The 70,107-nt window shown below is 41.7% G+C and overlaps 2 protein-coding genes across 4 annotated transcripts; both read right to left on the bottom strand.

Annotated features, from left to right (window-relative positions):
- Nucleotides 1–10,006: 10,006 nt before the first annotated feature.
- On the bottom strand, nt 10,007–19,166 carry GAPCP-2 (glyceraldehyde-3-phosphate dehydrogenase of plastid 2). Its single transcript, XM_088716738.2, has 14 exons — nt 18,830–19,166; nt 18,454–18,542; nt 18,257–18,324; nt 18,111–18,149; nt 16,384–16,484; nt 15,245–15,357; nt 14,859–14,958; nt 14,608–14,754; nt 14,305–14,365; nt 14,072–14,169; nt 13,850–13,992; nt 10,875–10,958; nt 10,702–10,791; nt 10,007–10,607 (listed from the first exon to the last, which is right to left on the bottom strand). Exons 1-14 carry the CDS (start codon nt 18,929–18,931, stop codon nt 10,553–10,555), a joined length of 1,290 nt encoding a protein of 429 aa, XP_088572864.2. The 5' UTR covers nt 18,932–19,166; the 3' UTR covers nt 10,007–10,552.
- A 3,210-nt stretch (nt 19,167–22,376) lies between these two features.
- LOC120108204 (AICARFT/IMPCHase bienzyme family protein) lies at nt 22,377–47,143 on the bottom strand. Of its 3 annotated transcripts, XM_089929123.1 has the most exons (14): nt 46,810–47,143; nt 46,434–46,522; nt 46,237–46,304; nt 46,091–46,129; nt 40,799–40,874; nt 33,903–33,999; nt 32,751–32,853; nt 32,468–32,601; nt 32,212–32,389; nt 31,967–32,124; nt 30,378–30,587; nt 29,956–30,303; nt 27,080–27,206; nt 22,377–22,822 (listed from the first exon to the last, which is right to left on the bottom strand). In XM_089929123.1, the coding sequence occupies exons 1-14, from the start codon at nt 46,909–46,911 to the stop codon at nt 22,671–22,673; spliced, it is 1,881 nt and encodes a 626-aa protein (XP_089785249.1). In that variant the 5' UTR covers nt 46,912–47,143; the 3' UTR covers nt 22,377–22,670. The 3 variants fall into 3 exon arrangements, with proteins under 3 accessions (XP_089785249.1, XP_089785250.1, XP_038977711.3); XM_089929124.1 differs by lacking the exon at nt 46,091–46,129 and having other exon boundaries at nt 46,810–47,035; XM_039121783.3 differs by lacking the exons at nt 46,091–46,129; nt 46,237–46,304; nt 46,434–46,522; nt 46,810–47,143 and adding exons at nt 41,587–41,698; nt 41,816–42,385.
- Between the last annotated feature and the right edge of the window lie 22,964 nt (nt 47,144–70,107).

Raw genomic sequence — 70,107 nt, 5'->3', positions numbered from 1 at the left:
GGAGATGAATGTTGGAATATATTCATATCCATTCGCTGAGAGTCTTTATTGACCGAAAATGCTGAGAGTCTCTCTACTTCTCTATTTTCTTTTTGTCGTGCGATTCCTCTTCTTTTGTTTTCTCTTTTCCGTATGGATTCTCTTCTTATCGCTGCTCTCTTCGTCTCTGTTTTCTCTTTGCCATGGGAGATGATTCTTAGATTCTCTTCTTATCCGTTCGCTAAGAGTCCCTGTTGACCGAAAACGCCTAGAGTTCCTCCTTCTCTGTTTTCTCTTTGTCGGGTGATCCCTCTTCTTATGTTTTCTCTTTGCTGTGCGAAATTAATTTCTGGATTCTCTTTTTATCCATTCGCCGAGAGTCCCTGTTGACCGAAAACACCAAGAGTCCCTTTTCTTATCCAGGATATGGCTACGATGTCTCTCTCCCCCACTCTCCCTCTGACTCTAGTATAACAGAGAGTTCCTGTTGACCTAAACTGATATTTCTAGTCCAAAGATTTTGGGTTAATTGCGATTCAGAGATAACATGGCAATTTTCATTCCCGAAATCCTGATTTCCTACATGCTCACTAGGTTCTTCTCTATTTGCCATTGCCGTGCAAAGAGATATCTTGGATTCTCTTCTTCTTTAGCTGTCATTGCTGATATCCTGTACTGAAAACAGTCCCCATGGCAGCATTCCTTTTGCTTCATTGTTAAAATAGCATTTATTCTATTACGAAATAGAATGATATGAAGAATAGATTCGGGAGAAGTAGATCAGCAAGCAAAACACAGATCAACACAAGCTTTTAACGTGGTTCACCTAAGTTGGGCTACGTCCAAGAAGATCCCACAAATATTATGTATATATGTTGAGAGAAGTACAAACAAGGAAAAAAAACAGAGAAAAAAGAAACAGGAGCAACACAACTTACTCCCAAGGAAAAACCCAAGAACCTCATTTTCCTAATTTCTTCTTTTTCCTCTGCAGTGCTCTCACAAACCCCTACGAATCAGCAAGCAAAGTCTCTAGTTCGATCATCCCAGGGACGACGAGGCAGCCATCTTCATCCTCATCATCGTTCCAACGTGATCGTCGGCTACTTCTGTTGAGAATCACCACATCAGCCCCCTCATCATCTTCATCTGTTGTTGAAGATAAGGACTTCCAAACCATGGTTCCAATGACATGGCGACAAGTGGCATGAAGGTAAGTGAGGTGGAGTTGCATACGGCTCCACCGCTTAACAAACCTCCCACTCAAAAACATGATCAAACTCTACAAACAACGTCTTCATCTCAAGCATAATGCTTGTGTACATGAGCCTCAACATGTATCATAACTCAATCGGGCAGAATCTTTACTCTGTCTTCAGTGTGAAAGACCAAGAGAAGCTGAGCATGCCTTCAACTTCTCAACTGTAACTACCTTGGTTAATATATCTATAAAATTTTTGCTGGTATGGATCTTCATAAAAGTAAACTAACCATCCCCCAAAAGAGAGCGGATAAAATGATACCTGATATCTATATGCTTTGTCTTACACTGGAATGCTAAATTCCTTGCAAGATAGATTGCACTCTGATTATCACTGTACAATTTAACATCTTCTTGCAGATTTCCCAATTCTGTCATCAGGTTCTTAAACCATATTAGCTGTTTGCACGCCTCTGTTGCTGCAACATACTCGGCCTCTGTAGTGGATAAAGCAACTATCTTCTGTAGCTTTGAAGCCCAACTAACTATTGCGTTGTTCAAAGTAAACATATAACCTTTGGTGCTTTTCCTGCTATCCAGATCACCTGCGAGATCTGAGTCCATATACCTCTAAAGCCTGATCTCTGAGCCTCCATACCATTATCCATGATTAGTAGTACCTCTCAAATTCCTGAGAGGTACCTTTCTTCATATAAGCCCTATCATCTGGAGTTTTTGCATATTGATTCTTGCTAAGCTTGAAGTGACTAGCCAACGGAGTGTTAACAGGTTTTACCTTCTCTATATTGAACCTCTGTAGGATCTTCTTAATATAGCTCTTCTATGACAACTTCAGCTTTCTCTTTGCTCTGTCTCTAGTGATTCTTATACCAAGGATTTGTTTGGCTGGACCCAGAACCTTCATAACAAACTCATATGTGATAACTCTTTCTAGAGATTCTGGATCTCCTCCATGTTTGATCCTGCAATAAGCATATCATCTACATACAAAAGCAGTATAATATAAGAGTCATCAAATTTCTTAATAAAACAGTAGTGGTCAGCATTGCATCTGGTGTAACCGTGCATAGATATAAACCTGTAAAATTTCAAATACCATTATCTGGGAGCTTGCTTTAAGCCATATAGGCTCTTCTTGAGCCTACACACCATCTCTTCTTTTCCTAGAGTTTCAAAACCTTCTGGATGATGCATATAAATTTCCTCCTTTAAATCACCATGGAGGAATGCGGTTTTCACATCTAACTGCTCAAGATACAAATCCTTTGATGCCACCATACTCAACACAGATCTAATAGTAGTCAATTTAATGACAGGAGCAAAAATCTCAGTGTAATTTATACCTGCTTTCTGTTGAAAATCTTTTACAACCAATCTGACCTTGTACCTCTTGGTGCCATCTTGTTTCTCTTTTAGCCTATAAACCCACTTGTTGTGAAGAGCTTTCTTTTCTGTAGACAACTGAACCAAATCCCAAGTTTGGTTTGTCATCAAGGAGTCCATCTCCTCATTCATAGCCTTCTGCCAAGCTGTGGTGCTATCAACTTGAAAAACCTTATCAACTTGAAAAACCTCTTCATAACACTCTGGTTCACCATTGTCAGTCAACAATAAATAATGTAGAGAAGGAGAATAACGACTGGGAGCGTTAACAGTTCTAGTAGACTTTCTGATAACAATAGGAGTTTCCATATCCAATGAAAATACATTTTCTAAACTTTGCATCCAATTTGTTCCTACTTGTAGAATCCTCATGAACATAAGAAATGCAGCCAAAAGTTCTTAGGTATGATAAATTTACCTCCTTCCCATAGTCCATGCCTCCTCTGGCAATCCTTCATCCAATGAAACTGAGGGTCCTCTGTTTATCAAATATGCAGCAGTGTTCATTGCATCCGCCCAAAACTGTTTAGGCAATCCAGCGTGCAGTCTCATGCTCCTGGCACGCTCCATGATGACGTGGTTCATGTGCTCAGCTACACCATTCTGCTACGGTGTCCCTACAATTATCTTCTCTCACCTGATTCCATGGATAGGGCAATACTCCTCAAACTCTCTGCTGCAATACTCTCCTCCATTATCTGACCTGAAGCACTTCAGCTTCAGACCTATTTCATTCTCAACTAGAGCTCTCCACTTTTTGAAGACATCAAATACATCAGATTTATTCTTTAAAAAATAAACCCATAGTTTTTTTGTAGCATCATCTATGAAAGTGACAAAATATGAAGAACCACCAAATGAGCATACCTGGGTTGGTCCAAAGACATCAGTATAGACCAACTCCAACTTCTGTGGCTGTCGAGGCTGTCTTCATTTCAAGAAACTCACTTTCTTCTGCTTTCCATGGATGCAATCTTCACAAAACTCTAGATCCACTGATTTGAGCCCTAAGAGCTTTCCTTTGATATACATGATCTTCATTTCCTTCTTGCTCATATGTCCAAATCTACAATGCCATAGTGTTGAATCTGTGCTTGACTCTGCAACTGAGATGGAACTCACAGTGCCCTCTATCACATAAAGCGTGCCTTCTTTCTTACCACGGGCAACCACCATAGATCCTTTAATGATCTTACAAGAGTCACCAACAAGTGAAGTAACATAGCTTGCACTAGCAAGCTATCCAACAAATATAAGACTTCTTTGAGACTGGGCACATGTCTCACATCTGTCAACTTCAAAACTGAAATGCTGCTATATTGATCTGCACATCTCCTTTGCCAATGATGTTACATGGCTCTCCATCTCTAAGGTAGACGCATCCAAAATCTCCTTGGGCATAATGTGTAAAGATGTCCTTCTGTGCAGTAGCATGAAAAGAGGCACTGGAATCTATGACCCATGATTCAGCCTGCCCATCCAAGGACAAAAGTAAGGCATCAGTATCAGAAATTTCAGCAACATTTGTTGAAGAGCTAGTTTCCTGTGTAGTGCTCTCTGTCTAATTTTTATAGGCCTTACTGAAGCACCTAATATGCCCCTTCTTGCCACAGTGTCAGCAGTCATCTCCTTTGTCTTTGATAAATTTTGATTTGCTTTTTCTAGACTTCAATCTACCATGGTTCTTTGAACTATACTATGACCGGCCTCTACCCTCTACATGTAAAGCCATCCCTTATGCTTTGCCGGAGCCTTTCCTTCTGATCTCCTCGCTGAACACCAACATCATCATCATACTTCAGATTAGATGATCCAGAGGAGTTGCTTGAGGCCATGACCAGCCCATTCTAGCTTTTCGTTAGGGAAGACAAGATTAACAGAGCTCGAATCTCGTCATTGAAGTTGATGCCAACCGAGTTCAACTAATTACTGGTGATGGTATTGAACTCATTCAGATGTTCAGCAACACTTCTGTTTTCAGCTATCTTCATATTGAATAGCTTCTTCATCAAGAACACCTCGTTTGATGCCGATAGCTTCTCGTACATCCTTGCCAATGCACTCATGAGACCGGCTGTGATCTTCTCCTTTGGTATGTTGAATGCAACAGACGCTGCCAAAGAGAGGCGAATCGTCCCGAGGGCTTTTTGATCTAGGATCTCCCACTCGTCGTCGGTCATATCCATTCTCTTCTTAGTTTTCTCTCCAAGCGGAAGATAGAGATCCTTTTGATAAAGGTAGTCTTCAATCTGCATCTTCCACAGCCCGAAGTTCGTCCCACTGAACTTCTCTATTCTCAACTTTCCATCTTCTATTGCTCCCACTCGAACCACAAACAGAGCTCTTATAGTAATTGTTACGGAATGGGATGATATGAAGAATAGATTCGGGAGAAGTAGATCAGCAAGCAAAACACAGATCAACACAAGATTTTAACGTGGTTCACCCAAGTTGGGCTACGTCCACGAAGATCCCACCGATATTTTGTATATATGTTGAGAGAAGTACAAACAAGAGAAAGAAAAACAAAAGAAAAAGAAACAAGGGAAGAACAACTCACTCCAAGGAGAAACCCACGTACCTTACATTCTTAATTTCTTCTTTTTCCTCTACAGTGCTCTTACAACCCCCCCCCCCCCCCCCCCCCCCCCCCCCCCCCCGAATCAGCGAGCAAAGTCTCTAGTTCGCTCATCCCAGGGAAGACGAAGCAACCATCTTCATCCTCATCACCGTTCCAATGTGATCGTCGGCTACTTCTATTGCGAATCACCACGTCAGCCTCCTTATCGTCTTCATCTGTTGTTGAAGATAAGGACTTCCAAACCATGGTTCCAATGACATGGCGCACAAGTGGCATGAAGGTAAGTGGGGTGGAGTTGGATACGGCTCCACCGCTTAACATGTTCATCCTTCCTTTTTTCATTGTCATGGCTTCAAAGAGCATTTCATGGTTGTTTGTTCTTATGGTAACGAAGCTCTTATTATTTCCATATCCGAGAATACAAATCTCGATCAAATTTATAAGAAAATAGTGAAAAGGTGGAGACATCTATCTTCTACAATTGTAGTAGTTAAATTTTATGTTCCAAATAGGTATAGAATGCTTGTTACGCTCATGGGCGATGAGGATGTTTAGAATATGCATCAAATACACGTCAACGTAAATGCGTCAGTGATCAAGATGGTTGTTACTCATTCTCCAAGCTTGACCGAAGCTGCTGATGTGGTAATCGATATGAGGTAATGAACAAGATATTTGCATCCGTTTCTGTTTTGCTATTCGTAGTTTAAATTATTGCTGTATTGCATATTTTACTGCTTAGTTTATGCATTTTAAGTGCAAAATTGTTAGTTCGTATGCTGAAATTTTGTTTAACTTATTGTAGGGATAGTGGCCCATCCTAGAATATTGAATGTAGTTGCAGATCCAAAAATATTTTAAAGGATGGCTCAAGTAATTTTGGTCGAGTTGTTGAAGCAACAAGAGCCACTATTGAAGAGGAACCTAGTCAAATAATTTTTTTGGATGCTTGGAAAATTTCTATAGAGGGTGTTGGTCTATAGCTCAAGGGTCTGAAAACCATACGTGCTAAATTAAAAGTGGTTGTAAGTTTGCCAAATGGTAAATCACTGTATGCAGATACCTGAGTTATCTCATGCACACCCTTTTGCAATTTTTCATGTCTTCGTGTCTCTATTGAAGCAACCACTTGTGGCCTTTCTCGTAAGAGAAGGTGCGACTCCTCCTTCCTAGGCTAGCTTCTCGATCACTTGATGCAAGTAAAAATTTAAGTTGTGCATCAAGTTAAAATATTTGTGATGTAAGAAATAAACATTCAAACCTGAAATCGTTTTAACTTCTTCATAACTTCGGCGATTGCATCTACCTTGCAAGAAAATGGGGCATTGCTCCAACGCAAGAGACGTGGATACACGAAGGGTGGTCGGTGGCTTCCAATAAAACTGTTCGCATGCTCAACAGCCCATGCCTACCAAAAACCGATGTAAACATCAAATTAGAAGTAAATACATATCTTAACAATAAAATTTAAAAGGAATATTAAGATGCTTACCACCACAGCAATCATGCAGCCATCCATATATCTAGCAGATCCCTTGCCGATGATGTTCCTTGTTCTCACACTCTCGGCTAGACTAGGTATCTGCTGGCGAAGAAAAGCGAAAACGGCATGATCCCAACTATATGAACCTAAGCAGTCTAAATCAACAAGATATAAACATAATGCCTTAGGAACATAGTAGTGTATGGTTGGAAAGAGGATAGTCATAAAGAGATATAGAACCCATAATTTCGTGAAATCCTTTACATCTTGTCGTCCGCTCTTTTCAACAAAGAATTGTAATCTATTTTTTATTGCATCTCTATCAGTCTTTTTGTGGTCACCCTCAAAAAAATGGGTGATGGGTCAAATGTAACCCTCTCCTTCTTATATAGTTCGACCTCATCGCCCGTCGCATTCAAACCAAGGATGAGTACAAAATCACTCCCTAAAAAGGCACTAGATCCTTACCAAACCAAAAATCCTCCTTCACATCATCCGAAAAGGAGAGCAATATGTCCAGGATAGGCCTACTCTATTAGATATATGGAAAACCTATCATATGCCCAAAAGGAGTGATGGTAACACTTTCTTTCTGCTCATGAGACATAGACGAGACTAGGGTGATGGTAAAATTGACAAAGTGGTTGAAGTAACAACTTCCATTGACCATATTATTAGGGCCAATAGCATGTGGTTTGCTTTTACTCTGAATTGGAGCCATCTAAGATGTCTGCATCACAGATACATTCAAACAATAATTTTGAATAATATCAACTCAAAATTAGAAATACATAATTAAATAAAACATCTTGCATTAATGAATGATCTTAAAAATTAATACAAAGAATAGAAATAGCACCGAATAGCCATCAGTGAAAGATATTCATGATTTTTCCATCATAAATATGACAAATGTGCTATCTCAGCCTTTCTATCGGTTAATTTTTCGAATCCTAACCATTCCCATAATTTAAAACAAATGCACTCGAATACTATATAACAGCTTGGTGATCGATAAAAAATTGAAGAAAATAAGCTAGAACGGTTGACAAACCTGTTAAAGGAAGTAATGTCGAGCAAAGCTTCGGTTACCACCGAGTCGGGCGAAGTCGGGAACGTCAGGGAAAGCTTCTGGAACAGACGTCGACAAAATGTCGTAAGCTCCCAAATCTCAGTCGGAAAATAGAGGAAAAATATAGTCGAACTAGCAAAAGGGGTGGGAACCTAGGGATTACGGAAAGAGCGGAAGATTGGATGAGCGGAAGAGCGGAAGAGTTTCTCTTCCGATGAGGAGAATGGATTTATGGTGGGAAAAACAATGAACGAATTGCAGGAGGTAATAGAATCGGACTTAGGGTTCGAAACAGGGAAGGATACAAAGATAGGAAGATGAAGGGGACGAAGGGGTAGATGGTTATTTATTCCCCATTGGAATAAGGCTGGACCAATAGTTAAAAAATTTGTCAACAGGGACTAAACATTAGAGGCCGATCTATCTTTGGACCGGCCATTTTTCGTATAAAAGATACTGGTTGGGATTTCGCGATTAGTCACTAATCATTTTGAATTAAGTTTTTTACTTACTTATGAGGTATTCAAACTAATGTATCAAATTAGAAGTTAATATCATATTTACTATAGAGCTGGGCTAAATAAACTAATGTATTAAATCTCCAAAGTTAGGAAAACTTTTAATGTGAGATTTTCATATTAACCTTCAATTGCCTTCATTTCTTTAACTTGCCAGCAAGGTTTTCACCTAGGCAAAAATATCAGCCTGATGCGTCTGTATTTGTCCAATTGATGTGATGAATAAGATATGTACTATTATTTTTTTTTTATTTTTTATTTTTTGCTAAACAAAAGGGGTAGGGGGAGGAAGGGACAAGCCCATCCCCGCGTAGCAGCCCCCACTGAACCCCCGCCCCGCCAGGAGAATGTTCGATGCGGGCAGAAATGGCCGTGTGTTGGGCACCCCGACCGGTTTTACTCATACCCTCCCCACCCGTGGGTCCGGCTCAGCTACTCCTCTGAGCTCTGGCTCGAGTCCCACGTGTGAGTACGTCACACCCGGTACCACCCCGGCTACTAGCGGTTCAAGAGCGGTCCTACACCATAAGTCCAAGCAGTGGCCAAAGTAGTGAGCTCCGGTCCACAATTTAATCGTCGCCGCAGCGATTCGAACTTAGGATCTTATGGTTAGAATTGCTGCTCAGTACCACTAGGCTACCACCTTGGTGGCTGTACTATTATTCACTCACCAGAAAAGAAAACATATCTTGGACCTTATTATCTTGGCGAACCAAGATATCCACGATACTGATCAATAAAATATCAAAATAGTGGTTGAGATTTCAATGTGCTTATTAGAAGTTAATGTTAGATTTACTATATATGTCAACATTTTCATATCTTGGTTCCTAAAATAATGGTCATGATCTCAAATTTTTATTCTTTATTAGCCCAATTTTCCATCTGTAGTATGAGGCATCAACCAAGGTGGCAAACATTAGAGGTGTCAGCGGAGGATGATAATTTGCTAAACACGTAGTATTGGATATGGGCCTAGAAAATAGACAATAAAGTATTGGATTGGGCTTAGGTCTCGAAATCAGACCCAAATGCGTACTTGGTTGGGTATAAATTTAGGTGAGTTCATACCCAAAGTCTCGAATCTGACTCAGTACGTACAATTATTTTCGTTTTCAATTACAGGAAAATGAAGTAGCAACACATTTTTTCACCATATCTCTGCGGTTTACAATTTTGCCTTGTTGAAACAAAATGTCATATTTATATTAAAAAAAAGGTGAAATGCAGCAAAGACATTTTTTTTAACATTTTTCTATATCTTTATTTTTACCACGGATCATAATTATGCTAAAATAACTTATTAAAATGTCCAATTACTGTCCATCCGATATCTGAAACTGATATGCGTATAGTTTTACTTTTATTCAGACTCTCACGGTTTCAGTTGGGATTGGAATCCGAGTTTTAGAACCTCGATTTCCAGGGATCTAGCAGGAATCTTGGTTTCAAGGGTTTATTTATAGTTGGAGGGGGTCTTGTACAGCAATGCTGGAGATCTAGAACGGCTAGAATAATGCAATTGAGCTAGTTCTCTTCGGACTGCCCTAAAAAACCTGGACGGATACAAGTCCTTCCTGCCTAACATGATCAAAACCTGGACGGATATAAGTCCTTCCTGCCTAACATGATCTTGGACTTGGGCGGGCAAAAAGGCCAATTCTGAGATATGATCCAAATTAAAACAACACTCAAACGTACATAGTAATCAGCAGCACCTTCCAAATTTAAGAAAACGGAATTCATTCACAAATCAGAACACCAAATAGACCAAAATTCGCCATCTCCATATTGAATCATATACCATCCTTTTACAATACCGATACAGTATGAAACTATATAGCACTATAGTATGGTATGAAACTGTGTATCAGTTTAATACCAATATAATACAGTATGAGACTCATACCAGTTCAGTACCGACTGAAACAACAAAACTTACTGGGAAGATAAAAAAACATAACAAAAATTTAATATTATAATTCAGAAGACCTGTTTCAGTGCAACAAGAATGAATATGATCTAGGTGCATTTTTTTAAAAACACACGAGAATCCCCGGGAATAAATTTCTTCATCAATGGTCTCTTCCTCCATGCAAGAGATGAAAGTACCACTTCCCTTCTGAAAAATCATGTAACTGGTAGCAATACAAATTAAATCTCAAGCATTCCGCATTATTTCCAATATCGGAACAAGAAAACAAGACAGCTCCATCAAAATTGAAGCTTTAAAAAATTTGTTCTGCTTGAAGGATCCTCCAAGCGTGGACAGCAGCAACCCGCTGGATGCCTCAAGTTCCAAAGCATGTGTTCTTCAGTGGCGGGCACCGACCAGGGCCATGTGCTCTATCAAGTCCAGCACTCGGTTGCTAAACAAGAAAAAAAGGATATGTATCAGACTGAAGACATTGAACAAAAGATAGGGATGATAGCAGTGGAGTGAGAACAAGAGTAGTTCCTAACCTGTAGCCCCATTCATTGTCATACCAGGAGACAAGCTTCATAAAGGAAGCACTTAATCCAATACCAGCCTTCGCATCAAATATACTTGACCTGGAAATATATAACACATGCAACGGTTTAGAACCTGTTTGGCGAAGTCATACATGGGAATCCATTATATACCGAATCCATACCTTGAGTCGCCAACAAAATCGTTAGAAACAACATCCTCATCAGTGTACCCAAGTATGCCTTTCAGTGGGCCTTCTGATGCAAACCTGAAATAAATTGGCAAGATTAGATGCAATAACGAAGTGAAGTAGAAAATATATCAAAATTTTCATGTACATGTGAGGCTTAAATATGCACACATGCACAGAAATAAATAGCATATTTTCTAACCAAGATCTTTGTTTATCAGTGTAAACATGTAAAGGGATCCAAGTGATGGTGCAATCATGTACGAAAGTCCCTTTTTTAAATTGAAGTGTCTACATTATCCTTCTACGACCATACTCTAGTTATTGCTTCCATGCCAGCCATTGACATTGTCAATAAATTCACCTTGTGCATTTTACTCATTACTCACCAAAAGAACCCCCGTAGGATCCTTCTTGTATGCTTTTCCACTGAGGAAAAAAACATATATAAGTTCCTGTTTAAAAATGTTCAAGAATTGCAGAGAGAAGGAACCTAAGTAGCTATATTTGCGATGCAAGCGAAGCGGCAACCTGAAATCCCAAGTCACTTCCAAACGATCACAAAGTGACACCTAAGTTTGACGCAATGATAATTGGTACAATAGTAATCTCCTATACTGTCATAGACTGGAAGTTTGGGCGTTTTTCCCTTTATACATGTGGTATTCTACTAGTCAAAAAGCCCTAACACCCTTTTAGCTAAAGAGTCATCTAGGTTGCCTAATTGGTAGAGCATGATCCAACAACTCCTCTCCCCAACCAAAAATACCACTGCTCAGCCTTTTCATGCTACATAAGTTTACCCTTCAAGCAAATATTCATTTAGTGGTTCTTAAAGGTGGACTCACCAATCTATCTTTCCACTGCTTTATCAACTTTAGCAATAATTCTTTCATACTCACCATATTTTCTAATTTATCTAAACTTCTATTATCCTTTCCTCACTATATGCTAGCTTGTGAACATCCTTTGCTTCCTCCTCTTGTAAACATCCACAGATATCTTAAATACCCACCCTAATAGTTATTTGCTCCCTCCTACAATTGTCCTATCATTCAGAATTTTCTATATTTCTAGATTTCCGTATTTGAAAGAAGAATATTTTAGTAGCCTTTGTCTTTTGGACCTTTTAGGCACCAGCAACTTCATTTAATAGATTTACTCATACACAGCAGAACATCACAGGCATCAAATTTGTTCATCATTCTAGTACTGCAACTTTGATTAAGTTTTTTACATCTCATGCTATCAACCTTATTTCTGCATATGATGTTGATGCATCAAAGTTGGGTTAAGAAATTTAATCCAGAGAAATCGGTTTCCTTTCATTACAGTCAACACCAATGACAAGAAAAATTTACATGGAGGAAAGAGGATTTTGGGAGAAGACCTGCAATTACGCTAAAGAAAATATTTTTTTAATGGATCATCAAAATGGATGGTTTATGGACATATATTGCATCTTTCATTGACATGGCGGTCTGTGCTATAGTATGGTTGCAAGGTGAACTTGCATCTGGTGCTTTGCACTTTCTATTAGTGTGGAAGCTTCTCAATTCTTGATGTTACCCTAAATTTCACTCATATATAATTTTTACCAACAAGTACAGAAATTTTGAGCTATAATCAATAAGAAAAACTGCAACTGATCTACAGATTGCTTACTGGGGATGGGGATGGAAAAATAAAACTCAGATTAAAATGGATCACCAACAAGCAGGCACAAACACGCACCCACAGACAACAAGGAACATGATTTGACTCTGAGGGCATTCAAAGTTAACTTATTAAAACACATAGTGCTACTTCCATGTCTTTCAGGTACGTAATAAAGTCATTGATGAAGAACATTTTACGTACTTAGAAAAAGAAATGCATATTCATATAGTTTCTAACTCCCTTATAAAAATAAAATTAAGAAGAAAACAAGTTTCTTTCACCAGATCATGTTGAGCAAGTTAACAAGTTCAAGTGAATCATCATCACGGCATAAAAGGTTATCTAAGGTAATATAGTCATTGATATTAAGAACAAACCTATTCAGGTTCCAATGACTGCGACAAAGGAAAATATCTACCAAGACCATATAAGATTCCTGCACTAGGTTTCTATTTGCAACACCATAGTTCAGACATGATCAGTAATGTGGATGGCTAAATTCCACCATAGGTAACTGCAGCAGCAGGAGTACTGCAGAACTAAGTTGAGCCAAGTTTCACCTGGCTCAGCTCAAAGTTTATATTTCATCATGTTTGATTCAGACTTCATAAATGCTATAACTCATTTCAGTACATATGGAAACATGCACATGGTTCACAAGCATATAACCAACCAATAGTACTAACAAAGTCAACACAGCATTTAGAAAAGCTACTTTAAAATGTTGGTTTGGAATCGCGTTAAATTTAAAGAAGTAAACTTGTCAGTTTTTGAGGTTTTCATCTCAATTAAGGATGTTTATGCTGATTTAGTCTACAGGCTACATGTCTAAATCTAATATAATATACAATAACAAACCCACACTAGATCAACGTAGTCATATATCAGCTTAGGGTTGTGTGACCAATCAAGTTATATTTCAGGCGATAGGATCAGCTAAATGGTTCAGCGAAAGTCTGAAACCAACATCATAAAGGAGAAAAAGCTTAACTTATTAAAAACTCAAGTATTTAAGCTACATGATTGACAGATTTTGACAAGTTACAAACAGCAAAACATGAAATATTAAAGATAAAAGAACAAGCAAAAAGTTAACTATACAAATTTAGGTTTAGAATTTTTCACAAAACACATTGCCTCAAGGACTTATTAAAAAAGACTAAAATGATCATAGGATATAATTAAAAGAAAAGTGATCTACAGAACAGATAAAACAATGAGCAAAATCACATAGCATGCATCATCATACAGAAGCCAATAGTTATATTTAACAGATTGCAACTAAATGAAAGAAACAGAAGTTTGCATACTTAATGGCGGCTTTGACATCATCATATGAAGCACTTTTCTCTATTCGGCAAGTTAAGTCCACAACAGAAACATTTGGTGTTGGAACTCGGAAAGCCATCCCGGTAAGTCTCCCATTGAGTGCTGGAAGAACTTTTCCGACCGCCTGATATTCAAAGAGGAAAGTCAATTCATATGAAAGTCTAACATGAGATTTAATGTATTGTAAATCATCTTGATCTCACCTTTGCTGCACCTGTTGAACTGGGGATGATGTTTTGACCAGCCCCACGCCCTCCTCGCCAATCTTTCATTGATGGACCATCAACAGTCTTCTGTGTTGCTGAGCAGAGTAAGGCAAACGATTGTTAAGAAATAGCAAGGTGGTAAAGCAAACTGTGTGCAATGATCATATTTGAGAGGCATGTCTAGATGGTTGTCTATTGTTAGCATAAGGGTAAGATAGAAAAGCAAAAACCTGTTGTAGCATGGACGGTTGTCATAAGGCCTTCAACAATACCAAACTCCTCATGGACAACCTGCAAGATATAACTATTTACACCGTGAACAGGGGCATGCTTCAAATGATATCACACTCAATAACAGAGACATTGGGAGAGGCATAGAATTTCAGAAATCATAAAAAAGAAAAATACAATTACAGAAGAACAGATTGCATAGCATAAATTTTTTTTATAAGTAGCACCTAGTCATTCTTATCATTTATTGCACATGACATTCCAATGAAAACAAAGCATCACATTCTAAAACAATAGCACACCTTGGCTAAAGGAGCAAGACAGTTGGTTGTACAGCTAGCATTAGAAACAATATCCATGTCCGGGTTATATCTTTTCTCATTTACTCCAACCACGAACATAGGAGCATCAGCTGATGGAGCTGATATTACCACTTTCTTGGCACCACCCTAAAGGAATTTAAAAGGAAAAAAACTGTCATTGTCAATTTTTCATACAAAAAAAAATAGCAGAAGAAATATTTGTATATCAAAAAAAGGGGCAGGTCATGCACCTTCAAGTGAGCTGATGCCCTATCCATTGTCGTAAAAACACCAGAAGATTCAACAACATATTCTGCTCCAAAATCACCCCAAGGAATATCTGCTGGATCTCTGATAAAAAAGAATTTTCAGGCATTTCTTTATGTTTAAGCTCCAATTGGTAATATATTTCGTAATACAAGCTAATTGAGAAAAAGTAAGCCATTTCATGTTAAAACTCTCAGTCATATCAATGTAAGAAAGGTTTCTTCCATGAACAGGTCCTACGGCTGTTAATTTGATGCATATTTCAGATTAATCATGACACAAGTTCAGCTAACAAAATTAAAAAAAGACTCAGCAATAACATGAAAAAGTCAGTAACCTTATAACAACCATAATAACATTTCTGCATTACCTTTTGCTTGTGACTGCAATTCTTTTCCCATTGATTTCTAATGTGGACTCATCCACAACCCTAATGGTTCCCTTGAATGTTCCATGTGTTGAATCATACTTAAACATGTATGCCTGAAAAGATGGGATTAATTTAAAATGATATTATTTTAAGAAGCGGTTACAAAAATGCATATCAAAGAGAAATCACCTTCTGTTATTAGCTGATGATAAAGAAGTATAATACATAGAAGATGTATGTCCAAAAGAAAACAGAAGATAAAAGGAATTCGTAATTATATATTATTCATAATTAGTAAAGTCACTGTTGTAGATTATGATGCACCAACATTTTCTTTTCAAGGACGGAACTTGCTGCCAAGTTTATAGATACAAAATTAAGTTGAGCATCGAGGGAAAATGTAAATCCCAACTCCCAGGCGATCCATTCTTCTACTTTACTTTTGGCTCATAACTTAAATATATTCTACCCGTATAAATAGATAAGCAGGTATCACTATGACCCAAAATCAAGTCCCACCGTTGAAAACTTAAGCAGATATAAGGCCATATCAATCCAACAACTCATGTAGTAATTTGAAACCATGAAATGAACTTTTCCTAGTTCTTGATAAATTATCTAAGTTATCTAGCTAATTAAAAATATTCGGATCTGTTAGGATCTCAACGAGGTGGGCTACCATATGAGTTGATTACATATCCATTAGAATATTTTCAATCGTAATACAAGCAGCAAGTAGACACTAAAAGTATAAAGACAATCTCAATTAGGTGAAATCAGCTGCATGTTTCAGATTAATTTATTCTAGCTTTTATCTCCTTTTCAGCCACCTTGTACTTGTACTACACAGCTATGAAGGATGCACTAAGTAATTCTTCTAACAAACACGATTTCCAACATGGCATTGCTGTTCTACACACTGGAGGTTGTGGACATCCACTAAATTACCTCTATAGTAGAAAAGGATTGGATAATCTACATACAAGATAAATAACAATATAAAATCAATGATGCCTGCATCATAAATTCAAATAAACAGATCCTATTTATCGTCTATCTTGCAAAACATATCCAAACATAGTGAATTACATCATATATTTTAGAATTCAAAAAATATCAACAAAAATATGGTTCCTTACCATGTACTTGGCATCAATGAAAGGGTCATTAACTGCTACTACTTCAATATCATCTCTGCTAGTCGCTATGCGCAACACTAGCCTTCCAATCCTCCCAAAACCTAATGTAAAACAAAATATTTGCATATATGGAATTAATCAGGAGATAGCTAATTTTGAGTTCCACATAATACATTAAAGAAAGTCATGATTATGACATAATACATAATCAGCAAAGTCATTGTGGAGAAAAGAAAATAAGCTTGCAGAATTCAAGGATCTAGAATAGCCTAGATAACTCTATCTAAGAGGGGATCTTAAATCTCTGTCAAGACACTCATGCTTGTTACCCCTATATACCATACCAAACAATGTAACGCAAAAAAAAAAAAGCTTCATTGGTGATAATGAGACTTGTGAAAGTTCAAGGGGCCCTTTCTTGGAAAATTCTAATTGTCACACCAGACAAAACCAGGCTGTCCAATATGCAATCAAAAATAATTGCTATCATAAGTTCATTTGAATTGATTCCAACTAAATACATTTATGCTACCTACACATTTTCGGTTCAAAACTACATTCAATTACTTTGTCTTGTATGCAACATCAAAACTTATTCTTGATCCATGTTATTTTTTGAAGACCAGTAGTTTGAGTTTCCATACAGCTATAACTTGGATATAGGTCAAGATGAACACCCAAATCGAGAATTTTATAGCTGTATTGATATAGGTAAGCTCAAACAATGAGACTAACTGACATGTTGTTCTACATCTTACGCAACAATATTGCTTCTGAGAACAACTATTTGGTAAAACCTTAAGACCAAAGATTGGTTAACAAAATACAGGCACAAGTGAAAGTAAAGTATATGTGTCATAGCTGACTACAAAAACATACATACACACTATAAAGCAAAAGCATAAATCAGCATGGTATAACAGGTACCCCCCAATTAATCAATCGCTTCATAAGTTCAAAACAAATGCATACATATATATATACGTGGACTAGGATCAGGTTGAGTGGACATGCACTTAGAACCGTTAGATGTGATCTACTATCTCTAAACTGCTTATATATCAAAAATTATGAAATTTAGACCCCCCAGCTTATGCATCAAGTAGTAAAAATTATACATAGTCTTTCTTGTTATTTAAACTGTCCAATGTTTTAACCACTTGATGCATAGAATAGGGACTTCAAATCTCATGATTTTTAGTGTGCAAGCAATTTAGAGATAGTAGATCACATCTAATAACTTGGATAATCGATATTGAACCGCCATCGTCCAAGCAAGACCTGTTCAGTTCTGAGCAGAGATCTACTCAATCGGATCCTAATCTCCTCTCTCCCTCTCTCTCTCTCTATATATATAAGTGTATGCATTTACATACGTACATATACATATCAAAAATCATGTGATTTGAAGACCTATGCATCAAGTGATTAAAAAACATGTACTGCTTTGTTTATTTAAACCATCCAGTTGTTTGACCATTTGATTATAGGCTAATATCTATAAATCACATCTGTCTGCTGCCGGTTGTCTCGGTTCTCTTCCCTGAGCTGTCTGCGGGCTAGCGGATTTTTAGAAATGTAAGCAATTTAGAGATAGTAGATCCAACCGATATAGATAGACTTAAGAAGACAAAGGAAAAAAGAAACTAATGCTTGCAAAACAAAAGATTCAGTTCTGCACAACTAAAGCTCTACAGACATGTGCAAAGGATTAAACAAGAACCCACCATTTATGCCAACCTTTGTCTTCCCACCAGTTGACGACCCTAATCAGAATAAGAACCAGACATCAAAAACCATCACCACTAACAAATAAAAATGGAAAAACGCAGCTTCTTATCTGACTTTTTTATCATAGTGCAGGGGAGCTTACTTGGAACCATTGGAGGGGCCTCAGTAGCTGTAGGTTTAATTGGCTGAATACTCCGAGCACTAGGTTTCCTGCAAAACTCATATAAGCAAGAAGATGAAGCCTCTCATCAGCAAAACTCCAAAAAGAATGTTTATTAAAGAAACCAGCAAAACCAATAGCGGCAATAGAAGCAACAGAAACTGGGACTACTACTTAACTGGGACAATGATGACTCCGCAGAAGAAAGGGCTAAACCAAAAATACTTGAACGGATCTGTGCTGAACTTGAACTTCTGACGCAAGATATCTGCGAAAAACAAATAAAAGGATGTTTCAATTCATTTCCAGTAGCCAAAAAAGAAAAAAAAACGCCTCGTGCATTGATCAAAACTCAATAAACAGCCAAAAAACAAAAAAGATCACAAGTATCATCTTAATAGAGACAAAAACGACTCGGGGAGATCACAATCACCCCATTCACGGAACGAAAACACCGAATAACTTGTCCCCCAAATTGTGGACCAAATCCATAGCAAAGCCCAAATAATAATCAAAATCCTTTCCACAGAAGAGAAGGAAGCTAAAAAATCGCACCATAAACGACTCGGAAGCCCGACTTCCGGAATCGGAAGGGAAGCAGCCGCGCGATCCACCGATCAAGGGCGTCGCAGATCGGGCGAGCGTCGAGAACGCCATTAGACCCCTTCTCTCTCTCTCTCTCTCTCTCTCTCCCCTCTCGCGAGGAAATGAAAACCCTAGAACAAGGCGACGGGATGTTAGAACGGACGGTGGATGGAACCAAAATGGGGGACGGGGAGGAGCTCCTTTTATGGTAGGATTAGCGTTTGGCGACTTCCTTCTCTCCGGCGGAGCTGTTTATGGAAATTATAGATACTCTACCTTTTTTGATAAATGTACACACCCTCCGGACGTAATTTTGAAATTGGAAAGGGAACTTTATGGAAAATGGGGAGTGAATATAAAAAATATTTGGGGTTTGTTGGGTTTAAGTTGGTGCCCGGGGCATATCGGGGGTTAGGTGGGTCGTCTGATGACGTGGCAAACAAGAGCCACGACTTTCTGAAGGAGTGATTGTTAGTCTCAGTACATATGCATAGAAACTTTATGCGAATATTAAATATCGACCGTCCATTATTCTAAGGCAGTCGTAAGATTGTTTGTCGCATATAAATTGTTATACGGACAGACGGGATTTAGCCTCGTACGGTTGGGTTTTCCGGGGTGGGTTCGTATGACGACTTGTATGATCACGAAAATATTAACAACTTTCCATTTTTGGGTACAATGATCTTGGTCACGTGATTTAATGCTTTAAAAGTAGAACAACGTCAAGTCTATTTGTCACCGACAATGTCCATGTGTTATTTTCGCTCTCTCCGACCTGGTAAGTTACCGCCGCAGAGGATAAAAATAGGATTTCTCCAATTTTCTAACCGTTGGATCAGATAACAGATCAGAATAAGAACTATTCAATATCAAATCCGACGGTTAAAATACGTGCGTAGCACGATATTAATATACTCCGAGGCACATTATACCGGAGATCGAGTCGCCGTTGGGTTGATTTAATAGCGGGGTAGGTGGGGAGCCCGGGAAGGACCTTGTTCTGGTATACCGCAGGAGCGATTATTTTAACCGATTTCAGCTCAATATGACCAGTCATCGTTCACGGGCTCTGTATAACTAAATTGTTCGCGAGGAACGACGGAAGCTGGAAAACGACTTGGGGAGGGAGAAGCTTTTGGGCGTGCGGACATGCCAAAGTTGTGCCGGAAGCGGCATCGGATCCTTCTTTTTTTTATGCGGGTGATTACTGGGGTCCACTCTTTAGAATTGGACGCAGATGCCCTTGGATGATCAGGGCCGTCAAATCGGACCCCTTGGATCGTCCTCTGAAATAAATAAACTAGCATTCATCAAATGATCCCGAAACCTAACATGTTCCATCAGATTAATAGCACAATTAATCTATGGATACAAATTTCTCTATCCTTGAGCCAATATTTTACACCGTTCATATCATGCCGCTGTCCTATTAAAAATTATAGATCTCCTGCATCTCGCACAACTAATCTATATGGCAATCTTAATTCAAGAATCAATATGTCAAAATCTGAGTTACGTACTAGTCTAATTCGACCTACTTATACCTGTTGTTGCTAAGAACTGATTGGCCCTAGGCACCGCGGCGAAAGCGCGACGACACAAGAGAGCTCAGTAGTCGACTACTCTGGCCGGAATTGGAGAATGCGAACGGCGCTCGGTCACTACAGTCGAGATCCTCGTCGGATGACGAAATTCTTACCTGGAACATCATAGAGCAAGAAAGTTTTCTAGTCATAACATATCCGACAGAGGATCCTCCGATGCCTAAGTTAATGTGGTAATTAAAGAATAGAAGGAGGTTGTATTTTAGTCTGCTAGGATGTTCTTGTTTGCTTACCTCTTCTACCCCCTCCCCTCCTTTTTTTATGTATATTCGGTGGAGGAGCCTATTTACCGCTAGAAAATTAGGATATATGGGTCTATCAGAAAGGACTAGCTTAAGTATGGCCTGGACATTGGGAATGAATACTTTGCATGCGGATGACGTTCTGCATATCACATCGGTGGAATCTCGAAGATCACTGGGTCCTCCAGTTAGGATGCAACCAACTGTGAGGAGCTCTTGATATGCAAATTTGGCGGTATGGCATTGGCCTCACCCAATGGTCGCTCCCAATCCACCATGTGTTAGCGTCATAGTATGTTTTAATTGGTTGGACCTTTGGGTAAGTTGTAGCCGGTTGGAGACATACCAATACCCATGCTTCATGTTTAGAATTAGCTAGCTCTCTCTCTCTCTCTCTCTCACTACTTCCTACGCTTCATGTTTAGAATTAGGTAGCTCTCTCTCTCTCTCTCTAACTACTTCCTATGCTTCATGTTTAGAATTAGGTCTCTCTCTCTCTCTCTCTCTCTCTCTCTCTCTCTCTAACTACTTCCTATGCTTCATGTTTAGAATTAGGTCTCTCTCTCTCTCTCTCTATCTCTCTCTCTCTAACTACTTCCTATGCTTCATGTTTAGAATTAGATCTCTCTCTCTCTCTAACCACTTATACCCATGCTTCACGAGCTCACCATATGCTCTTAGTTTGAACATTTCCTACAAGGGCTTCCTCCATGTCATTGTAGTAGTTAGTTCCATGGGCTGAATAAAATTTATGTATGTATGCGTCATGCTTGACGTTGGCTTCTAGCTTTTGTTCCATGGGCTAGTCTGTCGCTCGTTACATGCCTACATCACAAGGATATCGGTAACTCAGCTTGCTAGCTTTTGGAGAATGCCAAAGAACACCAGGTTGTGCACCTCGCGTACTGGTGATATTAGGTGGGCCACACATAATAATTTATAAATGGCTTTAAGAATATAACAACAGGAGTTCCAAAAAGTTTTTTTTAAAAAAAATAAGAAATCTTAGCTCTTTCCGATGCTTTCTTTTTCATTGCTTCACGAGTTGGCGCCTGTTGGTAATGATTAGAGACAAAAATGACTGTATTCACATGTGCGGTTTTGATACACAGACCAACTTTATGTAATTAGATTTAGCAGCACTCCTGCAGGTACAGGCATACAGGATTCTGACTCTAGATTTTTTTTTTCCCTCTAAGAGGAAAAAAATTGGATACTTTGAATTAATTTTTGTCGGATCAATATTTGCTTGTTGACTCTAATTAATTGAAATCCAGTCACCAAAGATCCATTCTTGACCTGATAATTTTGATATTTTTGAGAAAAAATATGGTTGGACTGCTATCTTAAAGTTGGGCAAAAATCTCTCCATGGCGTATGCTCTAAGTGGAGGTAATGCTGACCAACAAACATAAAGCTTGCTGGCCCAGAGCACAATGGACCATCGTTCTGAAACTAGGACAGAGTCATAGGGATATTTATTTACTTCATGTGGATTGAGACCAATTCAGACTTCCATTGGTAAAATCCAAAAACTACATGACCCAGTTGTGCCATCAGAAATTTATCGATAAATTTGACATAAATTTCATGAAGATGCAAACTATCGAAGCCACCTGCAGACTCCATGTTTGTTGATGGAGAGGAGAAATTATGTGCAATGGATCATTGTCAAAAGTGACTCACTCACCAAATTTTCATCCTTAAAAGTTGAAACATTTGTAAATCAATAACTTAGAAATGAAAAAGAAGAGAGTCCCCAAGATGTTTCAGGTCCCACAAAATTTAATTACTTTCAGCAGTATTGGGATTAGAATCTCGAGTGTTCCTCTCAACTTAACCAAAAACGTAGGTTATTCTCAAGAGCCTTGGCTTGCGCACTTCCTTCGTCTCCATAGAACCTTTCTTTGTACATTCAAAGCATTCTTTTGCACAGCAGGGTTCAGATTATTTAGTTCACCTTCAGTGCCTGAAATGCCTCACATTTGTGAAAAGAAGAGAAACACCATACTTATTGCAGCAGTCCACGGCATCCTTATCCCTAATGCTCCCTCCTGGTTCAGCAATAACTCCAATGCCATTCTGGCATGCTTCTTCAACTGCATCATTCCAAGCTGAAAGTTTGACAAATTAAAACAAATTTAGTTTAGGTTTAAACATAATGCATCAAAACTACTTAGTCTAAGAACTTCTAGAAGTTGCAGATAAGGATCGCATGACGAAAAGAGAATAAAAAGAAAAAGAAAAAAGAAGAGAGAGAGTCCTCTAATTAAAAAAATAAATCATATTGTTCAAAGCTTGTTTACCAGTATTGTAGGATATGGATTGATCATGTTCAATATAAGCTGGCTCCTGTAGTCATGGTGGAGTTCTGAACAAGCTCTGAGCGTCAGAACCCATGGATGTCTATAGAATGATGGATAGTGTAGCTACGTGGGTTTAGACTAGTCCCCGGTAGGTCCATTTTCAACATCATAGAGCCTCAGAATTAATTCTTACTAGAGCTAGCAGGTTCATGCATCTTCAACTAGCAAATGTGCAAGTTCATATAATATGTCCAAATAACATTTACAAGATGAGCTTCAGGTGCTCGAATACTTGTGCTCTTCCATCTCTTGGACAAGCTCATATCATCACCTTCACCTCCTTCTACCACAACCATCAATACCCTGTCACGATCTACACACCAGGTCTCTCTCTCTCTCATGCATGCATTCTAATGTTTAAAGAAAAAAATGCAGTCCTATTGCTCGCAATATTTGGTCAACCAAAACTGGACAAGAACTTCAAACAATCAGAATAAAGTTGCCAAATGAACAAGTCATCTGTTTAACAGATTTGCATTTGGCCCAACATTTGGCTTCATAAAGGCTCATGCAGAAAACAAGCTGAGCTTAAGCTTCACTCAGCCAGCTCATGTTTTTGACACAATTAATCAGCATGACTCTCCTTTAAAGCATTTACATTGAATTACATGCCCGCATCTTCAGGATTCCTTAAAGATCAGCAGAGGCTCTATATAGCTCAGTTTGGTTTCTGGCTTCTTCATGGATCTCTGCATCAAGGGCTAAGCTTCAAGAGAAATTATGGAATGAATTGTTATTCCCTCCCCTCTCCGTTTCATCTTCTTTCCCTCCCTTCTGATGTTGGACAAATGGGTATAAGTCTAGAGTGGAAAGAAAGAGAATTAAAGGAAGTAATAGGAACAAAGAAGGGTTCAGTTAGGCAAGGCACACGGATTATACTGCTTTCTTTACGATACTGATTTCCCTACTATAGATGCAAAAAGACTTGTGAAAATCCTATCTCCAGGATAAGATGCCTAACTTCATGATCTCTAAGGGATGCACTCCTTAATGATGTTGTGAACCAAAGCACCCAACCCAAAAAATGAGGGGAAAAAACAAGAACTTGATAGCAAAAGAGTTTTACTAGACTGTTTGTAAGAGCATTTTCTGTATGTGTTAACTTTCTCACAATCTCTCTTGTTTATAAAAAAATAAACGGATGCAAATAGTGACCGTTCATGCCAAATAATCAAAATAAGAAACTAATCCTTTATAAACACCTAGTCACAATAAACCAGAATCAATTTAAAAATAGTGAATCTTAAAAATTAGATTCAAGACAGTGGTCATTGTGATCACAATTCAGCTGTTGGGGCACATCCTTGGGATCCCAACATTTTAAAATTTTTGAAAAGGGAAAGGAAAGTGTCCGTTGGGAACCAGCCTTTGGTTCATCCCAAACATAAAATGATTAATTTTTAGTTTAAAAAATACTCTAACATCTGACATATCTAGTTTGGCCCCCTTCATAAGGTTGCCAGGTTTAGACTTCAGCTCTGCTTCATGTTCTCTTCTTTGAGGTGTAAGTTTCATTTTCTATATAAAACAATGATGGTTCTACATCTTGTATCATTAAAAAAAAGAAAAAGGAGAAGAAAGAAAGAGAATGAAAACTTGATTTGCGAAGGCATAGCAACATATTAGTTTATTGTTGAAAATATTTTCTACATCTCTTTGTTAGATATTGCTCAACAAAAATGCATCTTGGTCTATAGATCTTGATCTAGTAGCCAAGATATTAACTCACAAAAGTTCAATTGATAGTTTCAGATCTAACAACTGAGATCAAGTACTTTCAAACCGTCAACAGTTGCTGTCCCTTAACCACCACCCCCCCAACCTCCAAAAAAAAAAAACAGCGCACACACACCCAAAAAAAAAAGGAAGAAGAAACATGCGCCCACACTCCTTCCTCACTCTTCCCTCAAATAGCAACTTCTCACCACAGCAGCATGCAAGCTGCCTCAATTCTCAATACCAAATGCCCTGGCAACTCACCCTCCCGTCAATTTATTCTAACTCCATCACTCACATCCTTTTCCAAAACCAATACGTCCAAGCACCAATCATTCTATCCTTGTTTATTTCAAGCCTAACAGTCTAAGCCCAAACTTTGAAAGATTCAACACAAAGTACGCTGAACCGGTACCGGTAGGCGTACCGGTCGCCTACCGGACCGGTTCGTACCAAAACCGGTCTTTTGTTTTTTTTTTTTTTTGGTTCACGGACGCGCACGGAAAAAGAAATTTTTTTTTTGGTTCGCATCGTGTCCACGCGCGGATGCGCCAGGGCTGGCCACTCTGTGGCATTAATTACCCGCTCAGGGAAGCTCGCCCGCGCAAGGGGCGATTCCCAGCGCGGGGAATTGTGCCCACGCGCGGCCCCGCGCCCGCGCGTGGCGGTCTACCTTGAGGGAGCGCTGTGGTTTAAAAAAAAAAATCAGTACTGGTGCGAACCGATCAATTCGCACCGGTACGGGCCAGTACAAGACCGGTACGCAGCCGGTATGCGTGGTTACCGGTCGGTATCAGCCCAAAAATAGCTGGAACCGGTATCCATGCTGTCCGTGTACCGGTTCCAAGCCGAACCGGTATCCATGCTGTCCATGTACCGGTTTCAAGCCGGACCGGTCCGTACCGGGCCAAATCGGCCGGTACGGACCGGTTCGGCAAACCATAATTCAACATGCATGAACTTAAGCAAGGGAGCATGGTCCATTTTTTCTCAACTTAAACACCAAATGATTGACCTCCCTTGCAGCCCATCCTTTTATCAAGCTCTTCTTACTTCATCAGTCACATCCTCTTCCTTGTTTATTTCAAGGTTAACAAGTCAAGCCCAAGCTTTGGGAGACTTGATCATAGCTGAGCTTGTGGAAGGTAGAAAGGCTTGTGCTTGCTTTTACCAGAAGCCAAGCTAGTACTTGGTCAGCCAAATATCATGCCAAGCTCAAGCTGACTATATCTTGCTGTAGTTCAGCTATTTACACCATAGCCATGATACCCTCCAAATTTTACGAAAAATTTACAAATTTTTCATGAGCTGAAGGGTGGCCAAGCTATGCTGCTATTAGTTCACTAGTCTGTAAACAGCTTGTGAGCGGTTCACAGGATTCATGAATTTTATGAATAAACTTTAAACAATAAACTATCTGGGTGACTTTTACTGTAGATGTGGAGTCCTGGAGTCATAGAATGGCAGACATGACGTGATGGAAGTTGGAAATTAGAGGAATAGAATAGTTACGCAAACCATCCCCCACAGCCCTTAACACCAAATAAATTGAAGGAGGAAATTTTCATTACTACCCTCTTCCATCTCCTTCCTTGAAGTAACTGTTTTATTTTTTTTCTGGTGAAAGCATTGAAGGAACTGTTGGCCTTCCTCCATTCCTTAAACACCCTAAATCCCAATGGCCAAGTTCCTTTTCTTTTTGTGAAAACCTAAATCTCAATCCTGAAGTTCTTTTCTTTTTCTTTTTTGTGGGGTAGGGGGGGGGGGGGTGTGGGTTTGTTATTATATACCAAATTTTCTCCAAACTCTTGTCATGTTTGCCAGATTTTTTTTTGGAATTCCAGAGTTCTAAACCTAGCTCAGCTGTACCTAATTGTCGAAAATGGTTTAATCCCGCATAATACATGAGTGTGCATGCTTGTGTATATGCAAGAGACTAGCTGAGCTGTGCCTAATTGTCAAAATTGCTGCTATGGTTTAATCCCTCATAATACATGAGTGTGCATGCTTGTATATATGCAAGCATGCATTCACTCATGCATATATACGAGCATGCATGCATACAAGCTATACACACACGCACATATACACGTATATGTCCAGAAATCAGCAATTGATTGACCGGATTAGAAACTGGGTTACCAGATATTGCAATATCTGTTGACAAGAGAAAAATTATTTAAAAACATGTCCCCATAACTAGAAAGAGTGAAAGCTAAATACTAACATTAAAGAAAAGCACTGCAATGATTAGGTATGTGTCGTGATGAGAAATATGTATTTGCTTACCAAAAGGGAAAAAGGCATCACTCGCCAAAGCAGCTCCCTTTGCCTCCTCTCCTGCTTTCCTGAAAGCAATTCTTAAGCTCTCCAACCTGTTTGGCTGCCCACTCCCCATACCCAACATACGGTTATTCTGCAGAATATAAGTGTTAGAATTTAGCATGAGTTCAGCTATTTCTAGAAGCCTAAAATAAAAGATGATTGTAGACAACAATGATGGAGTGCAGTTCATGGAAAACATAACGGCAAGTGATAAATCTTGATCAACTTCAAAAAGAGGGGACACTTCACTGGCTATTACATTCAACTTAATCAGTTAAAGGGGTAAAACATTAAGGTTATGCTTTATTGAACAAGGCAAAGAGTAATTTCCAATAAGTAATGCTGAACCGGCCCATATCGGCCAGTTTAGCCTGTACCAGACCAAAACCCAGCCTGAACAGGCCGGAACCGGCCGATACTAGATGCGTATCAGACAAAACCGAACGGTTCTGTCCGGTATGGCTAAAAACCAGTGCTAACCAGTTCGCACCAACTCCGATGCCACAGTGCGCGCTGTGGCAAGGCAACCGGTTCGGTACTGGTCCGAACAGATGTCGAACCGGTCCGATGGCCGACTGGTACGTCTACCATTACCGGTTCGGCGATCATTAATTTGCAGTATCAAATATAATAGCATATTATATTTTATCAGGAAACAGATACTTCCAGCTCCATTTTTTTTGTAAAAAGAACAAATGTAGCATGTTGTGTTGCACCAATATCATGGAATCAAACCTAAGTCTAAAGTATGGGCTTACAAGAGCTGCCTGATGAAGCAAAAATAAGAAAAGGCAAGAACCTCTAAGGACCACCTTGACTTAATGAACAGAAGGTCAAGTTAGATCTTCTTTAACTATTGATGGAATGATCTAGAGATGAGAAGGTATATAGTACATTGACCATTCTAAGAAAAATGCAAAAACCTCTAAGGACCACCTTGACTTAATGATCAAAAAGTCACTCATGAGGTTACATCTTGTTTTAGCTACGGATGGAGTGTTCCAGAGTTAAGAAGGTATGGAGGCATTGTTTCACAGACCAGGATGAAGCAAATGATAATGTCTATGATTACGGGTCTAAGGACAAAAATGTCAATGAAAGGAATTTCTTGCGATCACTAGGGACATATATGAAGATGTCGAGCATGTGGTGAAAACATTTGCCAGAAATAGGCAATATATATGAACCATTTTATATGTCATAAGCCAACCTTGTCATGGATAATTGATCTGTAAATCCTCGGAGGATGTTCCAAGATGTATCTAGCAGAGCTGATATAGTGTTTTTGTTCTATAGATGGGACGAAAATAGATTCAAATGCCAGGTTGTCGTTAAAGAGGCAAAAAGTGGAAGTCAAGGGTCAAAATATCAAAATAACTAAAAATATGACAAAATACATTGACAGCAAATAAATGAAAATTGACGGCCAGAAGTTAACTCCTTTTGATCATGTTCTCTATCTTGGATATATTTCAGATAAGAATGAAGCAAGTTTTCTGTTTTGGATAAGTTGTACAAGAGTGAATTTACCTGAGTTCTATTACCTGCAGAACTGAAATGGCTCTCTATTTGTAATCCTACTTAAGCAATTTAAATGACCAAACAAATTTTCTTCAGAATACACAGTTTCAGGATGCAAGTACTTGAATTTCACTTGGAACATAACAAAAAAAAAAAACTAAAGATATATGTAATTTTATGTATTAATTGGAAGTTACAAAGTTTTGTTTGATATTTAACAAGTTATGTTTGCATTTAAGCATATAACTATATTACTTCATGTAAAGTCAAATCTACTAGTATAGAGCAGATAGATTTTATAGAATCGACATAAAAGCTGCCCTATAAGTTATTATATTGTCTTCTCCATATTATTATATTTTGCCCTTCGGTTTGATTGGAGGAAGTGAAGAGGTGACCCAGGGTCTTTCACATCTTTAGGTGTCGGGACAAGCAAGATAAAAATGTTAAGGTCAATGTCATGTAAACCATGAACAGTAAGATTAAAGACAAGTACATTAAAAGAACGGAAGTTGCACGAATTACAGATAGATGTTTAAAAATTAAATACAATAGTATGAACCACGGACATATAGGACAAAGATCCAGGTTAAGATTAGGAGACAGTATGTGTCCAATGATTAAAAACTTATGATAAGCTTGATGAAAGCTCCGACAAAAAACTTGTGAAGTCTTGTAAGAAAGGAGATAGTGATTACTAGGAATAATGGCAAAGGATGGATCAGTAGCCTCTTGTAAATACTTATATTTTGCAAACATAGTTAGGATAACACTTGTTGACTATGGATTTGCATTTCTGTTTCTTATAAAAACTTATAGTCACATAGTTAACATGATTATATTATTATTTTGACTTAGTTATCCTTGAGCTCTTTTTTATGGAGACTATTTGGACCTAGCTTCATACACATAAAAGACAATAAGTAACCTCATGAGACCAATGTCCAAATTCAGAAAAATTCATGTTTCAAATGCATTAGTTATTCCATGATGTGTAACTTCATGTAGGTTTTTTGATTAAGTGTTAAAGTATAGAGTCACCTTCTCTAGCTACTGGGAGCACATGGCAATTTCAAGCCTAAATAAGAAAGAATTAACAAGATTTTTTTATTTCAACTAGAGATGAACATATCCATTTGACATGGGGAATGAAGGTGCAATTTATCAACATTGACCTCTAACAGTATAACATGATTGGTTATATAGCAAGGACTTCATCTCTAGTTAATCATTATTTTAATCTCTAGCTTGACTTTCAAAGATTTATTACCTATTCTTCATACACAGCTTTTAATCTTGAAGTGGAGAAAAGAACTAACCTTGGCTATTACAATGGCATTGCTCTTCACATGCTTAACACAAAGCCATGCAAACTCTGCATCACTAAGCTCATCTTCTTGGGGAACCCTTTCAGACACTACATTAAATTTGATATCTTCTGGAGTTAAATCATCAGAATCTTGAGCTAACCACCCGCCACCAACCTGTCTGAGTGAGAGCATTCCTTTCCCGCTCTTTTTTGCCTCCAGTATCCTCAAAGTTTTTGACTTGCCACGGAGAATCTCCAGACCTTTTTCTGTATATTTTGGTGCAACCACAATTTCATAAAACATCCGTGTTTCACCATCAGTTGGACTCCTAAACTCTCGGATTTCCTTCGCAAGATCCTAGAAATTTAGCAATGAAATATAAGTAGAGTTGTACTACATAATATAAAAGATTCTCCCCTTACCCTGCTTACCTCATCCACTGTTGTGTTAAAGGCAACTATTCCACCAAATGCACTAACAGGATCTCCTTTAACAGCTAATCTATAAGCTTCGAGAATATCTTGCTGTGATGCAACTCCACAAGGATTTGTATGCTTCACAATCACGCAAGTAGGTCTCTTGAACTCTGACACACAGTTCCAGGCAGCATCCGCATCTAAGTAATTATTGTAAGACATTTCCTGTGCCAAACGAGAGAATATCAGAATATACCGATCATGAGCCCAGTCAAATGCAGCAAATGTCAGAATCAGTTTAAAAGTGAAAAACAACTTATTATGGCTTAGATGTAGTGCTTAGAAAAGAAGAAGGGGTGACGTTACAGCTATAATGTCTGGATAGCTCATCAACGAAAATGAAAACCGAAAATAATATCAACAACAATTAAAACTAAATAATAATATCCACAACAGAAAATCTTCATCCAAATTAGCCCTTTAGATGCAGGAAAGCAACACGGGTGCACAATATTTTCAAATAGATAGGAAAACAAGTTGAAAATCTTGAATGTGAAACAAAATCATGGTCTTCTGTGTTTACATAAGCAAGGGCTTGATTAAAAGAGAAGAAATGAGCATTTGGTGAAAGTTTTAGCAGACATCTAGTTCCTGCCAGCTGAAAATAATTATTTTCAGGTCTCAGAATGAGACAGCATTATGACTTGTTATTGACAAAGTAATCCCTTTTCTGCCAAACAGAAGGAAGTGTTTCCACAACTTCATCATAAAAAACAATTTGGATCTGAAGGCATGTAGCTTTTCCCAATTACATCTGTTTATATGAACATTACGTTTACCTATTGGAAACTTCCGATTAGTCTATTGACTATTCCATGTTTTCTCTGTGCAGCTAAAGTTTTAGCAGACATCTAACTCATGCCTTCCGAAATATTATCCTTAAGAATCAGAATGAAACAGCCTTACGACTAGTTCCTGACAAAGTCATCCCTTTTCTACCAAACAAAAGTGTTTTTCAACTTCATCAGAAAGAACAATTTGGATCTGAAGGTGTGTAGCTCTTCCAAATCGCAACTGCATATACACGTTACATTTTACATATCAAAAGGTTCCATTTAGTCTACTCCATATTCTTTCTATATAGATAAAGTTCTAACATTTAAATTCACAATATCTGTAAAAGGTACTATTCTAGCTTCATGACCTGTCCCATTGTATTGGCTAAGTTTGCCTTCACATAATTCATATAGACTTTTTTAATGTTTTGCGATAAATAAGCAAATTAGCTAAATGACTAATTTCTTAAGTAGTTCAAGTAGTGTTACAAACAAGGTTCGCCGTCTCGATACCAGACCCCGTACTGGTGCCACACTAGCACAGCGTCAATGCGATGCAGTACAAAATTTTTTTTGACGTACCACTCGGTACGCTATCCGTACCGGATACCGGTACCAAACCGATATGGTATAAGACATGCCAGGCAGTAAGATTAAACATATCAATTAAATATACCAGCACATTCGGCACAATATGAAACAAGATGACTAACAGATTAGCTAGGAAATGGTGATTGAAGCCATAATTGACTTGCACGAGTTTCTAACCTTGCCATGGTATTGTATAGCAGTTGCAATACCACCAGCATTCACCAAAGAAAGACTTTTGTCATCATAGAATGCGGCCTTTTGATGAGGATTTTCACCATAGCGAAGTGTAGATTTTAGTGACATTGGCACTGTAAAGCTGGGAGGAAATGTATTCCCTGTCAAAAAAATGCAATAGCAGGTAATTACATCCAAAGCTTTCAAAAAAATGTACTAAGTCACACTTTCTATATGCATTTATATACCTCCTTCTGATTGTTTCCATAACCACTCAGAAACCGCTGAATCATAAGAAGCAACATGCTGAAAAGCTTTCCAGGCCAGCTTCCTGCGAAACTGTTGATCATCATTCTTTCCTTGCAGAAATTCCAAGAGTGCAGGATAGTCTTTATGGTCCACCACAACCAAAACATCCTTGTGATTCTGCTAAACTGTGCAGTTCAGTAAGACTGTATAGAAAGTGAAAAAAAAACCCAAGATCATGGAGTCAAAAAAGAGAACCTTAGCAGCAGCTCGGATCAAGGTAGGGCCACCAATGTCAATATTCTCAACGCCATCCTCAAACCGAATTCCACTAGCTGAAGTAACTTTTTCATAAAAAGGATACAAGTTGACCACCACTATATCAAATGTTCCTGTGCAAACATTGTGTCAGTGATGCAATTGAATTATGTACAAGTATATGCAAAGGAAAAAGGTTAAGGATTGCCATTGCAAAAAAACGAACTGTAACCTTTTGAAGATACAACAATTTAAATGATAGTATGGTGGACAATAAACTCACCAATTCCATGCTTGTTCAAGGCTTCCATGTGATGGCCATGATCTCTCCGTGCAAGAATACCACCATGTATATTGGGATGCAAAGTTTTCACCCTACCATCTAGCTGCAGAGACAATAATTCATATATTTATGATCTGTAGATACAAGACAAAGCTTTTTTCACTTTTTTGTTAATATCAAGAATAGGTGTCATTTAAGTACCTAGTTATAAACAAAAAGCATCTGAGCAGACCGCCCAAAGTAAACATCCACATGTTCTTACTACTAAAACAATTTTAAAGAGGCAAAGATAATACTCTTCAAAAAAAACATTGCGCATGAATCACATTTTCTTATTAGATGCACGCCTATCCATGTTTAGACATTTTTCTATATCGCACACATCACTTTCTAGTTATAATATTATTTCCCTTGGCTTCACTTGTTGGTCATACACCTTGCATTTCACCAACTCCCCTGAGCAATCCAGCTTTGGACAGTGGATCTTTGACAAAAACCAACATCTACAACACAAAGCTGCCAGTACCCTATGGTACAATATTAATTCAAACTATTTCATAAATGTCAATTTCAAACAAGCATAGATAGCCACATTAATATCCTAATTTTTATTTGTATTACAAAGAACAACTATGGAGAGATACATACACAGATATGCATGCGCACAAGCACGTACACACGCATATATATTATATAAAAATTGATAACTGTCTGCCAAAGAAACATAGGTAAAATATGGCATAGAATATGGATATAAGCTCCAGAATCTAGCTTTAGTATGACCAATGATATAGCCATGCTTTCCTACCCAAAAAAAGATACCAAGGACCAGCTTGGTATCATTGCTGATTTTGTGTTTTTGTTGCTCTACCAATTAGTGAAATGTCAATTGTTGGTTTATGTTGAATATAGCATTTGCACAAAATTTCTATTATTTCTTGCTTTTTTCCATTCTTTTAGGGAGAAAAGCACCTAGAACAGCTTATAGAGAGTTGAACCAAAGTACTAGTAATAAATACTAGCCAATATCATAATACTATATAAAAAGAATAGCCACAATCAAATTGTGGATGGCATGATTCATCTTGTTCCTAACATAGGAAGGGAAACTAGATTAAACTAGAAAAATAATATATCATAACTAAAGTTTACCATTTCTGGGAAATGAGTAATTTCTTCAACTTTAGTTACAGAGACCCCAGCTTGTTCCAAAGCAGATGCCGTTCCACCAGTTGAAACAATAGAATACCTGTAGATGTAGTAGTAGTAGTTTAATGAGACTCTATAAATTAAGATATGAAAGAATACATGAAGGAATGGTAGGCTTTATAGTATTAATAAAATCTTCTAGATATTCCAAAAGAGATTTGTGAAGGCACATGCCCAAAATAAGGAATTTGCAAAGTAAAAGAAATTTTAAATGTACGGAAGGGATGATCTCCCAAAATGTTAGACAAAATATTAATAACAGCATGTAAGTATATGTGATTGCATAATCCAAGAAACAAGCTCAGTTACAAGAACTCAAAGAGATCTCCAGATTCTGTAAGAATTTGACTATATTATCCATCAGAACAAAGAGTACTATACATACATTATAACAAAAGATAGTTATATCGACTTTATTATTTATTATTCCTTTAACAGCTAATCTCAAAAAGATTGAAATAATTAAAGCTGAATATGAAATTCTGATGTGCAATTCTTTAAAGGATTAATTTTCACATTTGAGAATAAGAGATAAAAAATTGAATTAATCATCTACCAAACACGACATGTTTCTTACAAACTAATAGTGTCTCTTCTTCCAAAAAACTGCATTAATTTTTCTTGCCAAGATGTTTATCTCCCCAAAAACCAATGCCAAGAATCCTTGTTATGCTTAACTACCTTATCAATCTTCCTCAACCGAAAATGGTTATGTTTTCCTTCATTCAAACAGAAAATTGAGATTTTTGTTCAAAATCCTCGCGCTTGACCAACGTTCTAAACCTTCCTCTTCAAAATCAGGAACCTCCATTCTTTCAAACTGAATATTAACTTTCATGGGAAGCTTCATGCTTTCTATCTTTCACCTACAGTGTTTCATTTTACCCTTACAATCTGTTCTAGTCAATAATAAAATATGGATTATACCATTTAAAGAAACTTAATTTCTCACATTATGCAGAACATTCTTAAGAGCAATTATGCTGTTTGCAATATGGTACTGATAGGCCACGTCGGTCAGAGAGGGGCCTAAAACCGAACCTCAAGTATCAAGGGTGAAGAGTGCACGTGAGAAAGGAGCTGCATGGCTTGCGGAGGTCAAGAAGAAGCTGTCAAAGTTGTTGCATGGATTACGCAGGGAATAAAACAACTTCAAACGTTTACATGCAGCGTTGCCCAGTCAACTAGCCGTAGGAGCTAGTTTAGGAGTCTGTTTTTCCATTACTTCTCGTTGTTGTTTACTGAGTAAAAGTTTAGTAGCTTAAGTTTCGGTCATGTACTCGTTGGTTTCGCTGGGCTTTAGCCTATTTAAGGAACCAGAGTTTAGCAATAGAAAAGCAAGAAAATTTCCTCAACTATTGTGGTCCTGTTCTCGCCTTAAAGAGAATATATATATTTCTTTTTTATCTGTTATAATCCTTCTTTGACTGGGACCACTATCAGTGGTATCAGAGCGGGGTTTTAATGGCCACAAACAAGGAGTGGATTGAAAGATTGGAAGCTGGGCTTAGTGGCCTTCAAGAAGGCATGAGTCGTATGGAGCTGGGAATCGCCGACAAGTTACATCACTTGGAGGAGAGTTTCAGCCACCTGTCCGACATACTGCGATCATTCAAGGAGGACAACACCAGTCACAACACCGAACGAGGAGAAAATTCTCGGAACCGCACTGAGAACAACCGGGCGGAAGCAGGAGGAGGACGACTCGTCTGTTCATCAAAAACGGCAAAGTTGGAATTTCCTCGGTATTCCGGGGAAGACCCCACCGAATGGTTCAATAGAGTGAACCAGTTTTTTGACTTTCAGGACATTTCCGATGCACAAAAGGTGCCGTTAGCTTCGTTTCACCTTGAAGGCGAGGCAAATCAATGGTGGCAGTGGCTCAAGAGGACTTTCCGGCAAGAAGGAAGGGTGATTTCATGGGAAGTTTTTGAAGACGAGCTTTGGGCTCGTTTTGGACCATCCGAGTGTGAAGATTTCGATGAGGCTCTTTCATGGGTCAGGCAAGCTGGCTCATTTAGAGATTATCAACGTGAATTCGAGAGGCTCGGCAACTGTGTTCGGGGCTGGACTCAAAAGGCGCTTGTAGGGACATTTATGGGAGGTTTGAAGGCTGAGATAGCCGACGGCATTCGCATGTTCAAACCGCAAACTTTGAAAGATGCCATCAGCTTGGCAAAAATGCGAGATGACCAACTCACAAGACAGAGGCGATTCCTGCGACCACCTCCACCACCGGCGCGGGCTCCGCTGGCTCTCCCACAAGCAAATCGTGCAGCACCTGCTGCTCCTGCACTACCGGTCAGACGGCTGACTTGGGATGAAATGCAACGTAGAAGAGCTCAAGGTCTATGCTTCCACTGCAACGAGCGTTTCACGGCGGGGCATAGGTGCCAACGACCGCAACTGCTACTTCTGGAGGGGCACACCAACACAGGCGGTATCATTTGTGAGGACGTTACGGAGCAACAACCACTGGAAGAGGACCCAGGAGTGCAACCCGAGCAGGAAATAGAGCCAGAAATCACCTTACATGCTTTGACGGGATGGACTGTACCCAGAACGATGCGCATCACGGCCAAGATTGGTCCCCACGAAGCTGTTGTGTTGATCGATAGTGGATCAACACATAACTCTGTTAATGACCGCTTGGCAAGTTTGCTTCGTTTACCAGTTGTTCCAACCGAAGCATTCACTGTCAAAGTAGCAAATGGTGAAAGATTACAATGCCAGGGGAGGTTCGAGAAGGTACGGGTTAACTTACAAGGCACTGAGTTTTCACTCACCCTTTACTCTCTACCATTGTCAGGCTTAGATCTTGTATTGGGAGTCCAATGGCTCGAAATGCTAGGTTCTGTGGTATGTAACTGGAAACAGTTAACCATGGAATTTATTTGGGACAACCAAGCCCGAAAGCTACAAGGAGTGGAGGCGCAAGCTATTCAGGGGGCTTCATTGAAGGAGATTAAGAAGGATTTTCACCAGGGCCATGCATTATTTGCGGTTTGTTTCCAACCAACCACAGGGACAGCAGCTAGGGACGAGTTGCAAGTCGAGAGGCAGCAGGACATGCAGAAGGTATTGCAAGAATACGAGGAAGTCTTTAAAGAGCCCACCAGTTTGCCACCAACCCGTGATGTAGACCATTGCATTCAGCTTAAGGAAGGGACCGAGGCCATTAACGTCCGGCCGTACCGATATGCCCATTTTCAGAAGGCAGAAATTGAGAAGCAAGTCCAAGAGATGCTAGATTCGGGGCTTATCCGCCCTAGCACCAGCCCATTCTCCTCGCCAGTACTATTAGTAAATAAGGAGGGAAGTTGGCGCTTTTGCACGGACTACCGTGCGCTCAACGCCGTCACCATCAAAGACCGCTTCCCAATTCCTACGGTGGACGACATGTTGGACGAGCTCTACGGTGCTTCTTACTTTACTAAATTGGACTTGAGGGCCGGATACCACCAAGTAAGAGTTAATCCTCCTGATATTCCTAAAACTACATTTCGTACTCATAACGGACATTATGAATACTTGGTCATGCCATTTGGTCTCTGTAATGCGCCTTCTACATTTCAAGCAATTATGAACTCTATATTTCGTCCCCATCTTAGAAAATTTATATTAGTTTTCTTTGATGATATATTGATTTATAGTCCGACTTGGGACAAGCATTTGACACATGTAAGACAGACTTTGAAGATATTGAGGCAGCACAAATTCTTTGTCAAGTCTAGCAAATGTGACTTTGGACAACAAGAATTGGAGTACTTGGGGCATATTATCACCAATGAAGGAGTAAAGGTGGATGAAAGCAAGATTGCAGCCATGGTAGCATGGCCACAGCCTATTAACATTTCTGAGTTGCGTGGATTTTTAGGGTTGACAGGATATTATAGGAAGTTTGTCCAAAACTATGGCATGATCGCGCGACCTCTCACCAACCTTCTCAAAAAGGGACAATTCGGATGGCATGATGAAGCTGAAGCAGCCTTCCTTGCCCTCAAGAAGGCCATGACAACCACGCCCACCTTGGCAATGCCAACTTTCAACGACTCCTTCACTATTGAGACAGACGCATCCGGTGACGGAATTGGTGCGATATTGACTCAACAAGGCAAGCCAGTGGCGTTCATGAGTCGGGCCTTAGGAGTGACCAAGAAATCATGGTCCACTTATGCCAAGGAGATGCTGGCCATTGTAGAGGCAATACGTGTATGGCGGCCTTATTTACTGGGCAAAAAATTTTACATACAAACCGATCAAAGAAGCCTTAAGTATTTTTTGGAGCAAAGAGTGGCAACATCGGAGCAACAGAAATGGGTGGCCAAGCTCTTAGGCTACGACTACGAGATCATATATCGCCCGGGCCATGAAAATTCTGCAGCCGATGCCCTATCACGTAAACGAGGTAGTCCCATTCTTCATCATATTTTTATTCCGCCGGTTAATTTATGGGAGGAGATTAAACAAGCAACAAAAGATGACCCATACATCAAATCCATGGGGCAGGAAGCCGAAGTCCATCCTGAAGGCTCATTCAAATGGCACGATGGCCTACTCCTTTACAAGGGACGTGTGATCGTACCAGCCAACCCATCACTACGAGCCAAGCTACTCCATGAGATGCACGACACTAAAGTGGGCGGCCACTCGGGTGTGCTACGCACGCTTAAGAAATTGAGTCAACAATTCTACTGGCCTGCGATGCACAAGGCAGTCCAAGAATATGTCAAAGGATGCGAGGTATGCCAAAAGACTAAGGCAGAAACTTTGGCTCCCGCAGGGCTCCTACAGCCGTTACCAATTCCATGCCAAGTCTGGGACGACATCACCTTGGATTTCATTGAGGGACTACCAACTTCGCAGAGCAAGGATACCATCTTGGTGGTAGTAGACAGGTTAAGTAAATCAGCTCACTTTCTTACTTTAACCCATCCATTTACTGCAAAGACTGTTGCAGAAAAGTTTGTGGATGGGGTCATCAAGCTCCACGGGATGCCCAAGACCATTGTGAGTGACCGAGACCCAATCTTTATTAGCAAATTCTGGCAAGAGTTCTTCAAGATGTCGGGCACCAAGCTGCAGCTCAGCTCCGCATACCACCTGCAGACCGACGGACAAACGGAAGCTGTCAACCGCTGCATTGAACAGTATCTTCGGTGTTTCGCTCACCAATGGCCGCGCAAATGGAGTTACTTCTTACCTTGGGCGGAATACTGGTACAATACTACATACCATATTTCTACTAGGATGACTCCCTTTCAAGCACTATATGGCAGACTCCCACCTTCCATTCCTTTGTACAAAGATGGTCTCTCACTTGTACACGAAGTTGATCAGCATGTTTTGAATTGAGATGAACTCCTTCAGCAACTAAAGGCCAATTTGGAGCGGTCTGTTAATCGGATGAAACAGATGGCCGATCAAAAGCGGAGGGATATCTCGTTCAACGTCGGCGAAATGGTCCTTCTTAAGCTCCACCCTTACCGCCAGCAAACGGCCTTCAAACGAGTTCGCCAGAAATTAGCCAGCCGTTTTTATGGGCCCTACCAAATTTTAGAAAAGCTCGGCCCTGTCGCCTACAAGTTACAACTACCTGAAGGGGCGCGTATTCACCCAGTTTTTCACGTATCGCTACTTAAGCGGTATGAATATCAGGGCAAAAATACGGAAGCGCTACATGCGGAAGTACCACCATTCACCGATGAGGGGGTGATTATTTTGGAACCTTTGGCCATCCTGGACACTCGCTGGATTAAACATGGAGCCCAACTTGTTGAAGAAAGCTTAGTGCAATGGAAGCATCTACCTATTGAGGACGCAACCTGGGAGCGGTCTAAGATGCTGCGGGAGAGATTCCCAACCTTGGACCTTGAGGACAAGGATCCACCTCATGGGGGAAGGATTGATAGGCCACGTCAGTCAGAGAGGGGCCTAAAACTGAACCTCAAGTATCAAGGGTGAAGAGTGCACGTGAGAAAGGAGCTGCATGGCTTGCGGAGGTCAAGAAGAAGCTGTCAAAGTTGTTGCATGGATTACGCAGGGAATAAAACAACTTCAAACGTTTACATGCAGCGTTGCCCAGTCAACTAGCCGTTGGAGCTAGTTTAGGAGTCTGTTTTTCCATTACTTCCCGTTGTTGTTTACTGAGTAAAAGTTTAGTAGCTTAAGTTTCGGTCATGTACTCGTTGGTTTCGCTGGGCTTTAGCCTATTTAAGGAACCAGAGTTTAGCAATAGAAAAGCAAGAAAATTTCCTCAACTATTGTGGTCCTGTTCTCGCCTTAAAGAGAATATATATTTCTTTTTTATCTGTTATAATCCTTCTTTGACTGGGACCACTATCAGGTACCCCATGGCTATTGACAAGAGTTTCATTATTATCATATGCACATAAATTTGTTCTTTGTTTAATTTGTTCTGATTCAACTGTTGTTTGCAAAATTCTAACTCACATAGAAAGTTGGTTGGTAATTGTTAAGTTACAGGTAGTTTAAAATTTTAAAACAAAATAGGCTATATTATAGATGCAACATTCATTCAGCAGTAGGATTAATCAATCTTTCAAACAGGGGGACGGGAGGGAAGGGAACCATTATTAAACTACTATCAAATGTCTATGAAGGCATCTTCCTCGATGCAAATGTTCTGAAACTCTATTGCATGGAAGGTATTCATTTATAGGTTCCTAAACAATTACACATCGTTCTAAAAAACAGAGAATTATAATGGCAATACAAGCATAAGGACACAATAAACATAAGGAATCATGAAATACATTTTTAATGATCAAGAAGTAAATTGCAAACATGAAAGTGCAACTGGAAGAGTGCAAACACACCCTAACGCTTGAAGTCCGTTTGCAAGGAAAGCTAGATCCCGCTTATCTGACAATGATATCAATGCTTGCATGCCACCTACGGATAAAGGATGTGGTCATTTAGACAGAATGTTTCAAAGATTTTTTGTTAAACCCTCACTCACACTTACAAAAGATAATAAGGAATCTTAAAAATAATCTTTTGGCTCAAAATAAAAAATATAAGTAAAACAACTAAAAGAGGAGAAGCAGTCACCAAGTTTTCACCACGCCATACAGCAAATTGTCCTAAACAGGTAAAAGGAAAGTAAACCAAAGCAACCTCAAAGATCAGATTTTTAAGGAAAAATCCTAAAGAAGTATTAAAGATTTAGCACTAAATGAAAGATTAGAAGCAAGCGATATTGACCTAGCAAAAGAAAAATCGAGATAGATTTCTATAGGATTGAATCCCCCACCCCACCCTAAAGTCGGACGTGAAGGTTTCGTCTCATCCGGCTCAGAAATCCGGGTTTCAAGATGAAAAATATCGCAGGAAAGCACCTGCACCCCATCACTGGTCCAGGAAAAGAGGGGAAACGAAACAAAAGAACCAAAAATCAAACCTTTTAAAGTTTTAGAGAGCACAAAAAGATTAGCGCCGGCTCAAAGAGGAAAACCAGGGTATCTCAGGTTCAAGTGAATAACATCCAAAACAAATCAAAAACCCTCATTGCTCCCCCGCCCCAACCGGCGAAAAATAACAATAATAATAATAATAAATAAAAACCAAATTTTTAACTCAAAATACAATGAAAAAAAAGAACTACCGGTTGAGAGAGAAGGAGCGGCTGTCTGAGTCTCCACATCGGCCATGGCTCTAATCGAATGGAGCCCGTTGGAGGAAAGCCGATACACAACACAAGGCAAGAAGACACGAGTCTGTGTCCAAAAAAACAACAGGGTGAGCATAGAACCAGCAACGGCGGTATCTTTACCTGGCGGTGCTCAGCCCACCATAGAAAGAGGAAAGAACATGGGAATGGAAGGAAGACTCACCGGCTGGGCGCGGGGGTGGTACCGCCGGTGAGGATAGAGGTAGAGATGAGCAGCTTTGGTGGTGGTGACGGCGGGGAAGCCCGAGAGGGAGAACGGCATCCTTTCAGCTTTCCCTATTAGAGGGGGAGGGAATTTCTTTATTTATATGAGCTCGTGTTCTACTGTGCCGCGGTATTTGATAAGACGATGGTGTGTGGGCGGTGAGGAGATTCATCCAACGGTTCGAAATTGTTAGTGATGCAGGTGACTTTGTTATAAAAAGTTCTCCGCGGGGTTTTAAAACGGTGGGAGTTTTAGTGTCGTCCTGATTTCTGTGGACCGGGGAAGGGTCAGACCGGGCTAGGTTTGCTTGATGTATGAAAAAAAATATATAATTCAAAAGGATAAAATAATGCAGCAAACTGAGACTTGAGAAAGTAATAAAAGATAGGCAGTAAGTAATCAAAAATAGGAGGGAAGTAATAAAGGTTAATTACAAATATATCAAATGTATTACACCATGGATTCATATCTCTCCCATTCAATAAAAGCATTTTTTGTAATTAGATCTTCCTTTAGATTTGTTTATATGGCAAAAAGGGGAAGGACATAGGAAAGAGGGATACCTACATTCAATTAATTACTTCGTCGTGGTAGAGAAGAAAAACTACGCACGGATCGTACTCGGGCTTCGGATCAATGTCCGCTTTGAGGACCTTGTTCTGTTGGATCATCGGGGACAAAGGCATCTGGCATGGAGGCATAACAGTTTGCATCATTGCCAATATTTGTTCCATCTTGGCATTCAGATCAATGATTTGGCGATTTTTTTTTCTTGCTGGGCATGCTTGCCAAATGACTTATTATATATTCATTCTTCAAAAAATATTATTTAAGTATATACTCCTCAAATCTTCTTATTTTGCAAGGATGCCCTCTCGTTATATTCTTAATCGACCGTAGTCCTAAACAACTTTTTTGAGTATTAAATAATTTTATTAGCCTTTTATATTAATATCATTTGAAATTTATGCAAAAAACAACAATTTAATTTGTCGAGCATGTAAATATAGAATGACAATAATGTCCTTTTACACAAAATTATTATTATAAATATTTTGTCGGAAATTTGACATGAAGGATACCATTGCAAAAATAGGATATTTTGAGAGTTATATATACATATATATATATATATACATATATATATATACATATATATATATAGATACATATATATACATATATATATATAACATATCTATATACATATATACATATATGTATATATAACATATATATATACATATCTATATATATGCATATACATATACATATCTATATATATGCATATACATATACATATATATGTATATACATATATATCCATATACATATACATACATCTACATATCTATATATATGCATATACATATACATATATATACATATACATATATATGCATATACATATCTATATATATATATATGTATATACATATATATAGATATGTATATGCATATATATGTATATGTAGATGTATGTATATGTATATGCATATATATGTATATACATATATATAGATATGTATATGCATATATATAGATATGTATATATATGTATATGTATGTAGATACATACATATATATATATATATATAAATCTATATATATGTAGATATATATATATATGTATATATATATATATATAACTCTCAAAATATCCTATTTTTGCAATGGTATCCTTCATGTCAAATTTCCGACAAAATATTTATAATAATAATTTTATGTGTAAAAGGACATTATTGTCATTCTATATTTACATGCTCGACAAATTAAATTGTTGTTTTTTGCATAAATTTCAAATGATATTAATATAAAAGGCTAATAAAATTATTTAATACTCCAAAAAGTTGTTTAGGACTACGGTCGATTAAGAATATAACGAGAGGGCATCCTTGCAAAATAAGAAGATTTGAGGAGTATATACTTAAATAATATTTTTTGAAGAATGAATATATAATAAGTCATTTGGCAAGCATGCCCAGCAAGAAAAAAAAATCGCCAAATCATTGATCTGAATGCCAAGATGGAACAAATATTGGCAATGATGCAAACTGTTATGCCTCCATGCCAGATGCCTTTGTCCCCGATGATCCAACAGAACAAGGTCCTCAAAGCGGACATTGATCCAAAGCCCGAGTACGATCCGTGGGTAGTTTTTCTTCTCTACCATGACGAAGTAATTAATTGAATGTAGGTATCCCTCTTTCCTATGTCCTTCCCCTTTTTGCCATATAAACAAATCTAAAGGAAGATCTAATTACAAAAAATGCTTTTATTGAATGGGAGAGATATGAATCCATGGTGTAATACATTTGATATATTTGTAATTAACCTTTATTACTTCCCTCCTATTTTTGATTACTTACTGCCTATCTTTTATTACTTTCTCAAGTCTCAGTTTGCTGCATTATTTTATCCTTTTGAATTATATATTTTTTTTCATACATCAAGCAAACCTAGCCCGGTCTGACCCTTCCCCGGTCCACAGAAATCAGGACGACACTAAAACTCCCACCGTTTTAAAACCCCGCGGAGAACTTTTTATAACAAAGTCACCTGCATCACTAACAATTTCGAACCGTTGGATGAATCTCCTCACCGCCCACACACCATCGTCTTATCAAATACCGCGGCACAGTAGAACACGAGCTCATATAAATAAAGAAATTCCCTCCCCCTCTAATAGGGAAAGCTGAAAGGATGCCGTTCTCCCTCTCGGGCTTCCCCGCCGTCACCACCACCAAAGCTGCTCATCTCTACCTCTATCCTCACCGGCGGTACCACCCCCGCGCCCAGCCGGTGAGTCTTCCTTCCATTCCCATGTTCTTTCCTCTTTCTATGGTGGGCTGAGCACCGCCAGGTAAAGATACCGCCGTTGCTGGTTCTATGCTCACCCTGTTGTTTTTTTGGACACAGACTCGTGTCTTCTTGCCTTGTGTTGTGTATCGGCTTTCCTCCAACAGGCTCCATTCGATTAGAGCCATGGCCGATGTGGAGACTCAGACAGCCGCTCCTTCTCTCTCAACCGGTAGTTCTTTTTTTTCATTGTATTTTGAGTTAAAAATTTGGTTTTTATTTATTATTATTATTATTATTATTATTGTTATTTTTCGCCGGGTGGGGCGGGGGAGCAATGAGGGTTTTTGATTTGTTTTGGATGTTATTCACTTGAACCTGAGATACCCTGGTTTTCCTCTTTGAGCCAGCGCTAATCTTTTTGTGCTCTCTAAAACTTTAAAAGGTTTGATTTTTGGTTCTTTTGTATCGTTTCCCCTCCTTTCCTGGACCAGTGATGGGGTGCAGGTGCTTTCCTGCGATATTTTTCATCTTGAAACCCGGATTTCTGAGCCGGATGAGACGAAACCTTCACGTCCGACTTTAGGGTGGGGTGGGGGATCCAATCCTATAGAAATCTATCTCGATTTTTCTTTTGCTAGGTCAATATCGCTTGCTTCTAATCTTTCATTTAGTGCTAAATCTTTAATACTTCTTTAGGATTTTTCCTTAAAAATCTGATCTTTGAGGTTGCTTTGGTTTACTTTCCTTTTACCTGTTTAGGACAATTTGCTGTATGGCGTGGTGAAAACTTGGTGACTGCTTCTCCTCTTTTAGTTGTTTTACTTATATTTTTTATTTTGAGCCAAAAGATTATTTTGTTTTAACCACTTGATGCATAGAATAGGGACTTCAAATCTCATGATTTTTAGTGTGCAAGCAATTTAGAGATAGTAGATCACATCTAATAACTTGGATAATCGATATTGAACCGCCATCGTCCAAGCAAGACCTGTTCAGTTCTGAGCAGAGATCTACTCAATCGGATCCTAATCTCCTCTCTCCCTCTCTCTCTCTATATATATATAAGTGTATGCATTTACATACGTACATATACACATCAAAAATCATGTGATTTGAAGACCTATGCATCAAGTGATTAAAAATGTACTGCTTTGTTTATTTAAACCATCCAGTTGTTTGACCATTTGATTATAGGCTAATATCTATAAATCACATCTGTCTGCTGCCGGTTGTCTCGGTTCTCTTCCCTGTGCTGTCTGCGGGCTAGCAGATTTTTAGAAATGTAAGCAATTTAGAGATAGTAGATCCAACCGATATAGATAGACTTAAGAAGACAAAGGAAAAAAGAAACTAATGCTTGCAAAACAAAAGATTCAGTTCTGCACAACTAAAGCTCTACAGACATGTGCAAAGGATTAAACAAGAACCCACCATTTATGCCAACCTTTGTCTTCCCACCAGTTGACGACCCTAATCAGAATAAGAACCAGACATCAAAAACCATCACCACTAACAAATAAAAATGGAAAAACGCAGCTTCTTATCTGACTTTTTTATCATAGTGCAGGGGAGCTTACTTGGAACCATTGGAGGGGCCTCAGTAGCTGTAGGTTTAATTGGCTGAATACTCCGAGCACTAGGTTTCCTGCAAAACTCATATAAGCAAGAAGATGAAGCCTCTCATCAGCAAAACTCCAAAAAGAATGTTTATTAAAGAAACCAGCAAAACCAATAGCGGCAATAGAAGCAACAGAAACTGGGACTACTACTTAACTGGGACAATGATGACTCCGCAGAAGAAAGGGCTAAACCAAAAATACTTGAACGGATCTGTGCTGAACTTGAACTTCTGACGCAAGATATCTGCGAAAAACAAATAAAAGGATGTTTCAATTCATTTCCAGTAGCCAAAAAAGAAAAAAAAACGCCTCGTGCATTGATCAAAACTCAATAAACAGCCAAAAAACAAAAAAGATCACAAGTATCATCTTAATAGAGACAAAAACGACTCGGGGAGATCACAATCACCCCATTCACGGAACGAAAACACCGAATAACTTGTCCCCCAAATTGTGGACCAAATCCATAGCAAAGCCCAAATAATAATCAAAATCCTTTCCACAGAAGAGAAGGAAGCTAAAAAATCGCACCATAAACGACTCGGAAGCCCGACTTCCGGAATCGGAAGGGAAGCAGCCGCGCGATCCACCGATCAAGGGCGTCGCAGATCGGGCGAGCGTCGAGAACGCCATTAGACCCCTTCTCTCTCTCTCTCTCTCTCTCTCTCCCCTCTCGCGAGGAAATGAAAACCCTAGAACAAGGCGACGGGATGTTAGAACGGACGGTGAATGGAACCAAAATGGGGGACGGGGAGGAGCTCCTTTTATGGTAGGATTAGCGTTTGGCGACTTCCTTCTCTCCGGCGGAGCTGTTTATGGAAATTATAGATACTCTACCTTTTTTGATAAATGTACACACCCTCCGGACGTAATTTTGAAATTGGAAAGGGGAATTTATGGAAAATGGGGAGTGAATATAAAAAATATTTGGGGTTTGTTGGGTTTAAGTTGGTGCCCGGGGCATATCGGGGGTTAGGTGGGTCGTCTGATGACGTGGCAAAAAAGAGCCACGACTTTCTCAAGGAGTGATTGTTAGTCTCAGTACATATGCATAGAAACTTTATGCGAATATTAAATATCGACCGTCCATTATTCTAAGGCAGTCGTAAGATTGTTTGTCGCATATAAATTGTTATACGGACAGACGGGATTTAGCCTCGTACGGTTGGGTTTTCCGGGGTGGGTTCGTATGACGACTTGTATGATCACGAAAATATTAACAACTTTCCATTTTTGGGTACAATGATCTTGGTCACGTGATTTAATGCTTTAAAAGTAGAACAACGTCAAGTCTATTTGTCACCGACAATGTCCATGTGTTATTTTCGCTCTCTCCGACCTGGTAAGTTACCGCCGCAGAGGATAAAAATAGGATTTCTCCAATTTTCTAACCGTTGGATCAGATAACAGATCAGAATAAGAACTATTCAATATCAAATCCGACGGTTAAAATACGTGCGTAGCACGATATTAATATACTCCGAGGCACATTATACCGGAGATCGAGTCGCCGTTGGGTTGATTTAATAGCGGGGTAGGTGGGGAGCCCGGGAAGGACCTTGTTCTGGTATACCGCAGGAGCGATTATTTTAACCGATTTCAGCTCAATATGACCAGTCATCGTTCACGGGCTCTGTATAACTAAATTGTTCGCGAGGAACGACGGAAGCTGGAAAACGACTTGGGGAGGGAGAAGCTTTTGGGCGTGCGGACATGCCAAAGTTGTGCCGGAAGCGGCATCGGATCCTTCTTTTTTTTATGCGGGTGATTACTGGGGTCCACTCTTTAGAATTGGACGCAGATGCCCTTGGATGATCAGGGCCGTCAAATCGGACCCCTTGGATCGTCCTCTGAAATAAATAAACTAGCATTCAATCCGGAAACCTAACATGTTCCATCAGATTAATAGCACAATTAATCTATGGATACAAATTTCTCTATCCTTGAGCCAATATTTTACACCGTTCATATCATGCCGCTGTCCTATTAAAAATTATAGATCTCCTGCATCTCGCACAACTAATCTATATGGCAATCTTAATTCAAGAATCAATATGTCAAAATCTGAGTTACGTACTAGTCTAATTCGACCTACTTATACCTGTTGCTGCTAAGAACTGATTGGCCCTAGGCACCGCGGCGAAAGCGCGACGACACAAGAGAGCTCAGTAGTCGACTACTCTGGCCGGAATTGGAGAATGCGAACGGCGCTCGGTCACTACAGTCGAGATCCTCGTCGGATGACGAAATTCTTACCTGGAACATCATAGAGCAAGAAAGTTTTCTAGTCATAACATATCCGACAAAGGATCCTCCGATGCCTAAGTTAATGTGGTAATTAAAGAATAGAAGGAGGTTGTATTTTAGTCTGCTAGGATGTTCTTGTTTGCTTACCTCTTCTACCCCCTCCCCTCCTTTTTTTATGTATATTCGGTGGAGGAGCCTATTTACCGCTAGAAAATTAGGATATGTGGGTCTATCAGAAAGGACTAGCTTAAGTATGGCCTGGACATTGGGAATGAATACTTTGCATGCGGATGACGTTCTGTATATCACATCGGTGGAATCTCGAAGATCACTGGGTCCTCCAGTTAGGATGCAACCAACTGTGAGGAGCTCTTGATATGCAAGTTTGGCGGTATGGCATTGGCCTCACCCAATGGTCGCTCCCAATCCACCATGTGTTAGCGTCATAGTATGTTTTAATTGGTTGGACCTTTGGATAAGTTGTAGCCGGTTGGAGACATACCAATACCCATGCTTCATGTTTAGAATTAGCTAGCTCTCTCTCTCTCTCGCACTACTTCCTACGCTGCATGTTTAGAATTAGGTAGCGCTCTCTCTCTCTCTCTAACTACTTCCTATGCTTCATGTTTAGAATTAGGTCTCTCTCTCTCTCTCTCTCTCTCTCTCTCTCTCTCTCTAACTACTTCCTATGCGTCATGTTTAGAATTAGATCTCTCTCTCTCTCTAACCACTTATACCCATGCTTCACGAGCTCACCATATGCTCTTAGTTTGAACATTTCCTACAAGGGCTTCCTCCATGTCATTGTAGTTAGTTCCATGGGCTGAATAAAATTTATGTATGTATGCGTCATGCTTGACGTTGGCTTCTAGCTTTTGTTCCATGGGCTAGTCTGTCGCTCGTTACATGCCTACATCACAAGGATATCGGTAACTCAGCTTGCTAGCTTTTGGAGAATGCCAAAGAACACCAGGTTGTGCACCTCGCGGACTGGTGATATTAGGTGGGCCATGATGGAATGATTAACTTAATGAATTATAAATTATACCTTGATTTGCTAAATCCATCCGGATTAAACTTTGGAATGCGTGCGCAGCCTCGATCACCGATGATCTGAACAAAGATTAGCGAGAGACCTTCTGGAGAGAGAGCTCTTAATGCGTGTCTTTGAGAAGGGGTCTAACAGGCTATTTATAGCCCTCTCCAGGGACCAAACGCTGCAGGTGGTTACACCCGTGAAGAGTCACCCCCCATCAAGGTAACCCTTCACTGTTGTGAAAATACCTTAATGCCCTTGTGATTATCAGGATTTACGAAATTCAAGGGACACTTGTCAAACGTGGGTTCTAATTAAACGGGATCAGGGTTTAATTAAAACGGGATCCAACATTCTCCCACTTGGACCATATTGACGCCATTTGTCAATGTGGGCCACAACTTGACGGGATCCCAATATTCTCCCACTTGGACCATATTGACAAGTGAAATATCCTTAGCACTTGAATTTTATAATCTTTATACGCGTATTCTTTCTATTCTGATATCAATTGTGGGCAAACTTTATGTTTGACTACTTTGAGAATAATAATACGAACCATGGCGGAAATAACACCTATTTGATCGGCGTATAACCTTCCATGATCACTATATTACTAAACCATCATAACCAAACCCTTATGAATGAACTTCTCATAAAATTCATTCTTTGGTCACAATTTCTGCTACCTTAGTATGCATAAACCATATGAATTCATTAAAGCAGAAAATACAATATATGTGATTTACAACCATCTAAAATGTGCACAATAATACATCAATTAATTTACACAGAAAAGTCCCATTTGACTGACATGCTCCTTATGCAATCCTGGGGTTATTGCTTTGGTCAAAGGATCTGCCAACATAAGCACAGTATTGATGTATTGAACTGAAACTTTATGGTCATCACATTTTTCTTTTATAACAAGATATTTTACCTCCATGTGCTTATTTCCATTGGATATCTTGTTATTCTTTATTGAGGAAACTGCTGCTAAATTATCACAATATAACTTTATGGGCCTTGAAATAGTGTCCACGATCTGTAGGCCTGCGATAAAGTTCCTCAACCAAATAGCCTGTGTAACTGCATCATAGCATGCTAATAACTCAGCCTCCATTGTTGAAGCAGCTGTCATCTTTTGCTTCGAACTCTTCCACGAGACTGCACCACCAGCTAGTAGAAAGATATAACCTGATGTTGATTTTCTACTATCTGGACATCCCGCAAAGTCTGAGTCTGAGTATCCAACTATCTCCAAATGATCGGATTTGTTGTATGTGAGCATATGATCTTGAGTTCCTTGAAGATATCTCAATACTTTCTTTGCAGCTCTCCAATGTTCCATTCCTGGATTAGCTTGAAATCTCCCCAGTAATCCCACAACATATGCTATATCAGGTCTGGTACAGACTTGAGCATACATTAAAGTCCCAACTAGTGAAGCATATGGAAATGCTTTCATATGCTCCCTTTCAATTTCATTCCTCGGAGATTGTGATTGGCTCAACTTTTCACCTTTAGTAATAGGCACTGGGCTTGGTTTGAAATTTTCCATACCAAATCTCTCCAACATTTTCTTAATGTAGGCTTTTTGAGATAGACAAACTTTTCCCTTAGATCTATCTCTATGAACCTCAATGCCGATGACATATGAGGCTTCACCCATATCCTTCATATCAAAATTACTGGAGAGAAATTGCTTAGTCTCTCTAAGCAATGCCAAATCACTGCTAGCAAGCAAAATGTCATCTACGTATAGGACTAGAAAAATAAATCGACTCCCACTGATCTTAAGATAAATACATCTATCAACAACGTTTTCTACAAAGCCAAATGTAGAAATGACGTTATTGAACTTAAGATACCACTGTCGGGATGATTGCTTGAGTCCATATATAGACTTATTTAGCTTGCAAACTTTTTGACTCTGATCTTTTGAAACAAAACCTTCAGGTTGTTTCATGTAAACTTCTTCCTCTAAATCTCTATTAAGAAATGCAGTTCTCACATCCATTTGGTGCAGCTCTAAGTCAAAATGAGCCACCAAAGCCATAATTATCCTTAAAGAATCCTTCTTTGAAACTGGAGAAAAGGTTTCATGATAATCAATACCCTCCTTTTGAGTAAATCCTTTGGCAACAAGTCTGGCCTTATGTCGCTCTACCTTGCCTTTGGAGTCTCTTTTGGTTTTAAAAACCCATTTGCAGCGTACTGCAGTAGCCCCAGGAGGTAGTTCAACAAGATTCCAAATATTGTTTTTAGCCATAGAATCTATCTCATCTTTCATAGCATCTAGCCATTTGGAGGAATTTACTGAATTTATGGCTTGTGAGAAATTTATTGGATCATCTATATTTCCAATGTCATAATCATTTTCTTGAAGGTATACTATATAATCTGGTGGAATTGGAGATCTCCTTACCCTTGATGACCTTCTTAAAGTTGCTTCTTGATCCATTGGTTTTATAGGTGGAGCAACATTTTCAGTGATAACTGGCACAGATTCAAGTGGTACATTAAAAGCAGACTCATCCTCCTCCAAACCATTATTAATGATAGGTAGAGGAATCATTGGCTGCTTATTTGAATCTTGCATACCATACGGAGTTTGCTGTTCCTCAAAATTAATTTCTTGAGGTGTTATACTCCCACTGATTTGGTCATTTTCAAGGAATCTAGCATTTCTTGTCTCCACAATCCTCAAAGTATGATTAGGACAATAAAATCTGTATCCCTTGGACTTTTCTGGATAACCGATAAAATAACAACTAATGGTTCTAAAGTCCAACTTTTTCTCTTGTGGGTTGTACACCCTTGCCTCAGCTTGACACCCCCAAATGTGTAGATGTCTTAAACTAGGTTTCCTACCTGTCCAAACTTCATAGGGTGTTTTTGGGACAGCTTTAGTAGGAACCCTGTTTAGAATATACGCAGCGGTTTTTAAGGCATCACCCCACAGAGAAATTGAGAGAGTTGAGTGACTAATCATACTTCTTACCATCTCCATTAATGTTCGGTTTCTTCTTTCCGCAACTCCATTTTGATCAGGAGTACCAGGCATAGTGTATTGTGCAACTATACCTTGCTCTTGAAGAAATCGAGCAAATGGACCTAAATGTTGTCCAGTTTCAGTATACCTACCGTAGTATTCACCACCTCTATCTGATCTCACAACTTTAATCTTTTTATTAAGTTGTAACTCTACCTCTGTTTTGAAAAGCTTAAATGCATTTAATGCCTCAGCCTTATCGTACAACAAGTAGAGATACCCATAGCGTGAGTAATCATCAATAAAGGTAATAAAATATTTATGACCAGTAAAACATGGGATCGAAAAAGGCCCACATATATCTGTATGTATGAGATCCAATAAATTTGTACTTCTAATGGCACCTTTCTTAAACTTGTTAGTCTGCTTTCCCTTGATGCAGTCTAAACAAGTTTCAAAATCACCATAGTCAAGAGTTGGTAAAATTCCATCATTTACTAATCTCTTGATTCTTTTTATGGAGATATGGCCTAATCTTCGGTGCCATAACATAGAGGAATTTTCATTTATTAGGCTACGTTTTAATCCATAATGATCTTTATTTTGCAGGGATAAAAGGGATAGCTCAAAGGATGTATCAAGGTCTAATTTAAATAAACCATCCTCTAACAAGCAATTACCAACAATAATATTATTCAAGGAAAGGTTTACAAATGACCGTCCAAATGAAACGGTATATCCAAAAGAAACAAGTTTTGAAATAGATATTAGGTTTCTAGAAAATCCAGGTACATAAAAGGTATTTTCTAGGTACAAAATATGGCCAGTCTTTAAAGTCAATTTGAACGTTCCAACAGCTTCCACATGTGAACGCATCTTATTTCCCATTATGATGCTTCGCTCACTTTCCGTTGGAATTCTTTTGTTCAACAATCCCTACAAAGTTTTACATATATGGATAGTAGCACCAGAGTCAATCCACCATGTGTTATGAGGTACATCAATAAAATTTGATTCATAACACACTAAGGAAAGAAAAGTACCTTTCTTTTCGAGCCATTTCTTGTACTTGATGCAGTCCTTTTTCAAATGTCCCTGTTTCTTACAGAAGAAGCACTTTATTTGCCTTTTGTCAGTGACTTTGGCTGACACTTTCATTTTCTTCTTCTTAACAGGAATATGATGACTGGTACCGCCGACCTCTTTATGTCCTTTTCCCTTATGAGAGGTGAGATAAACACTCTCTTGCCTCTCTTGTTTTATTCTCTGCTCCTCATCAACACACATGGCTAGAAGTTGATTCATAGTCCATTTTTCTATATGTGTGTTGTATGAGATCTTAAATGGTGCATACTCCATAGGCAGAGAATTAAGGACAAAGTGTACAAGAAAAGTTTCTGACATGTCTACTTCCAATGATTTTAATTGGGCAGCGATGTCACGTAATTCCATAATGTGCTCGCGTATGCCACCATTATCATTATACTTTAAGGAAGCAAACCTTGATATTAAGGTGCTGGCTAGGGCTTTCTTTGAACTCACAAATTGCTCTTCTACTGCTGTTAAGAATTCTTTTGCAGTTTTGCAATCAGGAATTGAACCCCTTATCTTTCTGGAGATATGATTTTGTATGAGTAAAAGACGTAAGCGGTTTGACCGCTCCCACCTCTCATACAACTTTTTCTCCTCTGGCGTAGTTTCCTCTGTGGGGACAGGTGGCATGTCCTCACGAAGTGCCAGATCAATATCCATGCACCCTAAAGTAAATGTCAGCCTTTCTTTCCATTCCGAGAAATTTGAACCATTAAGTATTGGGATGCAGATGTAGATTGTGAAAAAACTGTCGGAAACAAAGCTGCAAAACATATGCTTACTAATCAATATGCATGCTATAATTACGCTAAAACCTTATCTAAATCACTAACCCATATTAGCAATTTAGTGAGTAAATCAAAATTAACTTTACATGATTTACCCCTTTACGATAAAACTAATGCATTAAGTATGATATTTAATGAACTTTATATATCTAGTTGAAAAAATCCAAAGAATAACAGCCAGATCAGCTCCAGATCGGTGGTGGAGCACTAGGCTCACTTAAGTACCAGCCTTTCTTAGGCACGTATGCCTTTTTGATAAGCTTTTCTTAGACACCGTTATTCAATGGATAAAATTTTACTAGATATTGTTCAATGTTAATGAAGAATTCAAGGCCTTTGGGCAACAAGATTTCATCATAAATATCATACTAATAACATTATTTCATCCCATCATTAACTTTGTATAATGATTTCCCTTTGGGGCCGGTTCATTATATATGATGCAACTATTCAATTTCATGAGATGATGATAAAAAGACTCTTTATTGATTAAATTAAACTAAAGCATTCTAAAATTTATGGGATGCTTTGGCTCGTCACTACAAATATGCAAAAATTTAATCATTTATATATCTTTTCCTACATAAGATGCTTTGGCTCGTCTCATGCATATATCATCCTTTTATCATGAAAAATATGAATAATTTAAACAATCATGTATCATCATAAAAAAGCATATAAATTGTTGATTTATGCAATAAATTTATTACATGGAGTAATACATAATTGTCAAAGTACTGTTCTGTAATGAAACTTTAGCAAAGGGACCACATAAAAATATTTTAGGACCCTTTTGATAATTCAACTTTCGGCTGGGGACCATATATGAATTTCAAAAGCCCCTTTTTCAGAATAACATATTGTCAGGGGTTTAACTGTAAAAGGTTCAATTTAAGCCAAAAGGATTCGGATTTCGGGTTGCGGGGCGAAGCCCAATAACCCGAAACCTGTTAAGCCCTTCACCTCCCTCTTTTTTTTTTTTTTTAATTAACCGGATTCGGATTTCGGGTTAAAACCCGAAACCCAACACTATTCATCTTCCCCAAATGAAAAGAGGAGAAGGGGGCCAAAACCAGTGGCCCCTTCTCTCCTAAACGACGGCGGCGCAACCGCCACCGCCGGCCGTAGGCACGGCTGCAGGCCGCGGGGCGGCCACAAGGCGGGGCCGGAGGCCGGGATCGGCCGCGGAGGCCGCGGGGTTCGGCCGCAGGGTGCGGCTGCTGCCCGCGGTCGCGGGCCGCAGGGGCGTCGGCCGGGCGCCGTGGCAGCGGCCGGCGCCGCTTAGCGGCGGGCCGCAGGCCATGGCGGCCGATTTTTTTTTTTTCTTCGCCCGCGATGGCCATGGCGGGTTGCAGCCGCTGCCGGCTCGCCGAGGGGCGGGCCGTAGCGGCGGCCGGGGACGCGGTGGCTGGACGGTGGCCCTGTTGGCCACCGGTTAGGACGGGGAGGGCCGCGACCGAGACCCGCCGCAGTGGTGGCCATGGCAGCGGCTCTCCCTTCCTCATTTTTCTTGATTCGAGGTGAAAGGAGGGGAATAGGAGATGAAGTATTTAGTCCCACATCGGTCAGAGAAAATTTTTTCATATGTGTAAATAACATCGGGGTCCTATGTGTTTCCGTCCAGCGAACCAAACGGATATGATTTATTTTGGAATCTTATCCACCCGCTCTGATACCATTGATGGAATGATTAACTTAATGAATTATAAATCATACCTTGATTTGCTAAATCCATCCGGATTAAACTTTGGAATGCGTGCGCAGCCTCGATCACCGATGATCTGAACAAAGATTAGCGAGAGACCTTCTGAAGAGAGAGCTCTTAATGCGTGTCTTTGAGAAGGGGTCTGTTGCGGGATTTTCACCCCGGCAACAGTCTTAGTCCCAACCGAGCCGAGCAGAAAGAGACCGCGTCCCCCACGAGGTATTGTCCGCTTTGGGCGCTCCGGTCCGCGCGTCCAGCGCTGACGGAGGGAGACGTTTCCGGCCCGCGCGTCCAGCGCTGACGGGGGGATTGCCCTCACGGTTTTGTCCCACAAAAGGGCCCTCGTAAGGAAAAGGCTTCGCCCTCCTCATTATAAGGCACGGAACCTTTCCGCTCTAGCCGATGTGGGACTAAATTCAAGGCCCCCTCCCCCCACAACATAGCCCCCCAGCGGGAAGGTTCCGGCCAGGTTTTACCCCAACGGGCCCCCACAGTCCTGGAGGGTAGTCAATGGAGAGAGGAGGCTGGCCCTCCTTCTAGCGCCATCTGTTGCTGGTGGTCCAAACCGAGAACGATTGGCACAGCGGTGTGATCGGGGTCGGGCTGCGGAACCCCGTTCACACCGCTGTGCCAATCGTTCTCGGTTTGGACCACCAGCAACAGTTGGCGCTAGAAGGAGGACCACCGAATCTCAGAGCGATCGTAATGGCACGGCGAGGTGGTCGTGGAGCTTCCAATGCCTCCGGTCGCGGGGCCTCTCGCGCCTCCGGCCGGGAGGCCGCTGCGTCTCCAACACATTCTCAGCAACACTCCACCGTTCCACCCCCCATTCAGATGGTCGAAGCCGCTCAGTTCGACCAGTTAGCCCAGCAGGTTCGCACCCTCGCGGAGGCAGTGCAGAACCTGCAGGGTGTGATGTCTCGGGCGCCGCAGCGGGCCCAGGAGCCGCTGCTCCCTGAGCGCTCACCTGTCCTCCTCAACCCGCGCTCCTTCCTCTCCCATGGGGAGGAGCGCCGGCGCGAGGAAGATTCTCGAGCACGGTCCATTCTGCCGGGACCTTCCCATCGGAGCTGCGCAGGGTACGAGAGGCGGGCCCGGGCGCGTTCCCAGACCCCCCAGTCCTCAAGGAACCCGCGCTCCAGTCGGTCCCCCTCTCGGTGCACCTTGTCTCCCACCCATCGGTCGCGCTCCCTGGACCGGCGGGTGGACGATCTCCACCGGCAACTCCAGGTCCTGAAGGGCCACTCCAAAGATCCCTTCGCCGACTTGGAGATCTCCTCCCAGCCGGCGCTTGCCTCGAGGATCCTGCGGACCCCGAATCCGCCGGGGTTTAAAATGCCGGCGATCGAGCCCTATGACGGGGCGGTGGACCCGCGGGATCACGTCGAGAGTTTCAGGACCCTTATGCTCCTCCACGGAGCATCAGATCCTCTCCTCTGCAAGGCCTTCCCGGCGACCCTCCGTGGCCCGGCAAGGGCGTGGTTCGCCGGCTTGGAGGCTAACTCAATCCAGTCCTTCGACCAGTTTACTCGCCTCTTCATCACCCATTTCGCCGTCAGTAGCCGGCGGCGACTGGTCTCCGACTCCCTCTTTGATGTCCGGCAAAACGAGGGAGAAAGCTTGCGGGATTATCTTACCCGCTTCAACAAGGCTACGCTGGAAGTCCGGAACCTGAGCCAGGAAGTGGCTCTTTCAGCCCTGAAGCGTGGCTTCCGAAAGGGCAGACTCACCTTCTCCCTGGACAAACGCCTGCCGCGGAGCTTCCCGGAGCTGTTGTCCCGGGCGAACCAGTATGCGGACGCCGAGGAGGCGGCCGCCCACCGGAGCAAGGAGGCCGCCGAGATCCCTCCAAAGCTCGGGAAGAAAAGGCGAAAAGAGGCACGCCAGAGGAGGAGCCCGACGCCTCAACGTCGGCGCAGAAGCCTGTCGCCGGCGAGGAACCACGGCGCCCTACGCCCTCGTTCTCCGCCCCGACGTTTCAACCGGTACACTCCTCTCCTGACTCCCCGGGCCCAGATCCTCATGGAAATCAAGGGGCGGGAGGACCTCCCGGTCCCGAGACAGATGAAGAAGATTCCTGGGAGGAGGCCCTCTCGGGCGTACTGTGAGTACCACCGGGACCACGGCCACGACACCGAAGACTGCTTCCAGCTTCGGGACGAGATCGAGGCTCTCATCCGCCGAGGGCGTCTCGGTCGATATGTGAACGACCGACGTCCCCCCGCAGACCCGCGTCCGGCCGATCCGGCCCCTCAGGAGCCTCGGGAGCAGAATCGACCCGTCGCGGGCGTGATCCACACTATCACTGGGGGCTGCCCCCGGCCCGAGAGGAACGCAGGGGGCTCGACTGAAGCGTCAGGGGCAGCCGTCGCAAAGAGGCAGAGGGTCGGTAATGTAATCACTTTTTGTGATGAAGATGTAAAGGAGGTTCAGACCCCCCACGATGACGCCATGGTGATCTCCCTCACTATGGCAAACTATGATGTAAGGCGTGTTCTTGTGGATAGTGGAAGCTCAGCTGATATTTTGTTTTACGAGGCCTTCCAAAAGATGAGCTTGTCCAGACAATTGTTGCACAAAACATCCACCCCCCTCATAGGATTCACTGGTGACGCTATCTCGGCCGAAGGTGTCGTTGAGCTGCCTGTGACTGCGGGCGTTGCACCCGCAGAAGCCACGGTGCGGCTCGGGTTCTTGGTCGTCCGTGTTCCCTCGGCCTACAACGCTATCCTCGGACGACCCGGACTGAACGCCCTTCGCGCGGTGGTCTCTACGTACCACTTGCTCATGCGGTTCCCCACGGCGGCCGGGATTGGAGAGGTCCGAGGTGACCAACCGACCGCAAGGCAATGTTTCCTAGCAACTCTCAAAGGGAAGAAGCCCGTAGAAGCCTTAAGCGTCGAGTCCCTCGACGCCAGAGACGAGGTGGCCTTGCGGCACGGGGAGCCGGCCGAGGGTGTGATCGAAGTTCCCCTCGAGGAAGGTCGCCCAGACAGGACGATCCGGGTCGGCGCCAATCTCGACCTGGGAGCTCGGGCCCGGCTGGTGGAATTCCTCCGAGCCAATGTCGATGTGTTTGCCTGGTCGGCGGCCGATGTACCTGGGATCGACCCGGAGGTCATTTCTCACGCCCTCAACGTCGACCCGACCCACCGACCGGTAAAACAGAAGAAGAGACACTGTGCCCCGGATCGGATCCGAGTGGTCGACCAGGAGGTAGACAAACTCTTGGAGGCAGGATTCATAAGGGAGGTCAGCTACCCCGAATGGCTGGCAAATGTCGTACTTGTCCGGAAGGCGAGCGGAAAGTGGAGGATGTGCGTCGACTACACCGACCTGAACAAGGCATGCCCCAAGGATAGCTTTCCGCTTCCGCGGATAGACCAACTGGTCGACGCGACTTCCGGATATCAGCTGCTGTCTTTCATGGACGCCTTCTCCGGTTACAACCAGATAATGATGGCTCCACAGGACGAGGAGAAAACTGCCTTTATAACAGACCGGGGGCTGTACTGTTACAAGGTAATGCCCTTCGGTCTGAAGAATGCTGGCGCCACTTACCAGCGCCTCGTCAACAAAATCTTCAAAGAGCAAATCGGCCGGAACATGGAGGTGTACGTGGACGATATGCTGGTGAAGAGCCGCCATGCAGACCAGCACATCGCGGATCTGGAGGAGACTTTCGCCACCTTGCGGAAGTTTCACATGAAGCTGAACCCAGCGAAGTGCGCCTTTGGCGCTTCGGCCGGGAGGTTCCTCGGTTTCATTGTCAACCAGCGGGGGATCGAAGCCAACCCGGACAAAATCAAGGCCATCCAAGATATGTCCCCTCCGACCAAAGTGAAGGAGGTTCAGGAGCTCGCTGGGAGGGTCGCCGCGCTCGGACGATTTGTGGCAAAATCGGCCGAACGCTGCCAACCTTTCTTCAAGGTGTTGAAACGCCCGAAAGAGTTCCTCTGGACGGCCGAATGTCAAGCAGCATTCGACCAGCTCAAGGAATACTTGGCGTCTCCTCCCTTGCTGTCCAAGCCGCAAGAAGGGGAGATGCTCTACCTCTATCTGGCGGTCTCCCCAACCGCAGTCAGTGCGGTACTGGTTCGGGAAGAGGCAAAGCTCCAGAAGCCTGTGTACTACATCAGCCGGGTCCTACGGGATGCCGAGACGCGGTATACGAAGGCTGAAAAGATCGCCTTCGCGCTGCTGACCGCGACCAGGAGGCTTCGCCCCTATTTCCAGGCCCATTCTGTCACCCTCTTGACCGATCAACCGCTGCGGCAGATCCTCAGCAATCCTGAGAATGCGGGACGGCTGGTGAAGTGGGCAGTAGAACTTGGTGAGTTCGACATCCGCTACCAGCCCCGACCCGCCATCAAGGCCCAGGCGCTCGCAGATTTCCTCGCTGAGTGCACGGTGCAGGAGGCGGAACCTAGGTCGCCGGAAACACCCAGCCTCGACCTCCCGATTTGGACGCTTCACATCGATGGGTCGTCGAACCCCGAAGGTGGAGGGGCCGGGCTGGTCCTTACCAGTCCAGATGGAGTGATAGCCGAGTATGCCTTGAGGTTCGGATTTCCAGTGACCAACAACGAGGCGGAGTACGAGGCCCTAGTCACGGGACTCAAACTCACCAAGGAGCTCGGCATCCGGCGCCTGAAGGTCTTCACCGACTCCCAGCTGGTGGTCGGGCAGGTCCGTGGGGAGTTCGAAGCCCGGAACCCGACCATGCAGAATTACGTCCGGAAGGTGCAAGCACTCATTCCCGACCTCGGCAGTGTCGACATCCAGCAGGTCCCAAGAAGTGAAAATGCCAGGGCCGACAGGTTGTCCCGCTTAGTGAGCGCAGACGCGCACAACTTGTCGAGGGCGATCTACCTGGAGACCCTGGATGCCCCGAGCATCGGCGAGGCTGGAGCGATGATGGCGATTGATCCGGAGCCGTCTTGGATGGACCCGCTTGTCGCCTACCTCGCCGAAGGGATCCTCCCTGAAGACGAAGATCAAGCTCGACGACTTGTTATGAAGTCCGCCCACTACGTACTCTATGAAGGGAGGCTGTATCGGACCTCGTTCACCGCCCACCTCTTAAAGTGCCTCCGCCCCTCGGAAGCGGCCTACGTCCTCGGCGAAGTCCACGAAGGCGTTTGCGGATCACACTTGGGGGCTAGGTCCTTGGCGCACAAGATCATGAGGCAAGGCTATTATTGGCCTACCTTGTTGGAGGACTCAAAGGATCATGTACGGAAATGCGACGCCTGCCAGCGCCACGCCAACGTCCAGAGAGTCCCTTCTGTCCCCTTGGCACCAATCACTGCACCCTGGCCCTTCGCCCAGTGGGGAATAGATATCCTCGGACCATTCCCCGTCGCTTCAGCTCAGCGGAAATTTTTGATTGTTGCAATCGACTACTTCACCAAGTGGGTGGAGGCAGAGCCGCTGGCCACTATCACGGAGGCGCAAGTCCGGAAGTTCGTGAAGAAGAACATCATTGTCCGATTTGGGGTACCTCGGGTCTTCATCTCGGATAATGGCCGACAGTTCGACAACAAGCATTTCCGTAACTTCTGCGAGGAGTTCGGGATCGAGCATCGGTTCACATCTGTGTCGCATCCCCAAACCAACGGCGAGGCCGAGGTCACAAATCGGACAATCCTCCAAGGAATCAAAGCGCGAATCGGTCGGACGGGGCAAGCTTGGGTCGAAGAACTCGAGAATGTCCTTTGGGCGTATCGGACCACGCATCGGACCCCTACCGGGGAGACGCCTTTCAGCCTAACCTATGGCACGGAAGCCGTTGTCCCCGTGGAGCTCGGACTCCCCTCACCTCGGGTGGCCGCGCACCGACCCGAGGCCAATTCGGAGCAACTCCGAGGGAACCTGGATCTCTTGGAAGAAGCGAGGGAAATGGCGCAGGTTCGGATGGCGATGTATCAGCGGAGGGTGGCCCGATATTACAACTCCAAGGTCCGACCGAAGCTTTTCAGAATCGGAGATCTGGTGCTAAGGCGAGTTAAAGCATCTCAACCTGCGGAAGGTGGGAAGCTAGCGCCAAATTGGGAAGACCCGTATAGGATTCGCTGGGTAAACCGACCTGGCTCCTACCAGTTGGAGGCCCTAGATGGTCGAGAAATTCCAAGGAGCTGGAATTCTGCTAACCTGCGGATGTATTACCAGTAGAACGACAATGCCAGAAAGACAGTTCAAAAATGTATAACACTTTTCATTTCAATAATTTCTGGTTACAATGGCGTGCTCGTGTGATTACAAGGAGTTTCCAGAGGGGAATTAGGGTGTAAAGAAAGTAAAGAAGAGGTGGAGACTCCGAGGAGCTGAAGATCTGGGATCCCGAAACCTCCATCCGAAGCGGCTGCAATCCCGCCGGAAGTGGGTGCTTCCAACCGGAGGCGCCATCGGCGTCTCACGAAGAAGACGAAGAGCCGGCGCGGATGAAGAAGAAGTGGACGAAGGAGAAGTCCACACTGCTCCTACCCAGAGGCGCCATCCACGCCTCACGAAAAAGACGAGGAGCCGCCGCAGACGAAGCTCCCGCTGCCTCCAGGAGAACGCCACCTCCAAGGGATATTCCGGTCCTCCCCAGTGTTAGGGGAGAGAAGGAATACAAGGGAGAAGAGCATATGGAGGCGCGGTCCCGGATCAAGCGCCTGGTGCGGAGCTCAATCGGGAGGCCGAACTTCAAGGAGGGGAGACGTGATCCCGGATGAAACGCCTAGAGCGGAGTTCCGCCGGGGAGAACCTCCTTGTTGATCCCAGATGAAACGGCTAGTTGGCGGAAGTCGCGAAGGGCGCGCCTCCCGTTCCTTCGATAGGGGTCTCTCAACCATGCGCCGGAGAGGAGGCCCACGATCCATGGCAACCTGAACAGCTCCGGCTTGGCAGGCTCCATCGCACCTGCACCTATATTTATAGCCAAACTGCGGCCCCCCGGTCGTTCCGCTACGGGTGGCTCCAATAAATGCGGGCGCATTGAATCCGGAGCCGATCCGGCTCTCGAGGCGTATCTTCCCGCGATTTCCTAAGCGTTATTCTCCTTAATCGCATTCTTTGTGCAGGACACTCCGGGTGCCCTGTACCCCTAGGTCCACATATCTCCGCTCGCGCCCAGGCCGCATCCGCCTCGAAGAACGCGCGTATCGCGGCCGCTTAACTGACACTCCTCGCAAGCAGCAACTGGCGATCCGATTTCCCAGGTAACCCCTCAATTAGCATTTAATGCCCATCTGGTGTTCCCCAGGCGACGCTTGGAGAGGAGGAGAAACACGATCGCAGCTGGCCACGGAGAAATCCCGTCGGGCGGCAAGCGACAGGCGCACGACCAGCGAGCGGAATTTTCCGAGGCTCGGCCCTCGGATGCCAGGCTAACCCGATGATCATCCCGGGAGCAGACTAGCCTGAAGCCCCGACCGGTCGCCTCGGCTTGCGCCAGCCTTGGCCGACCAACGAGCGGAATTTTCCGAGGCTCGGCCCTCGGATGCCAGGCTAACCCGATGGTCATCCCGGGAGCAGACTAGCCTGAAGCCCCGACCGGTCGCCTCGGCTTGCGCCAGCCTTGGCCGACCAACGAGCGGAATTTCCCGAGGCTCGGCCCTCGGATGCCAGGCTAACCCGATGATCATCCCGGGAGCAGACTAGCCTGAAGTCCCGACCGGTCGCCTCGGCTTGCGCCAGCCTTGGCCGACCAACGAGCGGAATTTCCCGAGGCTCGGCCCTCGGATGCCAGGCTAACCCGATGATCATCCCGGGAGCAGACTAGCCTGAAGCCCCGACCGGTCGCCTCGGCTTGCGCCAGCCTTGGCCGACCAACGAGCGGAATTTCCTGAGGCCTGACAACCCTCAGATGCCAGGCTAATCCGATGATCATCCCGGGAGCAGACTAGCCTGAAGCCCCGACCGGTCGCCTCGGCTTGCGCCAGCCTTGGCCGACCAACGAGCGGAATTTCCCGAGGCTCGGCCCTCGGATGCCAGGCTAACCCGATGGTCATCCCGGGAGCAGACTAGCCTGAAGCCCCGACCGGTCGCCTCGGCTTGCGCCAGCCTTGGCCGACCAACGAGCGGAATCTCCCGAGGCTCGGCCCTCGGATGCCAGGCTAACCCGATGATCATCCCGGGAGCAGACTAGCCTGAAGCCCCGACCGGTCGCCTCGGCTTGCGCCAGCCTTGGCCGACCAACGAGCGGAATTTCCTGAGGCCTAACCCTCGGATGCCTGGCTTAGCGCCGGAAGAATTCCCTGAGGCCTAACCCTCGGATGCCTGGCTTAGCGCCGGAAGAAGTTCCTGAGGCCTAACCCTCGGATGCCTGGCTTAGCGCCGGAAGAAGTTCCTGAGGCCTAACCCTCGGATGCCTGGCTTAGCGCCGGAAGAAGTTCCTGAGGCCTAACCCTCGGATGACTGGCTTAGCGCCGGAAGAAGTTCCTGAGGCCTAACCCTCGGATGCCTGGCTTAGCGCCGGAAGAAGTTCCTGAGGCCTAACCCTCGGATGCCTGGCTTAGCGCCGGAAGAAGTTCCTGAGGCCTAACCCTCGGATGCCTGGCTTAGCGCCGGAAGAAGTTCCTGAGGCCTAACCCTCGGATGCCTGGCTTAGCGCCGGAAGAATTCCCTGAGGCCTAACCCTCAGATACCTGGCCTAGCGCCAGAAGAATTTCAAGAGTCGGGAGTCAGCGAGACGCTACCAAGAGTTAAAAAGAAGAAGGACGGAAGTGAAATGAAGAAACTCTATTTGCATTAACTTTCATTGTTTCAGGGCCGAGACCCATACAACTTGGCAAAACGCCAACACACAAAGAAAAGAACGAAAATACAGAAGGTCAGCTTGGAGGAACCCCCGGGTCGGGAACGCCGGCCACGTCCGCAGGGGGTAGGGAGACGGTTGGAGAAGCAGCAGGCAATGGCGCCGGAGGGGAGTCGAGAAGGGAGATCCCACTCAGGTCAATTTCGGGGTACTTAGCCGACACCCTTGCCAGGCCTTCCTCGACACCCTTTCCTACAAGGGCTTCCTCCATGTCATTGTAGTAGTTAGTTCCATGGGCTGAATAAAATTTATGTATGTATGCGTCATGCTTGACGTTGGCTTCTAGCTTTTGTTCCATGGGCTAGTCTGTCGCTCGTTACATGCCTACATCACAAGGATATCGGTAACTCAGCTTGCTAGCTTTTGGAGAATGCCAAAGAACACCAGGTTGTGCACCTCGCGTACTGGTGATATTAGGTGGGCCACACATAATAATTTATAAATGGCTTTAAGAATATAACAACAGGAGTTCCAAAAAGTTTTTTTTTAAAAAAATAAGAAATCTTAGCTCTTTCCGATGCTTTCTTTTTCATTGCTTCACGAGTTGGCGCCTGTTGGTAATGATTAGAGACAAAAATGACTGTATTCACATGTGCGGTTTTGATACACAGACCAACTTTATGTAATTAGATTTAGCAGCACTCCTGCAGGTACAGGCATACAGGATTCTGACTCTAGATTTTTTTTTTTTCCTCTAAGAGGAAAAAAATTGGATACTTTGAATTAATTTTTGTCGGATCAATATTTGCTTGTTGACTCTAATTAATTGAAATCCAGTCACCAAAGATCCATTCTTGACCTGATAATTTTGATATTTTTGAGAAAAAATATGGTTGGACTGCTATCTTAAAGTTGGGCAAAAATCTCTCCATGGCGTATGCTCTAAGTGGAGGTAATGCTGACCAACAAACATAAAGCTTGCTGGCCCAGAGCACAATGGACCATCGTTCTGAAACTAGGACAGAGTCATAGGGATATTTATTTACTTCATGTGGATTGAGACCAATTCAGACTTCCATTGGTAAAATCCAAAAACTACATGACCCAGTTGTGCCATCAGAAATTTATCGATAAATTTGACATAAATTTCATGAAGATGCAAACTATCGAAGCCACCTGCAGACTCCATGTTTGTTGATGGAGAGGAGAAATTATGTGCAATGGATCATTGTCAAAAGTGACTCACTCACCAAATTTTCATCCTTAAAAGTTGAAACATTTGTAAATCAATAACTTAGAAATGAAAAAGAAGAGAGTCCCCAAGATGTTTCAGGTCCCACAAAATTTAATTACTTTCAGCAGTATTGGGATTAGAATCTCGAGTGTTCCTCTCAACTTAACCAAAAACGTAGGTTATTCTCAAGAGCCTTGGCTTGCGCACTTCCTTCGTCTCCATAGAACCTTTCTTTGTACATTCAAAGCATTCTTTTGCACAGCAGGGTTCAGATTATTTAGTTCACCTTCAGTGCCTGAAATGCCTCACATTTGTGAAAAGAAGAGAAACACCATACTTATTGCAGCAGTCCACGGCATCCTTATCCCTAATGCTCCCTCCTGGTTCAGCAATAACTCCAATGCCATTCTGGCATGCTTCTTCAACTGCATCATTCCAAGCTGAAAGTTTGACAAATTAAAACAAATTTAGTTTAGGTTTAAACATAATGCATCAAAACTACTTAGTCTAAGAACTTCTAGAAGTTGCAGATAAGGATCGCATGACGAAAAGAGAATAAAAAGAAAAAGAAAAAAGAAGAGAGAGAGTCCTCTAATTAAAAAAATAAATCATATTGTTCAAAGCTTGTTTACCAGTATTGTAGGATATGGATTGATCATGTTCAATATAAGCTGGCTCCTGTAGTCATGGTGGAGTTCTGAACAAGCTCTGAGCGTCAGAACCCATGGATGTCTATAGAATGATGGATAGTGTAGCTACGTGGGTTTAGACTAGTCCCCGATAGGTCCATTTTCAACATCATAGAGCCTCAGAATTAATTCTTACTAGAGCTAGCAGGTTCATGCATCTTCAACTAGCAAATGTGCAAGTTCATATAATATGTCCAAATAACATTTACAAGATGAGCTTCAGGTGCTCGAATACTTGTGCTCTTCCATCTCTTGGACAAGCTCATATCATCACCTTCACCTCCTTCTACCACAACCATCAATACCCTCTCACGATCTACACACCAGGTCTCTCTCTCTCTCATGCATGCATTCTAATGTTTAAAGAAAAAAATGCAGTCCTATTGCTCGCAATATTTGGTCAACCAAAACTGGACAAGAACTTCAAACAATCAGAATAAAGTTGCCAAATGAACAAGTCATCTGTTTAACAGATTTGCATTTGGCCCAACATTTGGCTTCATAAAGGCTCATGCAGAAAACAAGCTGAGCTTAAGCTTCACTCAGCCAGCTCATGTTTTTGACACAATTAATCAGCATGACTCTCCTTTAAAGCATTTACATTGAATTACATGCCCGCATCTTCAGGATTCCTTAAAGATCAGCAGAGGCTCTATATAGCTCAGTTTGGTTTCTGGCTTCTTCATGGATCTCTGCATCAAGGGCTAAGCTTCAAGAGAAATTATGGAATGAATTGTTATTCCCTCCCCTCTCCGTTTCATCTTCTTTCCCTCCCTTCTGATGTTGGACAAATGGGCATAAGTCTAGAGTGGAAAGAAAGAGAATTAAAGGAAGTAATAGGAACAAAGAAGGGTTCAGTTAGGCAAGGCACACGAATTATACTGCTTTCTTTACGATACTGATTTCCCTACTATAGATGCAAAAAGACTGACCGGCTGGGCGCGGGGGTGGTACCGCCGGTGAGGATAGAGGTAGAGATGAGCAGCTTTGGTGGTGGTGACGGCGGGGAAGCCCGAGAGGGAGAACGGCATCCTTTCAGCTTTCCCTATTAGAGGGGGAGGGAATTTCTTTATTTATATGAGCTCGTGTTCTACTGTGCCGCGGTATTTGATAAGACGATGGTGTGTGGGCGGTGAGGAGATTCATCCAACAGTTTGAAATTGTTAGTGATGCAGGTGACTTTGTTATAAAAAGTTCTCCGCGGGGTTTTAAAACGGTGGGAGTTTTAGTGTCGTCCTGATTTCTGTGGACCGGAGAAGGGTCAGACCGGGCTAGGTTTGCTTGATGTATGAAAAAAAATATATAATTCAAAAGGATAAAATAATGCAGCAAACTGAGACTTGAGAAAGTAATAAAAGATAGGCAGTAAGTAATCAAAGATAGGAGAGAAGTAACAAAGGTTAATTACAAATATATCAAATGTATTACACCATGGATTCATATCTCTCCCATTCAATAAAAGCATTTTTTGTAATTAGATCTTCCTTTAGATTTGTTTATATGGCAAAAAGGGGAAGGACATAGGAAAGAGGGATACCTACATTCAATTAATTACTTCGTCATGGTAGAGAAGAAAAACTACGCACGGATCGTACTCGGGCTTCGGATCAATGTTCGCTTTGAGGACCTTGTTCTGTTGGATCATCGGGGACAAAGGCATCTGGCATGGAGGCATAACAGTTTGCATCATTGCCAATATTTGTTCCATCTTGGCATTCAGATCAATGATTTGGCGATTTTTTTTTCTTGCTGGGCATGCTTGCCAAATGACTTATTATATATTCATTCTTCAAAAAATATTATTTAAGTATATACTCCTCAAATCTTCTTATTTTGCAAGGATGCCCTCTCGTTATATTCTTAATCGACCGTAGTCCTAAACAACTTTTTTGAGTATTAAATAATTTTATTAGCCTTTTATATTAATATCATTTGAAATTTATGCAAAAAACAACAATTTAATTTGTCGAGCATGTAAATATAGAATGACAATAATGTCCTTTTACACATAAAATTATTATTATAAATATTTTGTCGGAAATTTGACATGAAGGATACCATTGCAAAAATAGGATATTTTGAGAGTTATATATATATATATATATATATATATATATATATATATATATATATATATGTATATATATATATATATATGTATATATATATATATATATATGTATATATATATATATATATATATGTATATATATATATATATGTATATATATATAGATATATATATATGTAGATATATATGTATGTATATATATACATATATATGTATATATGTATATATATATACATATATATGTATATGTATATATCTATATACATATATATATATATATATATGTATATATGTATATGTATATACATATATATATGTATATATGTATATGTATATACATATATATACATATCTATATATATGTATATACATATACATATATATACATATCTATATATATGTATATATGTATATATATATGTATATATGTATATATGTATATATGTATATATATATATGTATATATGTATATATATATGTATATATATTTATGTATATATGTATATATGTATATATATGTAAATATGTAAATATGTATATATATATATGTATATATATGTATATATGTATATATGTACATATATATATATGTATATATATATATATATATGTATATACATGTATATATATATACATATATATGTATATGTGTATATATATATATACATATATATATATATGTGTTATGGGGGAATTGAGCCGCCATGCCCCACGTGATCGGCACGCGTATCCAGGAAAGCTACAGCTGCCCTATGATCCAGCACTCCGACCCCGAGTCGGACCTCCTCGGCTCCGCAGCCCGACCCCGGGTCGGCTGCCCTATGATCCAGCACTCCGACCCCGAGTCGGACCTCCTCGGCTTCGCAGCCCGACCCCGGGTCGACTGCCCTATGATCCAGCATTCCGACCCCGAGTCGGAGATCTTTTGATAACGACAGGCTATTCTCCAGAGGCACGCCGCGGCCTCCTGCTCCACTACTCCCTGCAACGGCTGTACCTGATGCTGCCCACGATCTCCTGTATCAACCGTACAAAGCGGAGCTCCACTACGCCCTGCCATGACCGTACCCAGCGCTGCTCCACGACGCCCCGTAACGGCCATGTCAGTGGCCATTCTATCGTGCCCCACGACGACAAACCCCCCTGAGAGACCTCCCAGCCAGGTATATATGCGGCTGGGGGGAGAAGGGGGGGTAAGCAATACCTCCCAGAGCACTCTCTCCCACTTG

Source organism: Phoenix dactylifera, chromosome 2 (genome assembly GCF_051530095.1).
Source record: "Phoenix dactylifera cultivar Ajwa chromosome 2, Ajwa_hap1_PhDact_Kaust_v1.1, whole genome shotgun sequence".
In the NCBI taxonomy this organism is placed as follows: domain Eukaryota; kingdom Viridiplantae; phylum Streptophyta; class Magnoliopsida; order Arecales; family Arecaceae; genus Phoenix; species Phoenix dactylifera.
Note: the sequence above shows the minus strand (reverse complement) of the source record. Positions and strands in the feature narration are given on the sequence as shown.

What these genes read in the sequence shown, in the direction of transcription:
- GAPCP-2 (XM_088716738.2), bottom strand. Translation starts at nt 18,931, where the DNA reads ATGGCGTTCTCGACGCTCGCCCGATCTGCGACGCCCTTGATCGGTGGA. An exon ending in GACAAAGGTTGGCATAAATG is followed by an intron (nt 16,485 to 18,110) that starts GTGGGTTCTTGT and finishes GTTTTACATTAG; the next exon opens with GTTTTGGGAGGATTGGAAGG. An exon ending in AACCGTCCATGCTACAACAG is followed by an intron (nt 14,170 to 14,304) that starts GTTTTTGCTTTT and finishes TACTCTGCTCAG; the next exon opens with CAACACAGAAGACTGTTGAT.
- LOC120108204 (XM_089929123.1), bottom strand. Translation starts at nt 46,911, where the DNA reads ATGGCGTTCTCGACGCTCGCCCGATCTGCGACGCCCTTGATCGGTGGA. An exon ending in ATGGAAACAATCAGAAGGAG is followed by an intron (nt 32,125 to 32,211) that starts GTATATAAATGC and finishes TTTTTTTGACAG; the next exon opens with GGAATACATTTCCTCCCAGC. An exon ending in ATGCCATTGTAATAGCCAAG is followed by an intron (nt 27,207 to 29,955) that starts GTTAGTTCTTTT and finishes TATATTCTGCAG; the next exon opens with AATAACCGTATGTTGGGTAT.